Source organism: Carcharodon carcharias, chromosome 7 (assembly GCF_017639515.1).
Source record: "Carcharodon carcharias isolate sCarCar2 chromosome 7, sCarCar2.pri, whole genome shotgun sequence".
Taxonomy (NCBI): domain Eukaryota; kingdom Metazoa; phylum Chordata; class Chondrichthyes; order Lamniformes; family Lamnidae; genus Carcharodon; species Carcharodon carcharias.
The window spans coordinates 87,956,338-88,028,426 of NC_054473.1; the positions used below are offsets into that span (position 1 = coordinate 87,956,338).

Genomic DNA, 72,089 nt, shown 5'->3' on the forward strand with positions numbered 1-72,089 from the left:
CAATATGGTGGGAAGCCCAAAAATCAGTTTCATGACATCATGAAACCAGTTTGCGATTGTCCACTCTGTCAAAAGCGGGCCACATTTCCCACCACCGTACATTGGGAACTTCCTTGTAATAAATCTGTAAATTATTATAAGCCCAGCTCACTGGAATCATCCCTGCCACATTGGATCATCTGCCCATCACACCAACATGTTTCACAACTGAACGTAAGTGACGTGCACCTGGTGAGCTGCACTTCACTCGGGATTTCGAGGTTTGTTTGCCAATCTTGTGTCAGGCAGCACTTGCAGTCATCAGCGCCAGGCTTCACAGGCAGTACCACATCACTTTGAGGGGGCTCTCAAGCAGGGGAGGCTTTTCAATGGCTGCAGGGCTCGTGCTTACTTAGGGAAGGGGGAGAAATGGCCTCAGGCAAGGGAAGAGGCTGCAGGGTGAGGTCTGTACTAGGGAAGTGGGGTATCCTAGGGTGTGTCTGGGGGCACAAGTTGACCTGTGCAAGTGGCCTCAAGATGGTGAGGACTAAGGAGGCAGTCTCCAGAGGAGGTGAGGCCAGATGGAGGTGTGAGGGTGTGTGTGAGAATGGGTGGTGATGTCCCTTGAGCTGGCAGTGAGTGAGATGCCAGTGAATGTGTGATAGGCTTGAGTGTGTGAGTTTAGAGTGATGAGATGGTTGCTATACCCTGGTTACATAGATGAGATCATTCATCCTCTATCTGCACTGGATGGCCAACCTCTTCTGTGCAGCATTGGCACTGATCACCACTGCCATCGCCTCCTTGTGGCCAGAATGGGTTAGAGGATATCGTGGCAGGCTTCTTAGCTTTTGGGGCCTTGTCTTCACTGGTGCTCTCCTGGCCTGCAAGCATTGAGAGGTGTGTGTGTGTGGCTGCAGTTTAAATATGTTGCCCGGCATGAGGAAACAGCGAGGTGACGGCATGGTGGACGAATTGGAGCCTGCCCACCAGCAAAATGGCATGTTTCCTGGAAACGCATGATTAATGAGGCAGGATTGGGACCATGCGGTACAAAAATCCACCATTGCGGCCAGCAGGAAAAATGTCCTTTCTCCTGCCCATTCCTGCACTTAGTGCAAACCTGGGACAATTCTACCTACAGTTGAATTCTTTGTTATCATTTTCAGTAAGAAACACTGAGTGAGCAATGCACCTCAACCTCTCCTGAGGTCCCCAGCATCATAGATGCCAGTCTACAGACAATTCCAGTCACCTCACATGACATCAAGAAACGGCTGAAGGCACTGGATACTGCAAAGGCTATGGGCCCTGACAATATTCCAGCTATAGTACTGAAGACTTATGCTCCAGAACCTGCCGCACCTCTAGCCAAGCTGTCCCAATACTGCTACAACACTGGCATCTACCCGACAAATGGAAAATTATCCAGGTATGTCTTGTACATAAAAAGCAGGAGAAATCCAACTTGGTCAAATAGCACACCATAAATCTATTCTCAATCATCAGTAACGTGATGGAAGGTGCCATGGTCAGTGTTATCAAGCAGCGCTTACACAGCAATGATCTGTTCGTTGATGGTCACTCTTCATTACAGACAAAAGAACTGAATTTCAGAGATGAAGTGAGAGTGACTGCACTTCACATCAAGGCTGCATTTGACCGAGTGTGACATCAAGGAGTCCTAGCAAAACTGGAGTCAATGGGAATCAGGGGGAATAGTTTCTGCTGGTTGGAGTCATACCTAGCACAAAGGAAGATAGTTGTGGCTGTTCGAAGTTAATCATCTCAGCTCCAGGTCATCATTGTAGGAGTTCCTCAGGGTACAGTCCTCGGCCCAACCTTCTTCAGATGCTTTATCACTGACCTTCCTTCCATCATAAGGTCAGAAGTGGGGATGTTCGCTCATGATTACACAACGTTCAGCACCATTCGTGACTCCACAGATACTGAAGCAGCAAGATCTGGACAACATTCAGGCTTGGACTGATGTATGGTGTGAATGTTACTTACCATTTAAGCACCAGATAATGAGCATCTCCAATAAGAGAGAATCTATCCATCTCCCCTTGATATTCAAAGGCATTACCATCTACCAACATTTAACATCCTGGGGGTTACCATTGATCAGAAACTGAACTGGACTAACAATGTAAATACTGTGTCTAGAGGGCAGGTTGAGTGGCTCGAGTTCTGACTTTCTCCTCCTGAAGGTCAATTAGTGATGAGCAATAAATGCTGCCTTTGTCAGTGATGTCCACATTTCATGAATGAATAAAAAAATCCTTTATCAAAATCACTCTGAAAGTCCTTGTACACATCATCACCTGCACTACTCTTAGCCTCCCTTTACCCTTAGCATTCCTCTTCATTATTTCATTGAAGAACTCAATCGAGTTTGTCAGGCAGGATTTGCTTTTATGAAATATGTGCTAGCTCTCATTTATTAAGTTATATTCTTCCAAGTGACAATTGGTTTTGCCTCAAGTTATTATGCCTCTGGAAGTTTCCCCATCACTGGTGTTAGATTGATTGACCTGTACCTTATTATCTGCCTTCCATTTTTAGAACATGACTGGAAGGATTTACAATCCTCAGTACTGGAACTACGCCCATATCAAGTGAGGATTAATAGATTGCAGCCAGAGACTACAGTTTCTACGTTTATTTCCATCAGTAACCTAGGGTGCATCCCAAACAGATTCATGGACTGCCAACCTTTTAAATACTTCCTCTTTACCTTCAAAGTAAGATCAAGTAAATACAAGATGGTAATAATGAGTCCATTAATCAGTCTTGGAGTTCAGCCAAGCATTCACAATGAGGCCAGCTGGCAAAAAAAGATGTCTGGGGAGCTGCTCAGCTTGTTTCCATTGATATAGTTGCCAGATAGATGGAGCAATGAAAATCGGCCCATGGAGTGCAAAAGCAAGGAAGCTTTGTTAAACCGTTATAAAACACTGGTTTGGCCACAGGTGGAGTATTGTATACATTCCTGGGAAACGTGCTTGAATAAAGATGCTGAGGCTTTTGAAAGGGTGCAAAGCAGCTTTACAAGAATGGTACCAAGGAATAAGGGACTTCAGTTATATGGAGAGGCCAGAGACTAGAATTGTCCTTCTCAGAGCAGGGAATCTTAAGAGGAGATTAAATAAAGTCGTCTAAAATTATGAATTTTGACAGAGTAGACAGGAAGAAATTATTTCCAATGGCAGAAAGGTCATTGATCAGAAGAGGATGCAGATTTAGATAATTGGTATAAAATCCAGAGGGGCGATGAGGAAGCATTTTTTTAACACAGCCAGTTATTGTGATCTGGAATATGTTATGTGAAAGGGCAGTGGAAGCAAATTCAATAATAACTTTCAAAAGGGAATTTATTTGGACAACATTAAGAAGTGTGAAGTGGATTAAAGGAATCAATGGGACTTTCACAAACTGTGTTTGATTGACAGCTCTATGAGAAGATGAGAAGGGTAATATTTTTCAAAGGGAATGTTGAATGACTTTTTTATTTAATGAGCATTTCAAAGATTTTCCAGTGTTATTACATGGCTCATTAGTTATGTGTCTGGTACATACAGGATGAGTGGGCATGGAGGAGGCATGGGGCTGGGTGAGAGTTGAATGGTGAGGGTAAGTGCGTCTAACAACAACGAATGCAACTGGACCAGTGTCCCAGTAAACGGAGGTGGGCCTTCTAACCTGCTGAGCTCACCATTTGCCTGCCTCCATTGCCACCTCTGGCCTGCTTCCAGAAGTAGCAGGCCCATCTCCAGCCCATGCCCCATCTTCCTGATACAAAAATATGTAGCTGGACTCTTCCAGGATGGAGATGGGATCAAGGAGTTTGGCAATTCTCTGACTCCTGCTTCCCATCTCCTTGACAAAATTCTGGTCCCATGCCTCTATTTATAAAGCCAAGGATCCTGCATGTCTTTGTAACAGAGCCATGGTAGCATAGTGATTATGTTACTGGACTAGAAGTCCAGAAGCCTGGACTAATGATTACCAGTCAAGAATTCAAATCCTGCTATGGCAGTTAGAGAATTTATATTTGGTTAACTAAATATATCTGAAGTAAAAATTAGTATCATTAATTATACTGGATCATTGTAAACAACCATCTGGTTCACTAATGCCTTTCAGGGATGGAGTGTGATTCAGATCCACAGCAACGTGGTTGACTCTTAACTGCCCTCTGAAAAATGACTGAGCAAGACACTGAGTTGCATCAAACTGCTAATAAGTAGTTTGAGGACATAAAAAAATGGGAGCAGGAATGGGCCTGCTCTTCAAAGTAAAACATAGGCATTGACAAAGATCAAACACATGCTCTTCAGTTTACAAGATCAATGCCTTACCATGTGGCCACTGTCCTTGTGCTCAACAGCACCTTCTCCAGAGTAATTTGGAATGGGCAATAAATGCTGGCCTTGCCAGTGACACCCACATCCTGTGAATGAATTTTACAGAAAGAACAGCCTGCTTAACTTAAAGGCAAAATACTGCGGACGCTGGAAATGCTTGAAAAACTCAGCAGGTCTAACAGCACCTGTGGAGAGAGAGAGACTGAGACAACGTTTCGAGTCCGTGTGACTCTTCTTCAGATCTAGAAGAAGATCTAAAGAAGAGTCATACGGACTCGAAACGTTGTCTCAGTCTCTCTCTCTACACATATGATGTCAGACCTGCTGAGTTTTTCAAGCATTTTTTGTTTTCAAGCCTGCTTAACTTGTCATGCCACTCTCAAAAGTGTACATTCATCCTGAGGTCTCTGTTTTTGAACTCTTTTAAATTATTCCACATTAGCCCCAATGAGGCCAAGCAACATTGTGTAGTGTAGGCGGAAATGGCAGGTAGTTGTGGACATGACTTCCAGTCAGTGCACCAGAAAACCAGTGAAAAGGCATTGCAACAGGAGATTAAATCAGCTTTATTTTATAAGGATAATCATACAAAATTAACAATTTAAACATATTATTAAAAATTGTGATCATTTTGATTAGAACTATTTTTGAAAGTGTGGGAATACTGACACGTGACAGCGTATTTGAGGGTGTGAGAGTACTGAAACATGACAGCATGTTTGAGAGTGTGAGAATATGACATGTGACAGTATGTTTGATGGTGTGAGAATACAGACATGTGACAGCGTGACAGCATGTCTGAGGTTGTGAGAATACTGACACGTGACAGCATGGCTCATGGAGTGAGAATACTGACACGTGACAGCACGTTTGAGGTTCTCAGGTTAACATATTATTAAAAATTGTGATCATTTTGATTAGAACTATTTTTACACATATTTTGAGGAAGTCAGATAAATCATTTTAAGAAGTGAAATAACGTATACTGAAACATTTTAAAAGTCTGTAAGATCATGTTGTAAAGTGATAGATCTTAAGGTTTATTAGACTATAGCGCAAATGACCTTTTGACAAAATTTATTTCTTTTGTTTAAAAATGCATTTGCATTAAAACAATGAAACATTTGATAACTCTTGTTTCAAAAATATTAACATCTAAACAATGAAAATGTATGCTACACTTTCTTAAAACATATAAAAAAATTGGATTAATGTCCTTAAAAAATCATTCACTTGAATCCATTTCAACATTTCTTCTTCCAACGTGTCTGTGAAGTCACAGGAGGCTCCTTCATGCTTGGAAATATCAGTTCTAAAATGTTTTGGTGTGAACCCTTAGTTATGGGGAACAATTAACCCAAGTTCATGTTTGTTCCTAATTTGTTGTTTAAGTCCGCACTAGGTAATAGATGTTGCGAGGCCTCGGGAGTGGTGTTGATTGACACACACCACAACTTCCAGATTTAATGTTACAGTGCACACTGGAAGTTGCTGGATCACCCCAAATGCTAAACTTGTGACCACAAAATTAGCCCCACTACATCTCACCAATACACCCCTTGCCTGTTAGTTTGACCTAGGATGACACTGAGCATTAGAGAGATATAACAATTCAGGTCCTTCCCTGTGAAGCTGAAAGATGAAAAGCTTATGTGAAATGATGCACTAACTCAAACAAACACTCAGGCCCTGAAAACTCCCAATGACTCGTTATACTAGCTGTAGGATTTGGTTATATCAAAGGGATAATACACTGCTAGTGCCATGAGCTCAGCTACAATTCAAGAATTACTGGATGTGCTGCATTCATTCAGGATCTACTGATCCCTACAGTAAACACTCAAAAATATAAAATAAAGCAAGTCTACCTTTTGATCACACTTCATTCTAAATCTAATTTATTTTTTATGACTACGTTTTCTGATATTCTAACAGAGCATGCACACATATGCCCACACATTCACACAAACAGAGGCACATGTACACTTTGGGGTGAATTCTCCCCCCGTTGGGGGGTAAGTTGAAGGGTGGGCATTCTTCCCATTGCCGCCCCTGACTGGGGGCGTGGTGCCATTTTACGTGGGCTGGCCAATTAAGGCCCGCCCAGCATGACGTCTGCACAGAAAGGCTATGTGCTCCTTGTGCGGGTGGGGGGCAATCCCTAAACGCAAGAGTGCGCTCTTTCATGCATGCACACGAAAGAGTGCGCTCATCTCCCTGAGGCTAAGTGCTGCCTCGGGAAGATCGGCTGTAAATGTAAAAAAGCTCAAAATAGAAAAATAAAATTTCCCTTACATGTCCCCTCATTTGACACTGTCCATAATTTTTACAAAAACTTTAATAAAATGTTTTAAAACCGACATGAAACCTCATCCCACCTGTAGATGAGGTTTCATCCTTTTTCTACTTTCCGCCGGGGCTCCTGGCCTACCCGCCAAGCTTAAGGTTGGATGGGCAGGTCCATTAATTAGCTAAACGACCCTTGTCAATGGCCTCAATTGGCCATTGACAGGTCGGCGGGTGCATAGCTGATTTTGCTGCACCCCCGCTTTCCGGAAAATTTAAATGAGGCGCGGTGACGTCGGAAGTTCCACCCGACATCAACCCATGTCATTTTACATGTGTCGGCGAGCGGGCCCCGCCTCCCCCAGACCCTGCCTCCCCTGTTTGTCAACAGCAAAACCCTGCACATAGGCTAGAATTTTATGGTCAGTGTGCGGGATCAGTGGGAGCGGGCGGGTGTGGCTGGGAAGACGCCCGTCGCCTGTGATCAGCTCCGCACCACGATTTTATGCAGCAGGGCCAATTCAGGCCAGCCCAGTGTAAGACGCAACAGCGAGAAGGGACGGGTGGGGGCGGGAGCTCAGTGTCCGCTGTGTCCAATGGTGACCTGGCGGTCGATTCAAAATCAGCTGCAGCAGCCATGCGAAGACTGCTAGTGAAGCAGATGCACCTCGTGATGGAGCTTGTTACTAGTGAACACTGCAGGCGGGAGGGCAGGTCGGCAGGATGGTTAGCCCCATGTTTTTCTGATGAGTGTCTCGCTGCCCTCCTGGAGGAGGTGGCAGCACAGTGAGAGATCCTTGTCCCCAGGGACAGGTGGAGGAGGCCCCTCACCTCACCAAAAATACCTGGGAGGGGGTGGCATCCAGGGTGAGCTCCCAGGATGTGGTGGGGTGCACATGGGTGCAGTGCTCTAAGCGGCTCAATGATCTCCTGTGATTGGGAAGGGAGAGTACCGTGTTGGTATGGGTCACTTAGCACAGCAATTAGGAGCTGCCCACCCGCCCCGCCTTGGACCTCAGAGGTCTTAACTGGCAAATGCCAATGAGGCAGCATCTGGGCAAGGGAGTGAGCCTTGGCTGCTTGAAACAAGTGTATTGCGGCTCCAGGGTTATGAATTGGCTGAGCCCTGCGAGGTATTCCTCATGTGGGGTTGGCCAGGCTGCGATGGCAATGCAGGTACAGGGTGGACTAATCAATGCTCCTCTGACCTTTCAGGAGAAGACATCCCATAACAATATTGAGAGGTAGCGTCAGGCGGAGGACTGTCCCACCTACTCATCCTAACTCGATATCAGCAGGAGGCCCTGGAGAGGCACCATGCGCCTAGGTCAGCTGGCCGCAGTGAGGTTGGGGCAACACAGGCAGTTAAAAATGCAGTTCACTGAGGTCAGAATGTCTGTAATAGCAGCCATTCCGCTGTTGTCTGTATATTGATGTGAGCCTCGAACATGGAATCCCCATTGATAATGGAAAGACGAGGGCACCCTGATTTGGGTACCAGGCATGCACAGTAACAGGTATCTACTTCAACTAATGACATGCCCTTGTTCTTCCTTTCAGGCTCACCAGCAGCCTTTTGGGGTCAGGAGCCTGAAAGGACTGCTCACCACAGAGGACACACGATAGAAATGCATCAGCCAGGCAGACACCAGTGCAGATACCAGCACCCGGTGGGCATTGGATCACTGGATAGTATCTCGGTGCACAGCAGTGAGGCCACTTCACATTCGTTTGAGGTGCAGGCGGAGGCAGAGAGTGCCCAGGGCGCCGGCAGTCGGAGGACTGCTGGAGACCAGGAACGTGCTCAGTCGGTGGCTGTTGATGAGCCTCTGGAGTCGCCCCTGAGGCAGCAGCTGCTGGAAGTCCAGCAGGGTGTGCGGGAGGCTCTAGCGGAGATATGTGAGGGAATGCGTGCCATGGTCTCCATTGTGGAGGAGTCCATGTGGAGCATAAACTCTCCATTGACCCTCATGGCCGAGCACACTGCCTCCTCCATTGAGAGAGTGGTGACTGTCATGGAGAGGCAGATCCAGGGACAGAATCAGGGGTTCCTGGGGTTGCCCTCGGAGCTGCAGCCCTCACACAGGCAATGACCTCAGGTGGTCAGTGTCAGTGTGGGAGATGGGTGAGGCACCCAGTATCCCAGCTAGGTGCCCATCCATCAATGGTGAGCAGGGAGATCCAGAGCGATGTCACGTTGGCACCCGAACTGCTTGCTATCTCTGCGAGCTCCTCTCAGGGCACTCTGGATGATGGCAGCAGCTCCTCCGCCTCTCTGCCAGTGACCGTGGCATCTGATGAAGCTGGGACAACTGGGGAGATGCCAGCCATGGCACTGGCCACTCTCTCCCAGGCAGGGCTAGCACAGGCTCCATGGGCCAGAGGTCGCCCACCAAGGCCAACAGGGCAGCAGAGTGAGCAGACTGTCTCCAATGCTGGAGCCATTGCACCCACAAGCAGAAACTTAAAGCACCTTAAGGACAAGATGGGCTTATCACTGGTGATATTTTTTTTCCCACTTTCACGTTAAATATTATTTGGTGTGATGGATAACACCTAAAAATTTAATTTGTTTTATGTATGCCAGGCACCAAGCATTAAATGTGTTTGTGTTCAACAAGCCACTGGGTGCTTCATTAGTTCTGCATGTGCAGGGTAACCCATGATGTTATGAGTGACTTGTTTGTCATTGAACTTTATTGAAATGGCACATAGTGCATGTTGTTCACCAAGCAAATGTTCCTGTCAAGTATTGAGTACGGAGCCTGTAGCCCTGGCTTGTTCATCTTCGGTAGGCTTGCTGGAGGAGCGTTGGACCAAAGCCTCCTGGGTGTCCCTGCCTCCCTGGAGGTTGCCCAGGTCAGCGTCTATCCTGCTTTCTCCTGAATGTGCTCATCCTTGGACTCACTACTGGACTCAATGTCTGCTACTCGAGCAGCTGCGTCAACATCTTCTTCCTCCACCATGTCCCCCCTTTCCAATGCCAGATTGTGGAGCGCGCAGCATGCAACCACTATGTGGGGGGTATTGCAGTGTGCCCCCTGAGCGGTCCAGGCATCGGAAGCGCATCTTGAGAAGACCGATGGTTCCCTCCACCACAGCTCTCATGGAGGTGTGGCTCCTTTTGTACCGCTGCTCAGCCTCTGTTCTTGGATGTCGGAGAGGCATCATGAGCCACCTTTTGAGGGTATAACTCTTGTCACCCAGCAGCCATCCATCTAGCCGGGCTGGAGCACTGAAGAGCCCCGGCACCTGGGAGTGTCTCAGGATATAGGTGTTGTGGGAGCTGCCTGGGTACCTTGCACAGACTTGTAGAATTTGCAGCCTGTGATCACACACTATCTGCATGTTCATGGAGTGGAAGCACTTCCTGTTGATGAAGGCACCGGGCTCACCTGCGGGCACCTTGACGGCCACATGTGTACAGTCTATTGCACCCTGGACATAGGGGCAGTCAGCAATGGCCGTGAAGCCACTGGCTCACTCTGCCTGGCTAGCCTCGTCTGTACAGTAGTGTATGAAAATCAACGCACGGCTGAACAGAGCATCTGTCACCAGCTTGACACAACTGTGGGCAGCTGATTGGGACACTCTGCAAAGATCACCCACTGACCCCTGGAAAGAGCCGGAGGCATAGAAGTTGAGGGCTACTGTGACCTTCCATGCCACTGGTCTCTCTTGAGAGGCGGAGCCTCCTTTGGCATTGCACCTCAGACACATTGAGGCAGCTGCATCACTGCCTGTAAACCCTGGCAGTGTCTTCTGCGGTCCCTTCCGCCTTGGACTTCCCTTTGGCCCTGCGCCCCTTGTGCCTGTGCCTGATCTCCCGCAGGTCACTCCCTTGGAGGCTAAATAGGGACACCTGGCCTCCTCCCTCTTCTGGCCCTCTCTCCTCAGAGGAGGTGCCTCCAGTGGAGACCACAATCCTCATTCCCAGGGTAAGGGAAGGCTGTCAGATACCTGGAAGGCCCCAAGTGTTATGACTCCTCCGGAGTCCTGAATTGAAGCCTGCTATTTCTGTCAAAGCAGCTCTGAAGCGAAATGAAGTTGTCCTGTTCACACAAGCAAGCAGCAGTAAGTTATAAGCTAAAGTACTAACAACTCGCATTAGCAAGCCCACTCACTCCTCTTATACTGCGTGTGGATGATGTTTATGACAATGTGGCCTACCCACCTGCTGTTGTGCCCGTGTGGTGCCCTGAAAATCGCACGGGCTGCATAAAATCAAAGACAGTTGGAGCCTCAAAGGCCTTAACTGGCTCGTTAATTAATGGCAGGCACGCCTCCTTCCTCATAGCGCGCCCGCCTAGTGAAATATCGCGATGGTGTGCGGTGACGTTAGGACTCACGCCCAACGTCATCGCGCATCATTTTACGCTCGGGTGTCTTGGGCATGTGCCCACATGCCAAACATAAAATTCTGGCCACATAGATAGATACATGTGTATATACAAACAGATATGTACCTACTTCCTGCTTTTAATGTTTCTATATTTGACAATAGCTGAGAGGAATCTTTCAGCAAAGGCCTCACTTTCCAGTGCAGCAGCTGTAGTGTTAATAACTTGATGAGTTTACATTATTGTTTGAGATCCTGCCTGGATTATTATGCTTTGCAGTGGCCTAAATTGCTTTCTGCTGACAAGCAGAGCCGGGTTAATCCAAGGCTGCTTTATAAGGTCCATGGACCCCTGGGAGAGGAGATTGTGGCCCTGTCATTGCTCAGGGTAGTCATTTGTCTCCGCTGGGCAGCGTCAGGTTCAGAAAGGACCACCTTAGAAAGAAAGAAAGGGAAAGTTTTGCTTCTACCAAACTCCACGACAACCTGCAACCATGAATGGTACAGAAGGAGATAACTTCTATGTGCCCTTGTCCAACAAGACAGGACTGGTGAGGAGTCCGTTCGAATACCCCCAGTACTACCTGGCTGAACCCTGGAAATTTTCAGTGCTGGCAGCCTACATGTTCTTCCTCATCATAACAGGTTTCCCCATCAATTTCCTCACCCTGTATGTTACCCTTGAGCATAAGAAACTTCGGCAGCCCCTCAACTACATCCTCCTCAACCTGGCTGTGGCCGACCTCTTCATGGTCATTGGTGGATTTACTACCACCATCATCACCTCAATGAATGGCTATTTTGTCTTCGGACCAAGTGGTTGTAACTTCGAAGGCTTCTTTGCTACACTTGGCGGTAAGTCCCAGATAAGTTTTCAGTAAGGCCCAACTCTTGATCTAGCTCTGCTCCTCACCAGTGAGGAACAGTGAGGGCAGAAGACACAATTTCACTGACAGCCCAATCCTCAGGTCTGAGAAGTGTCTGCAGGAGTAATCCATGGGGTATTCCATGATAAATATTAACAAGCTTGAGCTTAATTTGTTACTGTGGGTTAGGTAAAGGTGCAAATTAAGAATTCTAGGTGTGATTTGATCAACTATTTAGGGTATCCAGTGCAAAATTTGGTCATCGCCTGTGGCATTGTCGAGGGTAGAAATTTGTCTTGCGCCTATCACTTCAGGCACAAGTTGTATCCTGCCTAATTCTCAGCGCCTGTTAAACCAATGCCTCTGAATATTGGAAAGAGTAAACCAGGTTCCAATGCAAGAGCACTCGAGGCAAATTTCTATAACGACATCTTGGGGAGACAAAATTCAATGCAATCTTCGCATGCTACAGGATAAGAACAAGGGGTAATTGAAACAGTGAATTCAGAGTCCCTGTTTTAAAGTTGGGTATTCTGTCCTCATCTGCATCTCATACTTTAGTATAATATTAATGGCCCAGTAGAAAAGCTGGTTATAAGATGGAACTGCTGGAAAAATACTTAAAACAAAACTCTAGGATATAGACAAATTGAAAGAACTCGATATCAGAAACAAATACAAAAAGGTCAAGAAACATTATACCTGCGGTAACCAAAGAAATGGAGATAGAAGAAACGGGGAACATCATCAAAAGTGGAATATCAGGAACAGCAGGACATGTGTTAGGTCTCAAAGACAACAGTAAAGGAACAGAAGTGGATAATAGAAGAACTCTGGATGTTGAGCAGAAAACAAACAAACCAAACAACAAGCAAAGAGGCAGATCCCAATATATCAGGACAGAAAGTAATAGGTTTACTAGAAAAATGATGCTAAAAGCCAAGAGAGATACATGGGGAGAAATAATCATTTTATCACATTTTCCCCCAAAGATACAGAAGATTATGCCAAAACCAGCGAAACACAGGGGAAAATAAGATAACTAAGCGAATCTTATAAACTTAAAATAACTGCAGTGGAATTCCAAAATGATTAGATAATTGATGAAAAGGAGAAGAGCAAGCTTGGACAGAATATTTTGAAGATCTGTACAGTATGTAGACCCATTTTTGGAAGATGAAGAGATTTTTACTGATAATTTTCATAAGAGCATGGCTCTGAGTTTGGATAATGTAACTGTGGAGTTGTAGCAGACAGAGGAGGAACATCCTGTAACAATAGTGTACATGTTATTTAACAAGAGCTGTGAAGATGAACAAGTGGCTGAAGGCTGGGGAAAGATGATAATAATGCCAAGTTTCACTTCAGGGAATAAGGGCAAATGCAACAATTAGAGCTATCATTTTATTGAGTACATCACAAGAGTACCTATTAAGGTACTGCAGATGAGAATAGCAGTGGTACTGCTTGATTTAGCTAGATTTAGACCAGGCTGAAATGCAATAGATCCAACTTTTTCTTATTCATTCATGGGATGTTGGCCCAGCATTTATTACCCATCCCTAATTGCTCTTGAGAAGGTGGTGGTGAGCTGCTGCCTTGAATCACTGCAATTCCTGTGGTGTAGGAACACACACAGTGCCTTTAGGGAGGTTTGTATTATGACAGATTTTGGAAAAAATTCTAGAACCCAACAATTCATATTTTTTAAGTGTGGTCTTGAGGGTGCATGGTATTGTGAGACTGATAGAAACATCAATAAGTAAAATAAATGTGAGTTGTTGTTTTATTGCCACCAATTAATTAGCTGATAAAAAAATGAATATGATAACAGGCAGTATGTCAGGACTGCAGTGTGTAGGAATTTATGTAGAGTAAAACTGACCCAGATCATCACATCTGCAGGAAATTACTCGCCTTAAGTTACTGCGGTTCAGACTTATTGAACTGCAATGCAAGTTAGAGTCAATCTGACAGGTATGGTAGGCAGTGAAATTTCTGGATAGAAATTTACTCCAGAGTACTGTTAGAACTTGGAAAGTTTGTAAATCATGCTTGGTGGAAATTGTGCATGGGGTAAATCAAGTGAGGTATAAATTATGTACAGCATAACTTGTGTATGGTATAAATCAAGCAATTTCACAATTGAGCATGATGTTTTCGAAGGCTATATATCGGGTGGGGTATAAATCAGACATGGGTAAATTAGGATATAAACAATAAGTGGAATAAATTGGGAAGTGTGTAAAGTGCGAGGTAAATTTCACATAGTGTTCTAAATACTGGTGAATATTGTGATTGACACCAATTAGGTAGGGAGTAAATGTTGTGCAGCGTAAATATAGCATGGTGTAGAGCATGGTGTACATCGAGTATTGGGTTAACGGAAGAGGATGCAAATCTGATGTAAATTGAAAAAGATGTAATTGAAATATGGTGCAAATCAAATTCATTGTAAGTTGGATTTGTTATACTTCGAATTCGGTGTAAATCTAATTGAGTGTGAATCGAATATGGTGTAAAGTGAATTTGCTCTAGGTTTAATTTGGTGTAAATCTAATTGAGTGTAAATTGAATGTGGTGTAAATTGAAACAAAAACAGTAAATGCTGAAAAAGCTCAGCAGGTATGGCAGTACCTGTGCAGAGAGAAACAGAGTCAACGTTTTGAGTCCGTATGACTTCTTCAGAGCTCTAAAGAAGAGTCAAATTGGACTTGAAATGTTACCTCTGTTTCTCTCTCCACAGATGCTGCCATACCTGCTGAGCTTTTCCAGCATTTACTGTTTTGTTTCAGATTTCCAGCATCAGTAGTATTTTGCTTTTATATTGTGGTGTAAGTTAAATTTGGTGTAAATTGAATTTGGCGTAAGTCGCATTTGGCGTAAATCGAATACAGTAGAAACCGATCAGAGTCAAAATCAAATTTGATATAAAAGGAGGAGGGTGCAAATTGAATTTATTTGTAAATTGATTTGGTATAAAACAAATTAGCTGTAAATCGATTTTGTTGTAAATCCAGCATGGCGTAAATTGAAATTAATGTAAACCCAGCAGGCTATGAATCAAATTTGGTGTTTTTGAATTTGGTATAACTCGAGAGGGTGTAAATCGAATGTGGTGTAAATTGCATTTGGTGTACATTACATACCTGGTAAATTGAATTTTGTGTAAATAGAATATTGTGTAAATCAAATATGGTGTAAATCAAACTTGGTGTAAATCGAGCAGTATTTAAATCGAATATGGTGAAAGGCAAATTTGGTGTAAATCAAATATGGTGTAAGTTGAATTTGGTGTAAATTGAACAGGCTCTATATCAAATAAGGTACAAATGGTTCTGAAGAGGAGTCAGGACTCAAAACGTTAACTCTTTCTCTCCGTAGATGCTGCTAGATTTGCTGAGCTTTTCCAGCAATTTTTTGTTTTTGTTTCAGATTTCCAGCATCTGCAGTATTTTACTTTTATCAAAGTATAAATGGAATTTGGTGTAAATAGAATTTGGTGTAGATTGAATACGTGTTAAAGCAAACGAGGTGTATATCAAATAAGGTATAAATGGAACTTGGTATAAATGGAATTTGGTGTAGATTGATTTTGGTGTAAATTAAATACGTGTTAATGTGAACTGGGCGTATATTAAATAAAGTATAAATGAAGTTTTGTATAAATGGAATTTGGTGTAAATGGAATTTGGTATAAACAGAATTTGGTTTCAATGGGATTTGGTGTAAATTGAATGTGGGTTAAAGCGAACAGGGCGTATATCAGAAAAGGTATAAGTAGGATTTGGTATTAATGGATTTTGGTGTAAATGGTAATTTGGGGTAAATGGAATTTGGTATAAATGAAATTTAGTATAAATGGAATACGTGTTAAAGTGAACAGGGTGTATATCAAATAAGGTATAAATGGAATTTGGTGTAAATGGAATTTGGTATAAATGGAATTTGGTGTAAATTGATTTTTGGTGTAAATTGAATAAGGGTTAAAGCGAGCAGGGTGTATCTAAAATAAGGTATAAATGGAATTTGGTATAAATGGAATTTTAGGTAAATGGAATTTTGGGTAAATCAGCTTGGTGCATAACAAATTTGGGGTAAATCAAATTGGTTGTAAATCTAAATTTGTGTAAATTTTGTGTTTGGAGTTAACTATGTTATGGAGTTTGTTGGAGTTGATTTTGTTGGAGGTGATAATGTCACTGAGTTTGTTGCTGATTATGTCATTGTGTTTGTTAGAGGTGATGATATAATCAAGTTTGTTTGAGTTGGTGATGTCATTAAGTGTGTTGCCGATGTTGTCATTAGTGTTGGTGGGGATGCTGCCATTGAGTTTGTTGGAGATGATGATATTTACTGAGAGTTGTGGAGATTGTGATGTCATAGAGTTTGTTTGAGATGATGATGCCATTGAGTTTATTGGAGGTGGTGATGATGTCATTGTGTTTGTTGGAGGTGAAGATATTGCATTTGTTTGAGTTGCTGATGTCATTGGGTTTGTTGAAGGTGATGAAATGATTGGCTTTGTTCAGGGTCATTATATCACTGGGTTGTTGGAGGTAGTGATGTCATTGTGTTGGTTGGATTTGATGATGTCATGGAGTTTGTTGGTGTTGATGACCTCATTGACTTTGTTGCTGATGATATGATTTTATGTGTTGGAGCTTAAAAGGTCATTGAATTTGTTACACTTGATGATACCATTGGGTTTGTGGCTAATGATATCATTGAGTTCATTGAAGGTGATGTCATCAAGTTTGTTCAGGTTGATGACCTCAGTGAGCTTATTGTTGATGATGTGATTGAATTTGTTGAAGGCAACGATTTATTGGATTTGTTCAAGGCGATGATGTCATTAGGTTTGTTGAAGGTGATGATGTTATCAGGCTTATTTGTGGCGATGATGTCATTGTGTTTGTTGGATTTATAATGTCATTGAGTTTGTTTGGGTTTATGATCTCTGAGTTTATTGTTGATGATGAAATTGGGTTTATTGAAGGTTGTGATGTCATTGGGTTTGTTGGATGTGATGTCGTTGGGTTTGTTGAAGGTTGTGATGTCATTGGGTTTGTTGGATGTGATGTCGTTGGGTTTGTTGAATATGATTATGCCATTGGGTTTGCTGGGGTTGATGATGCCATTGAGTTTTTTCTGATAATGTCATTGTTATTGTTGGAGTGATGATGTTATCGGGCCTATTTGTGGTTATGATGTCATTGTGTTTGTTGGATTTTATGATATAATTGAATTTGTTCAGGTTGATGATCTGTGAGTTTATTGCTGGTGATGTCATTGAGTTCATTGAAGGCGATGATTTATTGGGTTTGTTTGAGGCGATGTCATAGAGTTATTTGAATTTTATAATGGCATTGAGTTTGTCGGGATTGATAACCTTACTAAGATAGTTGGGGTGATAATGTCTTTGGATTTCCTGCTGATGATGTCATTGAGTTGGGGTTGCTGCTCTCATTGACTTTTTTGAGGTGATTATGTCATTGAATTTGCTGCTGATGATGTCATTGTATTTGTTAGAGATTATGATGCATTTGAGCTTGTTGGACATGATGTCATTGAGTTTGTTGCTGTTGTGCCATTGAACTTGTTGGAGGTGGTGATTTCATTTAGCTTGATAGAGATGAGGTCATTGAATTTGTTGCTGCTGGTGTCATTGAGTTGTTGGACATGATGATGCCATTGAGTTTGTTGGAGAATATGTTATTGAGTTTGCTGCTGATGTGTCATTGTGTTTCTTGGAGGTGTTAATGTTATTGAGTTTGCTTGTGTTGATGATTTCATTGAGTTTGTTGCTAATGATGTAATTAATTTTGTTGGAGATTGTGATGTCATTGAGTTGTTAGAGATGATGCCATTGAGTTTGTTGCTGATGAAGCCAGTGTGTTTGTTGGAGGTGATCATGTCATTGAGTTTGTTAGAGATTATATTGTTGGGTTTGTTGGATGTGATAATGTCATTGAGTTTGTTTGAGGTGATGTAATTGAATTTGTTGGAGCTAATAATCTCATTGAGCTTATTGCTGATAGTGTCATTAGGTTTGTTGGAGATGGTGCCATTGAGTTTATTTCTGACAATGTGATTGAGTTTGTTGGGGGTGATGTCATTATATTGTTGAGGTATTAATGTTGTTGAGTTTACTTGAGTTGATGATGTCATAGGGTTTGTTTTTGATGATGCTATCAGGTTTATTGGAAGTGATGATGTCATTGAGTTTGTTAGAGATAGAAACGTAGGACTTAGGAGCAGGAATAGGCCATTCAGCCCTTCGCACCTGCTCCACCATTCAATAAGATCATGGCTGATCTGCTTGTGGTCTCAACTCCACTTCCCCATCTGGCCCCCAAGTGATGTTTGACTCCCTTGATGTCACTGAGTTTGTTCCTGATATGCTATTGTGTTTCTTGAAGGTGATGATATCATTGATGTTGTGTCAATGAATTTGTTACTGATGTTGTCATAGTGTTTGTTGGTGGTGAAGATACTATAGAGTTGGTTGGAGTTGAGGATCTCATTGATTTTTTGCTAATGTTGTCACTGTGTTGGTCGGGCATTATGGTGTAATTGAGTTTGGAAGATATTACGTCAAATGGTTTGTTGGAGTTCATGATGTCAACATGTTTGTTGCTGATGATGCTATGGTGCTTGTTGGAAGTCGTGATGTAATTGTGATTCTTGGAGATCATGATGTTATTGATTTTGTTGGAGTTGGTGATTCATTGGTTTTGTTGATGACACTATAATTGAGGCTGTTGGACGTGATGTTGTCATTGAACTTGCTGGAACTGATGATATTGTCAGGTTTGTCAGAGGTGACAGTGTCATTGATTTTGTTGGAGTGAATGACGTGGTTAAGTTTGCTGTTGATCGTAACATTTTGTTGGAGGTGATGATTTCATTGTTCTGTGTTGAGATGGTGATGTAATTGATTTCGTTCGAGGTGATGATGTATTTGAGGTTGGGGGACCTGATGATGTTATTAAGTTTCTTGGAGGTGATTATGTCATTGAGATTCCTGCCGAAGCTGTAATTGAACGTGTTATAGGGGATGATGTCATTTGGTTGGTTGGAGGGAATGATGTCATTCAGTTTGTTGGAGGGGATGATGTAATTCAGTTTATTGGAGGGGGTGATGTTATTCAGTTTGTTGGAGGGAATGATGTCATTCAGTTTGTTGGAGGGAATGATGTCATTCAGTTTGTTGGAGGGGGTGACGTCATTCAGTTTGTTGGAGGGTATGATATCATTCAGTTTGTTGGAGGTAATGGTGATGTTGATGACATAGAAACATAGAAAATAGCATCAGGAATAGGCCATTCAATGTGATCATGGCTGATTCTCTATCTCTACGCCATAGTCCCGCTCTTTCGCCATACCCTTTGATGCATTTAGTGTCTAGAAATCTATCTATTTCCTTCTTAAATATATTCAGTGACTTGGCCTCCACAGCCCTCTGTGGTAGAGAATTCTATAGATTCATCACCCTCTGAGTAAAGAAGTTTCTCCTCATCTCAGTCCTAAATGGCCTACCCCGTATCTTGAGACTATGATCCCTCCCATCCAGAGGAAACATCATCCCTACATCCAGTCTGTACAGCCCTGTCAGAATTTTATATATTTCAATTAGATTCCCTCTCATTCTTCTAAACTCAATGAATACAGGGCTAGTTGACCCAATCGCTCTCATACGACAATTCTCCCATCCCGGGAATCAACCTCTTGAATATTTGCTGCACTCCCTCTATGGCAAGCATATCCTCCCTTAGGCAAGGAAACCAAAAATGCACACAATACTCCAGGTGTGGTCTCACCAAGGCCCCGTACAGCTGCAGTAAGACATCCTTGCTCCTCTACTCAAGTCCCCTTGCAATGAAGGCCAACATACCATTTGCCTTCTTAACTGCTTGCTGCACCTGCAGACTTGCTTTCAGTGACTGGTGTACAAGGACACCCTTTGTACATCAACATTTCTTAATCTATCACAATTTAAATAATACTCTGCCATTCTGTTTTTTACTGCCAAAGTGGATAACTTCACACTTATCCACATTATACTGCATCTGCCATATATTTGCTCAATCATTCAACTTGTCTAAATCATCTTGAAACCTCTTTACAACTTTCTCATCGCTCACATTCCCACCAAGTTTCATGTCATCAGCAAACTTGGGAATATTACATTTGGTTCCCTCATCCAAATCATTGACATATATTGTGAATAGCTGGGGCTCAAGCACTGATCCCTGCGGTATCCCAGTAGTCACAATATGGGACTTTATTAAAAACTTTCAGAAGAAATTAATACACCACATCCATTGGTTCTCCCTTATCTATTCTGCTAGTTATGTCCTCAAAAAACTCCAGTAGGTTTGTCAAATGTGATTTTCCTTTCATAAATCCATGTTGACTTGGTCTAAGCCAGTTGATATTTTCTCAGTGCCCTGTTATCACAACCTTTAAAATAGACTCTAGCAATTTCCCTTCTGATGTTAGGCTAACTGACCTTTAATTCCCTATTTTCCCGCTCCCTCTTTTTTTAAATACTTAATCAATCTCTTGGTCCTCCTTTGCTGAATTCTAAACTGCTCCCAATCCTCAGGCTTGCTACTTTTTCTATCAACTTTATATGACTCCTCTTCGGATCTAATACTAACCTTAATTTATTTTGTTAGCCATGGTTGGGCAGTTTTTCCTGTTGTGTTTTTATTGCAGTTTTTTTTTACTGACTTTGTTACAATTTACATTGTAATTGATTGGATTCTTTCTATGCTGGGCACTGACTCTTTTTCTTCTCCATTTCTGTCCCTCAGGTGAAGTTAGTCTTTGGTCCCTTGTGGTTCTTGCTATTGAACGATATGTGGTTGTCTGTAAACCCATGAGTAACTTCCGATTTGGCAATCAACATGCCATGATAGGTGTTGCATTCACATGGATCATGGCCTCGGCTTGTGCCGTACCCCCACTGATGGGATGGTCCAGGTAATCACATATGTAATATACACCCCACCCCAGCACACACACCCTTCGCTGGTAATCTTACAGCACAACGTTCCTTTCAGATATGTTAGACCTCAACATACTCCAGCTCTCACAGGATCTGAACTTAAATCCCTGGACCTGAAGTAATAGCCTGTCATGACCTGCCAATACTAACAGAAATAGATGAAATGTTACTTACTAAGGGGTGTAAAGTAAAAATCAACAGATTTGTTTAAGGACAAGTAGTTTCGGTCACTCAGTGAAATAGTGTTACCTGTAGCTCAGTGATGGCATCCTTGTTTGTGAATCAAATGGACATGGGTTCAAGTCCTCACTCCAGGGACTAAAGTATAAATTATAGGCTCACACTCAACTACATGGGTACTTTCTTTTGGGTCAGGCATTAATTGGAGGCTCTTTGCCCCCTCAGGGGTAAGTAAAAAATCCCCTGGCACTATTTTAGTAAAGGCCAAGGGAATTCTCCCAAGTGACCAGACCAATGTTTATCCCTGGACCAGCCTCACTAAAACTGACTATCTGATCATTATATCTGCTATGCATGGAGCTTGCTGTGCACAAATAGACTATCATATTTCCTACACTACAACAGGGGATACACCTCAAAAGTAATTGGCTGTGGGTTATCCTGAGGTCATGAATATCTTTATATCAGCATAAGTCTTTATGGGTGTTGGAGGGGTGGGGGGGGGAGGGGGATGGGGAGGGGGAGGATTTTATGGTTGCTGCAAGAGCAGGAAACGTGACTGAATTAGGCGGGAACTGAAATTTTTATATCCTGATGACAGATTGTTTGTGGCAATTCAGGCCTCATGCTGGCCTGTGGTGCATTCCTACTGGTAATATTTGCATGTCATGAATCAGAGTAAACATTTTAAAATGATGTCCTACTTTCAGGATAAAATCAGAGGTGCACGAGAATCTTGTGGCACACAGCTCATTAAATTTACTTAAGGAATTTGTTTAAAAGTGGCATGCACCAGTCGGCTTTGTGCAGTTGTGTCTAAGGTCAACCGTTTTCCTTGTTTAACGGTTCAGCACAGGATAGGGGAGCTGAAGAATGGCAGCTTGAATGAAGGCTTGGGACTGGCAAGAGCAAGTCAAAGTTTGGGGGTGAGCAGGGAGGGTAGTTGTTGAAAGGGGTTTCGGTGCAGGGAGGTGCTGAGGAAGGATGCAGGGGAGGACAAGAGTGGTGTTTGGGTGCAGGGATAATGGCTGAACTGTTGGGCTGATCTGTTGCAACACTCAGAAATCATGGAGGGAGACAATTTGGAGGGGATTGACACCAAGGTTGTGTTTATTTTGGGGAACCAATAGTAAGGGGGGAATGATAGGGGGGAAAGTCTGTGGAGCATTCTGATGGGTTCTTCCATTGGACCTGTAGTGGATCTCAGGACTCTGGACCCAATGGAGCATTCTGGCAATGAGGCAGAGCCTCCAAATTTGAACAGGAGTCTCCTCAATAGCTGTCCCATAGCTGCAGTATTGTCAGCTGACAGCGGGTTTCACCAATGAAAATCTGGTCCTGCAGTAGAACTATAAGTGTCTCCCATGCACACAGTCAGCACTTTAATTTTAAATTAGAATCATGTGAGAAATGGGAAAGAGCAAGAGAGTGGCAGTGGCGTGCACTTCCGCGTCTGCTGTTGGGAACAGAACATCTCAGTTAAAATTCTGACCTTGCTTTCTTTACTCTTGTAACTTGAAGATATCCTTCCCTTTGCAGGTATATTCCTGAGGGAATGCAATGCTCATGTGGAATCGATTACTACACTATGAAACCTGAAGTGAATAATGAGTCCTTCGTCATCTATATGTTTGTTGTGCACTTCACTATCCCTCTAGTTATTATATTCTTTTGCTATGGTCGCCTGGTCTGCACAGTGAAAGAGGTAATTTCAAAGCTATTTCTTAGTTACTTGTACAAAAGCAAAATACCTGCAGATACAGGAAATCTGAAATAACAACAGAAAATGCTGGAAAGACTCAGCAGGGCAGGCAGCATCTGTGCAGAGAGAAACAGGGTTAATGTTTCAGATCAATGATCCTTCATCAGAACTGGAAAAAGTTGGAAAAGGTTTTACATAGATCAAAAGAGGAGGATGTAAAAAGAACAAAAGGGAAGGTCTGTGATTGGGACAAAAGACATTAAATGACAAAATAATTGCTTGTTGCAGAACTAATGGGAGTGGCAAAGAAACAAATGATGTGTCTAGAGGAGGTGTTAATGGCAGAATAATGAATGGCTACCATCCTAAAACAAAAACAAAATAAAAACAAAATTAAGATCAAAACATGTACAGAAAAGGAAACAAAACAGGAGCAGATATTGAACTCAGCATAGAGTCCCGAAGGCTGTAAAGTGCCTAATTGTAAGATGAGGTGCTGATATTTTGCATCTGTTTTCACTGTAGAGGATTCAAATGACATCCCAGAAGTAATTGTGAATCAGGAGGTGAAAGGGAGCGAGAAACTTAGTACCCTTTTCCTGGTGATTGTAATTGTTCTAAGAATTTTAGAACTAAAAGCTGACAAGTTCCCACGTCCTGATGGACTTCATCCTAGAGTCTTAAAAGAAGTGGCTGCTGAGATAGTAGATACATTGGTTTTAATTTTAGTTTTAATTTTAAGTAGACATAAATTGGTCATTTTCAGGTTGGCAAGATGTGATGAGTGGAATGCAACAGGAATCAGTGCTGGGGCCTCAACTATTTACAATTTATATAAATGACCAGGATGAAGGGACTGAATATATGGTAGCTAAATTTGCTGATGACACAAAGATAGGTAGTAAAGTAAGTTGTGAAGAAGGCACATGGAGTCTGCAAAGCAATATAGACAGATAAAGTGAGTGGGCAAAAAATTGTCACAGTATTATGTGGGAAAATGTGAACTTGTCCACTTTGACAGGAAGAATAGAAAAGTAGTATACTGTTTAGATGAAGAGAAATTGCAGAACTCAATGATACAGAGAGATCCGGGTGTCTTGATAATGAATCGTAAAAAGTTAGTATGCAAGTACAGCAAGTGATTAGGAAGGCAATTGGAACGTTGCTGTTTATTGCAAGGGGAATGGGGTATAAAAGTAGAGAGGTTTTGCTAAGTTGTAGAGCGTGTCGGTGAGACTACATCTGGACTACTGTGTACAATTTTGGTCTCCCTTTTTAAGAAAGGATATAAATGCACTAGAAGCAATTCAGAGAATGTTTTCTCAACTGATTCCTGGAATGGGGGTGTTATCTTATGAGGAAAGGTTGAACAGGCTGGGCCTGTATCCATTGGAGTTTAGAAGAATGAGAGGTGATCTCGTTGAAACATATAAGATCCTGAGGGGTCTTGACAGCGTGGATGCTGAGAAGATGTTTCCCCTTGTGGGGGACACTAGAACTAGGGGACACAGTTTAAAAATAAGGGGTCTTGCATTTAAGACGGAGATGAGGAGAATTTTTTCTCTGAGGGTCGTGCGTTTTTGGAACTCTCTTCCCCAGAGAGCAGTAGAGGCAGGGTCATTGAATATCTTTAAGGCAGGGGTGGATAGATTCTTGATGAACAAGGGAGTCAAAGTTTATCAGGGGCAGGTGGGACGTGGAGTTGAGGCCATAACCAGATCAGTGGGAGCAAGATGGAGTATTAAAATGACAGGTGACTAGAAGTTTGAGCTCATGCTTGTGGACTGAATGGAGGTCTTATGAAAATGCTAAGACCAAACAGATTGGATTACCACTTCATGGAACAACTCCATTCAGTCTGCAATCATGACCCCAAGCATCCAATGGTCTGTCATTTTAATTTTCCATCTTGCTCCAACCCTGACTTCCGCCTACTGCAGTGGCCCAGTGAAGCTTAATGCAAGGAACATGCTTCATCTTTCAATTGTGCACTTTACAGCCTTCCGGACTCAATGTTGAGTTCACCAATTTCAGACCATAATCTCTGCCCCCATTATTGTTTCCTTTTCTTTGCATGCTTTAGTCCTAATCTTATATTTTTCTTTTGGACAGCAGCTTTTCATCATTCTGCCATTCATACCTCTTCTGATCACATGGCTCTGCCCACCAACCTTTCTGTTATTTAATGCCTGTCTTGTTCTGCACAATCATAGACCTTTCCTTTTGTTCTTTTCTCACCTCTGCCTTTTACTTGTGCAAAACCTATTATATTTCAAACTTTTCCTTGTTCTGGTGAAAGATCACAGACCTGAAATGTTAGGAACATAGGAGCAGGAGTAGGCAATTCATCCCATTGAGCCCATTATGCTATTCAGTGTGATCATGGCTAATCATCCTATTCAAGGTCTTTTACCCACACTCTGCTCATATCGCTTTATGTCGTTGGCATTTAGAAATCTGGCAATCTCTGCTTTAAACATTCTCAATGACTGAGCTTCCACGGCCCTCTGGGGTAGAGAATTCCAAAGATTCAACACCCTCTGAGTAAAAAAAATTCTCCTCATCTCAGTCCTAAGTGGCTTCTCCCTTGAAATTCTATTTTGAAATTGTGTCCCCTGGTTCTAGACTCCTCAACCGGGGGAAACGTCTTACCTGCATCTACCCTGTCTATCCCTTTAAGTACTTTGTAAGTTTCAGTGAGATCACCTCTCACTCTTAGAAACTCTAGAGAATCCAGGCCCAGTTTCCCCAATCTTTCATCATAATACAGTCCCACCATCCCGGGAACAAGTCTGGTGAACTGGAAATGTTCCTCGTTTTCTTTTGTTCTTTTGTCTGTGACATCTTTTGATTATCTGTTCCTATCACTGCTTGCTTGTCCCTACAACCACACCACCCCCCCAACTTCTATCCCCCCACCCTCACACCACCCCCACCCCCCCCACCTTAAACCAGCTTATATTTCACCCCTCCTTATATTCGCTCAGTTCTGTGGAAGGGTCATGAGGACTCGAAACGTCAACTCTTTTCTTCTCCACCGATGCTGCCAGACCTGCTGAGTTTTTCCAGGTAATTCTGTTTTTGTTCTGGTGAACTGACGTTGCATGCCCTCTGTGGCAATAATATCCTTCTGAAGGTAAGGGGACCAAAACTGCACACAGTACTCCAGGTGCAATCTAACCAAGCTTCTATACAACTGAAGCAAGACTTTGCTACTCCTGTACTCAAATCTTCTTGCGATAAAGGCTAACATTCCATTAGCCTCCCTAGTTGCCTGCTACACCTGCATGTTGGCTTTCGGTGACCATTAATCTCTTACCATTTATGAAATACTCTGCACATCTATTCCTTCTACCAAAGTGGATAACCTCACATTTTTCCACATTATATTCCATCTGTCATGTTCCTGCCCACTCACTGAGTCTGCCCAAAACCTCTTGAAGCCACTTTGCACCTTCCTCACAACACACATTCTCACCTAGCTTTGGGTCATCCACAAACTTGGAAATATTACATTTAGTCCCCAAATCCAAATCATTGATATATATTTGTGAACAGCTGGGGCCAAAGTACTGATTCTTGTGATATCCTACTAGTTACAGCCTGCCAATGTGAGAATGACCTGTTTATTCCTATCCTCTGTTTTCTGTCTGGTAACCATTCCTTACCCATGCCAGTATATTACCTCCTATCCCATGTGCTTTAATTTTGCTAAACAACCTACTGTGGGGGACTTTATCAAAAGTCTTCTTATACTACATCCACCAACTCCCCTTTATCAATTCTGTTAGTAACATCCTCAAAAAACTCCCAACAGGCTTGTCAAATATGATATCCCATTCATAAATTCTTGTTGACTCTGCCCAAATATTTAGTATGTGCTCAAATATCTGTTTCTCTCTCTTCCCTGATGCTGCCTGTGTATTTGCTCTGTTTTCTGTTTTTATATCTGTTTGATGATGTATGATATTATAGTCAAGTACTTGTCTAATATTCATTCTTGGAATATGGATAACACTGATGAGGCTGCGTTAAGCCCATCCCTAGTTTCTCTACATATGTAATGGCAGGTTCCATAGAGTCATTATGGCACAGAAAGAGGGCATTCAGCTCATTGAGTCCATACCTGTAACCCATGGAACAACCCTATCTGTCCCACTTGCCTGCTCGGAACCCATAGCTCTTCAAATTTATTTCCTTCAAGTAACCTCAGTTTCCTTTTGAAACCCTCATCTCCACTTCCACTACCCATCATGGGCAGCAAGCTCCAGGTCATTACCACTCACTGTATAAAAAGGTTCTTCCTCACATTTCACCCTGCATCTCTTACCTAAGATCTTTAATCTGTGTCCCCCTAGTCCTTGTACAATCAACTAATAGGAAGATCTTTTCCTTGTTTACCTTATCTAAGTCTGTCATAATCTTGTGCTTCTCATCAAATCTCCCCTCAATCTCCTTTGCTCCAAGGAGACCAGGCCCAGTCATTCCAACCTAATCTTATAACTAAAATCCCCCATCCCTGGAAGCATTCTGGTAAATTTCCCTCCGCACTCTCTCAAGGACCCTCACATCTTTCCTAAAGTGTGGTGACCAGAACTGGATGCAGTTCTCTAATTGGGGCCCAACCAGAGCTTTTGTCTAGGTTCAGTATAACTTCCCTGCCTTTGTACTCAATGCCTCTATTTGTGAAGCCCAAAATCCACCCTTTCAATACGTTCCTGATGCTAGCCTACAATTCACCCGATTTGCTGAGTTTAGTTTCCCAACTTGTGTGGTGAGCTTTGATCTGATACGCTCCATGTTGTTTATCCAGTCATCAGCATCAGGATATCATACGCGCCAGTGATCTGCGCTCTGGATCTTTGTTACTTTAACCACCTTGTCCATCATTCCCTACCTTGATTACCTTAATGCGCAGACTATCCTCACTGTGTAGCACTCACTCTACTCTCCATTTGGTTGTTAGGCTGCAGCCCAGCAACAGGAATCAGAGACAACCCAGAGGGCTGAGAGGGAAGTGACGAGAATGGTGATTATCATGGTGATCGCCTTCCTCATCTGTTGGACACCATATGCTTCAGTCGCTATCTTCATCTTCACCAACCAAGGCAGTGACTTTGGGCCGATCTTCATGACTATCCCAGCTTTCTTTGCCAAAAGCTCAGCTGTCTACAACCCTCTCATTTACATTCTGATGAATAAACAGGTAAGAAACCAGGCTCTAAGTTTCTCTCACTCTCCCTCACCCTCACTCTCCCTCACTCTCCCTCACCCTCCCTCACTCTCCCTCACCCTCACCTTCACTCTCCCTCACTGTCCCTCCCTTTCCTCACTCTCTCTGACTCTCCCTCACTCTCCTCACTCTCTCCCTTACTTTCCTCACTTTCCCTCGCTCTCCCTCACTCTCTCCCACTCTCCCTCACTCTCTCCCACTCTCCCTCACTCTCCCCCACTCTCTCCCACTCTCCCTCACCCTCACTCTCCCTCACTCTCCCTCACTCTCACCGTCCCTCCCTCTCCTCACTCTCTCTGACTCTCCCTCACTCTCCTCACTCTCTTCCTTATTCTCCTCACTCTTCCTCACTCTCTCCCACTCTCCCTCACTCTCTCCCACTCTCCCTCATTCTCCTCACTCTCTCCCTTACTCTCCTCACTCTCTCCCACTTTCCCTCACCCTCACTCTTCCTCACTTTCTCTCACTTTCCCTCACACTCTCTCATTCTCCCTCACTCTCCTTATCTCTCTCTCCCTTACACAAACACTCAAGCTGTGTGGCCGCCTCCCTGCCCAACCCCGCGCCTCTCTCTATCCTTGTGCCTTTATCTCTCTGCTCCGTCTCTCTATTTGTGTGTATCTCTTTAACACTCTAAATCAATCTGTCTGTCCGTTTCTCTCTCTCTGTCTATTAGTCTCTCTATCTCTCTGTCTTCAGTCTCTCTCTGTAAGTTTTTCTCTGTCTTTTAGGCCTGAAGTTCACACTCCCCACTGGTGGATTTTTAGGCTGGGTTAGGGTGGTGGGGGTGGGTGGGGGGGAGAATGTGAATTAGGATGAATGGGCTTCCTGCTGGGTTTCAGGCCCCTTTGACTCTCAGCAATTTTACTCAGGGGTGGGCAAGGCCTTGGACATGCTGCCTGTCCTTTCCCCATTTGAGGTCCTTAAGTGGCCAATTATTGTCTACTTTAGTTCTGTTTCCTGCCCAGATTCCATTTTTAGGTTGGTGGGAGGATTTTCCAGGTGTGGGGGAAGCCTGAAAAAGATTGGACGGGAAAGGGGTGTGGGGTGCGCCTCCATCAGAAGCCCACTTCCAACTTTGTGTGCCACCCCCCCCGACTTCTTAATGTCCAGTGGTTGCTGGACCTCTCTTCCACCCCCCAGCCCCTCCTCTGACACCACAATGCCCAAATATCCACCTCCCCCAGGCCTTCCCCACACCCTCACCCACCCCAGGCCCTGAGATCCTGCAAAACTCACCTTTCCATCCACTCTGGGACTTTGTCTTCATTATCTTCAGGAAGTTCCTCATCTGTTCACTGCAGCTTTTGTCGCTTCAGGGACTGAAGATCTGCCAGTCAATCAGATTGGCCTGCAACTCTCTAAGGTAGGACTTCCTCCCTAGAAGGGGCAGAAGTCCCACCTGCAGTCACTTAATGTTCCTCCGGGTGTGAAATGGCTGCAGGGCAGGCAGTGTTGGCGGGAATGCATTCCCCACCAACTCTTTGGACGGCGGGGAAGGGAAACTCTGCTGTCCAAAATATCCTGGCGTATGTCTCTCTCTCCTTGTGTGTGTCTCTCTCTGCTTCTCTAACTCTGTGTTTCTGTATCTCAGGGTTAAATTTTCCCAAATCCCAGGTCATGCCATCACTTGAGAATAGACAGCATGACCCCATCTGGAATATTACTAATGAAGGGGCTGTTACTCCACTCAGAGCTGTCGGCTCAATCAGAGGCTCAGCAGCTCAGCAACTTTAGCAGTGCCACCGAAAGAGGAGGCTCCTGCTGAGGCTGCAGGAAGAGAGAGGTGGGGGGTACCTCCATGTTGAGCAAAGGCAAGGTAAGCTTTTTTATTTAATGGACCAGGGCTAGGCCACAGGCCCCGGCAATTGGAGGGGTGGAACATCCAGTGGCAGTGTCAGAACCATGGCAGGGGCAGGGGCATGGGTGAACATTGCCAACAGAGGCCCCTCCTCAGGCTATGGACCAGCCATAAAGTAAGGTAGTCCCAGGAATCCACTAGGAGGCTACCATGGTTTACTTGTGTTCGCACCATATGGTGTGAGCCTGTCCAGAGATCATTATAATGTCAACAGGGATAGGAAGTGGGCATTAATTGGCCAATTAATTGGTTTAATTGGTTGCCTGATCCAGTCAGCGGTTGGCCATGCAATTCTATTCCTATCATTGAGAATATTCCAAGATGAATCTAACTCCGCTCCTGACACATCCTGCCAGGAAGCCTCTCACCTCCCAGCCTGTGACAAGAGCGCTGTAAAATAAAGCCCTCAGTCTCTCTCGTTGCTCTCTCCCTCTTTCCATCCTTCTGTTTTTCATTCTCTCTCTGCATGTCCTAGCCTCTCCCTTTCACTGTTTGTATGCCCCTCTCTCCCTCCCTCTTTCTCATCCCATCTCACTCTCTGTTGAGTCTGGATTTTCTTTGAGGTAGGACTTGGGATTTGTAAAATTTCCTGTTGTTGAGATCCAGCTGTAACCCCCCAGGGCACCCTGCCCATTACCCCACAGTGCCCCCTGCCCATTACCCCACAGTGCACCCTGCCCATTACCCTGCAGTGCCCACTGTCCATTACCCAGCAGAGCCTCCTGCCCATTACCCCACAGTGCACCCTGCCCATTACCCTGCAGTACCTCCTGCCCATTACCCAGCAGTGCCCCCTGCCCATTACCTAACTGTGCCCTCTGCCCATTACCCAGCAGTGCCCCCTGCCCATTACCTAACTGTGCCCTCTGCCCATTACCCAGCAGTGCCCCCTGCCCATTACCTAACTGTGCCCTCTGCCCATTACCCAGCAGTGCCCCCTGCCCATTACCTAACTGTGCCCTCTGCCCATTACCCAGCAGTGCCCCCTGCCCATTACCTAACTGTGCCCTCTGCCCATTACCCAGCAGTGCCCCCTGCCCATTACCTAACTGTGCCCTCTGCCCATTACCCAGCAGTGCCCCCTGCCCATTACCTAACAGTGCCCTCTGCCCATTACCCAGCAGTGCCCCCTGCCCATTACCTAACAGTGCCCTCTGCCCATTACCCAGCAGTGCCCCCTGCCCATTACCTAACAGTGCCCTCTGCCCATTACCCAGCAGTGCCCCCTCTCCATTACCTAACAGTGCCCTCTGCCCATTACCCTGCAGTGCCCCCTACACATTACCCTTCAGGGCTCCCTGCCCATTACCCTGCAGTGCCTACTGCCCATTAACCCGCAGTGCCTCCAGCCCATTAACCCGCTGGGCCTCATGCCGATTACCCCGCAGCGCAAGCGGCCCATTATACTCCAGTGCAACCTGCCAATTACCCAACAATGCCCCCGGCACATTACCCCGCTTTGCCACCTGCGCATTACCATGCAGTGCTCCTGCCCATTACCCCACAGTGCCCCCAGCCCAATACCCTGCAGTGGCCCCTGCCCATTACCCCGCAGTGCCTCCTACCCATTACCCTGCAGTGCCCCCTGCCCATTACCTCACAGTACCCCCTGCCCATTACCTCGCAGTACCCCCTGCCCATTACCTGGCTTTGCCCCCTGCCATTTTCCCCACAGTGCCTCATGCCCAATACCCCGCAGTACCTCCTGCCCATTACCCCGCAGTGCCTCCTGCCCATTAACCTGCAGTGCTCCCTGCCCATTACCCTGCAGTGCCCCCTACCCAATACCCAGCAGTGCCCCCTGCCCATTACCCTGCAGTGGCCCCTGCCCATTACCCCGCAGTGCCTCCTACACATTACCCTGCAGTGCCGCCTGCCCATTACCTCGCAGTACCCCCTGCCCAATACCCCGCAGTGCCTCCTGCCCATTACCCCGCAGTGCCCCCTGCCCAATACCCAGCAGTGGCCCCTGCCCATTACCCCGCAGTGCCCCCTGCCCAATACCCAGCAGTGGCCCCTGCCCATTACCCCTCAGTGCCCCCTGCCCAATACCCAGCAGTGGCCCCTGCCCATTACCTCGCAGTGCCCCCTGCCCATTACCTCGCAGTGCCCCCTGCCCATTACCCTGCAGTGCACCCTGCCCATTACCCCACAGTGCCTCCTGCCCATTACCTCGCAGTGCCCCCTGCCCATTACCCTGCAGTGCACCCTGCCCATTACCCCACAGTGCCTCCTGCCCATTACCCTGCAGAGAACCCTGCCCATTACACTGCAGTGCCCCCTGCCCATTATCATGCAGGGCAACCTGCCCATTATCCTGCAGTGGCCCCTGCCCATTACCCTGAAGTGGCCCCTGCCTACTAGCCTGCAGTGCCTCCTGCACATTACCATGCAGTGCTACCAGCCCATTACTCCGTAGGTCCCTCCTGCCCATTACGCTGCAGTGCCTCATTCCCATTAACCACTGCCCATTACCCCGCAGTGCCCCCTGCCCATTACCCCACAATGCCTCCTGCTGATTACCCTGCTGTGACTTCTGCCCAATACCCTGCAGTGCCCCCTGCACATTACTCCCTGCCCATTACCCCGCAGTGCCCCCTGCCCATTACCCCACAGTGCACCCTGCCCATTACCCGGCTGTGGCCCCTGCCCATTTCCCTGCAGTGCCCCCTGCCCATTACCCTGCAGTGCTCCCTGCCCATTACCCTGCAGTGCCCCCAGCCCATTACCCCACAGTGTCTCTTGCCAATTACCCTGCAGTGCCTCCTGCTCATTACCCTGCAGTGCTCCCAGCCCATTACTCCGTAGGTGCCTCTTGCCCATTACCCCGGAGTGCCCCTGCCCATCAACCTGCAGTGCAACCTGCCCATTACCCTGCAGTGCCCCCAGCCCACTAGCCTGCAGTGCCTCCTGCCCATTACCCTGCAGTGCAACCTGCCCATTAACCTGCAGTGCCCCCTGCCCATTACCCTGCAGTGTCCCCTGGCCAATACCCTGCATTGCCCCCGGCCATTAACCTGCAGTGCCCCCTGCCCATTACCTTGCAGTGCCCCCTGCCCACTAGCCTGCGTTGCCTCCTGCACATTACCATGCAGTGTTCCCAGCCCACTACTTCGCAGGTGCCCCCTGCCCATTACCCTGCAGTGCCCCCTGCCCATTACCCAGCAATGAACCCTGCGCATTACACCACAGTGTCTCTTGCCAATTACCCTGCAGTGCCCCCTGCCCATTACCCTGCAGTGCCCCCTGCCTATTAACCCACAGTGTACCCTGCCCCTAACCCTGCAGTGCTCCCTGTCCATTACCCCGCAATGCCTCCTGCCTATTAACCCACAGTGTACCCTGCCCCTAACCCTGCAGTGCTCCCTGCCCATTACCCCGCAATGCCCTCTGCCTATTACCCCACAGTGCACACTGACCATTACCCTGCAGTGCCCCTTGCATGTTACTCCCTGCCCAATACCCCGCAGTGCATCCTGCCTAGTAACCCACAGTGTACCCTGCCCCTAACCCCGCAGTGCGCCCTGCCATTACCACGCAGTGCCCCCTGCCAATTACCCAGCAGTGCCCCCTGACCATTACCCCGCAATCCCCCTGCCCATTAGCCCGCAGAGCTACCTGCCCATTACCTCGCAGTGCCCCATGCCCATACCCCCTGCCCATTACCCTGAAATACCCCCTGTCCATTACCCCCTGCCAATTACCCTGCAATGCCTCCTGCCCATTACCCTGCACTGCCCCTCCCCATTACCCTGCAGTGCCCCCTGCCCATTACCTTGCAGTGACCCCTGCCCATTAACCTGCTGTGCCTACTGCCCATTACCCACTGCCCATTAGCTTGCAGAACACCCTGCCCATTACTCTGCCGTGCCCCTTGCCCATTACCCAATTCCCATTACCCTGCAGTGCCCCCTGCCCATTACCCCACAGTGCACTCTGTCCATTACCCTGCAGTGCCCCCTGTACATTGACCCACAGTGCCTCCTGCCCATTACCCTGCAGTGCCCCCTCCCCATTACCCAAGAGTGCCCTCTGCCCATTATCCTGCAGTGCCCCCTACACATTACCCAAGAGTGCCCTCTGCCCATTATCCTGCAGTGCCCCCTACACATTACCCAGCAGGGCTCCCTGACCATTATCCTGCAGTGCCCCCTACACATTACCCTGCAGGGCTCCCTGCCCATTATCCTGCATTGCCTAATGCCCGTTACCCCGCAATGCCTCCAGCCCATTACCCCGCTGTGCCTCATGTCCATTACCCCGTAATGCATCCTGCCCATTACCCCGAACTTCCCCCTGCCCATTACCATGAAGTGCCCCCTGCCCATTACCTCCTGCCAATTACCTTGCAGTGCCCCCTGCCCATTACCCGGCAGTGCCCCTGCACATAACCCCGCAATGCCCCCTGCCCATTACCCTGCAGTGCCCGCTCTCCCTTACCCCGCAGTGCCCCCTGGCCATTACCCACTGCCCATTACTCTGCAGTGCCCCTTGTGCATTACCCCCTGCAAATTACCTTGCAGTGCCTCCTGCCCATTACCCTCTGCCCATTAGCCTGCAGTGCTCCCTTCCCATTAGCCTGCAGTGCCCCCTGCCCATTACACCGCAATGCCTGCAGCCTATTACCCTGCAGTCCCCCCTACCATTGCCCACTGTCCATTACCCCTCAGTGCCTCCTGCCCATTATGCTGCAGTGCCACTTGCCCATTACTCCGCAGTGCCTCCTGCCCATTACCCTGCAGTGCCTCCTGAGCATTGCCCTGCAGTGCCTCCTGCCCATTACACTGCAGTGCCCCCTGCCCATTACTGCCTGCCCATTACCCTGCAGTGCCTCCTGCCCATTACCCTGCAGTGCAACCTGCCCATTACCCTGCAGTGCCCCCTGCCCATTACCCTGCAGTGCAACCTGCCCATTACACTGCAGTGCCCCCTGCTCATTACCGCCTGCCCATTACACTGCAGTGCCTCCTGCCCATTACACCACAGTGTCCCCTGCCCATTACCCTGCAGTGCCCCATGCCCATTAGCCTGCAGTGCCTCCTACACATTAGCCTGCATTACCCCCTGCCAATTACCCTGCAGTGCCCTTTGCCCATTACCCCGCAGTGCCTCCTGCTCATTACCCCACAGTGCAGCCTACCCATTACTCCGCAATGCACCCTGCCCATTACACTGCAGTGCCAACTGCCCATTACCCTGCAGCACACCCTGCCCATTACCCCACAGTGCCCTCTGTGCATTAACCTGCAGAGCCCCCTGCCCATTACCCCGCAGTGTCCCCTGCCCATTACCCTGCCCATTACCCTGCAATGCACCCTGCCCATCACCCTGCAGTGCCCCCTGACCATTACCCTACAGTGCCCCCATTCTATTACCCTGCAGTACCCCCTGCCAATTACCCTGCAGTGCCCTTTGCCCATTACCCCGCAGTGCCTCCTGCTCATTACCCCACAGTGCAGCCTACCCATTACTCCGCAATGCACCCTGCCCATTACACTGCAGTGCCAACTGCCCATTACCCTGCAGCACACCCTGCCCATTACCCCACAGTGCCCTCTGTGCATTAACCTGCAGAGCCCCCTGCCCATTACCCCGCAGTGTCCCCTGCCCATTACCCTGCCCATTACCCTGCAATGCACCCTGCCCATCACCCTGCAGTGCCCCCTGACCATTACCCTACAGTGCCCCCTGCCTATTACCCTGCAGTGCACCCTGCTCATTACCCTGCAGTGCCCGCTGCCCATTACCTGGCAGTGTCCACTGCCCATTACCCCACAGTGCCCACTGCCCATTACCCTGCAGTGCACCCTGCCGATTACCCCACAGTGACCGTGCCCATTACCACGTTATGCCTCATGCCTAAGGGCTTCTTGTCATTACCCCGCATTGCCCACTGCCCATTACTGCCTGCCCATCACCCTGCAGTGCCCCCTGCCAATTACCCTGCAGTGCCCCCTGCCAATTACCCTGCAGTGCCTCCTGCCCATAACCCCCCAATGCCCCCTGCCCATTACCCTGCAGTGACCCCTGCCCATTACCCAGCAGTGACCCCTGCCCATTACCCAGCAGTGCCCCCTGCCCATTACCCTGCAGTGACCCCTGCCCATTACCCAGCAGTGCCCCATGCCCATAACCCCACAATGCTCTCTGCCCATTACCCTGCAGCACACACTGCCCATTACTCTGAAGTGCCCCCTGCTCATTACCTTGCAGTGCCCGCGCTCCATTACCCCACAGTGCCCCCTGTGCATTACCTGGCAGTTCCTACTGCCCATTAGAAAGCAGTGGCCCCTGCACATTACCCCCTGCCCATTACACTGCAGTGCCCTCTGCCCATTACCCTGCTGTGCCTCCTGCCCATTACCCCCGGCCTATTAGCCTGCAATGCCCACTGCCCATTAACCTGCAGTGCCCCCTGTCCATTACACCGCAATGCCTGCAGCCCATTACCCTGCAATGCTCCCTGCCCATTACCCACTGCCCATTACCCAGCAGTGCCCTCACCCATTACCCCGCTGTGCCTCCTGCCAATTACCCCCTGCGTATTAGCCTGCAGTGCCCACTGCCCATTACCCCACAGTTCCTCCTGCCCATTACACCGCTGTGCCTCCTGCCAATTACCCTGCAGCGCCCCCTGCACATTACCCTGCAGTGCACCCTGCTTATTTCCCTGCAGTGCCCACTGCCCATTACCCTGCAGTGCACCCTGCTTATTTCCCTGCAGTGCCCACTGCCCATTACCCTGCAGTGCACCCTGCTTATTTCCCTGCAGTGCCCACTGCCCATTACCCTGCAGTGCACCCTGCCCATTACCCCCACAGTGACCGTGCCCATTACCATACTATGCCTCATGCCTATTACCACAAAGTGCGTCCTGCCCATTATCCCGCACTGCCCCCTACCCCTTACTGCCTGCCCATTACCCTGAAGTGCCATGGCCCATTGCACTGCAGTGCCCCCTGCCCATTACCCCACAGTGCCTCCTGCCCATTACCCTGCAGTGCCCCCTGCCCATTACCCCACAGTGCCTCCTGCCCATTACCCTGCAGTGCCCCCTGCCCATTACCCCACAGTGCCTCCTGCCCATTACCCTGCAGTGACCCCTGCCCATTACCTGGCAGTGTCCCCTGCACATTACCTGGCAGTGCCCCCTGCACATTACCTGGCAGTGCACCCTGCCCATTACACTGCAGTGCCACCTGCCCATTACCCTGCAGTGCACTGGCCCATTACCCCACAGTGCACCCTGCCCATTAACCCGCAGTGCCCCCTGCAGATTAACCCCCAGTGCCCCCTGCCCATTATCCTTCAGTGTCTGCTGCCCATTACCCTGCAGAGCCCCCTGTGCATTAACCTGCAGAGCCCCCTGCCCATTACCCTGCAGTGCCCCCTGCCCATTACCCTGCCCATTTCCCTGAGGTGTACACTGCCCATCACCCTGCAGTGCCCCCTGCCCATTACCCTGCAGTGCACCCTGCCAATTATCCTGCAGTGCCCCCTGCCCATTACCCTGCAGTGCACCCTGCCCATTACCCTGCAGTGCACCCTGCCAATTATCCTGCAGTGCCCCCTGCCCATTACCCTGCAGTGCACCCTGCCAATTATCCTGCAGTGCACCCTGCTCATTACCCTGCAGTGCACCCTGCCCATTACCCTCACAGTGACCGTGCCCATTACCACACTATGCCTCATGCCTATTACCTCAAAGTGCGTCCTGCCCATTATCCCGCACTGCCCCCTGCCCCCTGCCCCTCACTGCCTGCCCATTACCCTGAAGTGCCCCCACCCATTACCTCCTGCCAATTACCCTGCAGTGCCCCCTGCCCATAACCCCGCAATTCCCCCTGCCCATTACCCTGCTGTGCCCACTGCTCATTACCCTGCAGTGCCCCCTTGCCATTACCCCCTGCCAATTACTCTGCAGTGCCCCCTGCGCATTACCCCGCAGTTCCTCCTGCCCATTACACCGCAGTGGCCCCTGCACGTTTCCCCCTGCCCATTACCCTGCAGTGCCCCCTGCAAATTACCCTGCACTGCCCCCTGCCCATTAAGCTCTGCCCATTACCCTGCAGTGCCCCCTGCACACTAACCTGCACTGCCCCCTGCCCATTACCCTCTGCCCATTACCCTGCATTGACCCCTGCCCATTACCCCGCAGTGCCACCTGCCCATTACCCTGCAGTGCACCCTGTCCATTACCCCTCAGTGCCCCCTGCCCATTACCCCGCTGTGCCTCATGCCCATTACACTGCAGTGCACCCTGCCCATTACCTTGCAGTGTACCCTTTCAATTACCCTGCAGTGCCCCCTGCCCATTAACCCGCCGTGCCACTTGCCCATTACCCTGCAGTGCACCCTGCCTATTACCCCACAGAGTACCTTGCCCATTACCATGCAGTGCCTCCTGCCCATTACCTCACAGTGCCTCTTGCCCATTACCCTGCAGTGCCCCCTGCCCATTACTCCACAGTTTCCCCTGCCCATTACCACCTGCCCATTACCCTGCTGTGCCTCCTGACCATTACCCCCAGCCCATTAGCCTGCAGTGCCCCCTGCCCATTACCCTGCAGTGGCCGCTGCACATTACACCCTGCCCATTACCCTGCAGTGCCCCCTACCCATTACCACATGCCCATTACCCTGCTGTGCCTCCTGACCATTACCCCCAGCCCATTACCCTGCAGTGCTCCCTGCCCATTACCCACTGCCCATTACCCAGCAGTCCCCCTGCCCATTACCCCGCAGTGCCTCCTGCCCATTACTCCACAGTGCCTCCTGTCCATTACCCCGGAGTGCCCCATGCCCATTACATCCTGCCCATTATCCTGCTGTGCCTCCTGCCCATTACCCCCTGCCCATTAGCCTGCAGTGCCCCTTGCCCATTACCCTGCAGTGCCCCCAGCCCATTACACCACAATGCCTGCTGCCCATTACTCTGCAGTGCCCCCTGCTTATTACCACCTGCCCATTACCCTGCTGTGCCTCCTGACCATTAACCCCAGCCCATTAGCCTGCAGTGTCCCCTGCCCATTACACCGCAATTCCTGCTGCCAATTATGCTGCAGTGCCTCCTGCCCATTGCCCTGCAGTGCCCCCTCCCCATTTCCCTGCAGTGCCCCCTGCCCATTACCCCACAAAGAACCCTGCCCATTACCTCACAGTGCCTCCTACCCATTACCCCACAGTGCCTCCTGCCCATTACCCTGCAGAGCCCCCTGCCCATTACCCTGCAGTGCCCCCTGCTCATTACCCTGCAGTGCCCGCTCTCCATTACCCCGCAGTGCCCCCTTGCCATTACCCCCTGCCGATTATTCTGCAGTGCCCCCTGTGCATTACCTCGCAGTTCCTACTGCCCATTAGACAGCAGTGGCCCCTGCACATTACCCCCTGCCCATTACACTGCAGTGCCTCCTGCCCATTACCTTGCAGTGCCTCCTGCCCATGAACCCCACAGTGCTTCCTGCCCATTAACACTCAGTGCTCCTGCCCATTATCCTGAAGTGACTCCTGCCCATTACCCTGCAGTGCATCCTGCCCATTACACCGCAGTGCCTCCTGCCTATTTCCCTGCACTGCATTCTGCCCATTACCCTGCAGTGCCCTCTGCCCATTATCCCCTGCCCATTATCCCTCAGTGCCTCCGGCCCATTACCCTGACCTGCCCCTTGCCAATTAACTTGCAGTGCCACCTGCCCATTACCCCGCAGTGCCTCCTGCCCATTACCCTTCAGTGTATCCTGTCAATTACACTGCAGTGCCTCCTACCCATAACCCTTCCGTGCCCATGCCCATTACCCTGCATGGCATCCTTCCCATTATCCTGCAGTGTCCCCTGCCCATTACCCCACAATGCCCACTGCCCATTGCCCTGCAGTGCTCCTTGCTCATGACACCGCAGTGCACCCTGCCCATTACCCTGCATTGCCTCCTGCCCTTTACACTGCAGTACCCCCTGCACATTACCCCTGTGCCCCCTGCCCATTACCCCGCAGTGCCCCCTGCCCATTACCCCTCAGTGCCCCCTGCCCATTACCCCGCAGTGCCTCCTGCCCATTACCCTGCAGTGCCTCCTGCCCATTACCCTGCAATGCCCCATGCCCGTTAACCCTGCAGTGGATCTTGCCCATTACCCTGCAGTGTACCCTGTAAATTACCCTGCAGTGCACAATGCCCATTACCCTGCCTTACCCCTTGCCCATTACCCTGCAGTGCCTCCTGCCCATTACCCTGATGTGCCCCTTGCCAATTAACCTGCAGTGCACAATGCCCATAACCTTGCAGTACCCCCTGCCCATTACCCTGCAGTGCCTCTTGCCCATTACCCAGCAGTGCCCACTGCCTTTTCCCCCTGCCCATTATACCTCAGTGCCTCCTGCCCATTACCCTGCAGTGCCTCCTTCCATTACCCTGCCATGCCCCTTGCCAATTAACCTGCAGTGCCTCCTGCCCATTACCCCACAGTGCCACCTGTCCATTACCCTGCAGTGCACCCTGCCCATTAACCCGCACTGCACCCTGCCCATTACCACGCAGTGCACCCTGCCCATTACCCCACAGTGCACCCTGCCCATTGCCCTGCAGTGCGACCTGCCCATTACCTCGCAGAGACCCCTGCCCATAACACTGCAGTGCCTCCTGACCATTACCTTGCAATGCTCCCTGCCCATTAGCCTGCAATGCTCCCTGCCCATTAGCCTGCAATGCCCCCTGCCCATTAGCCTGCAATGCCCCCAGCCCATTAACCCACCATGCCCCCTTCCAATTATCCCGCAGTGCCTCCTGCCCATTACCGCACAGTGACCCATGCCCATTGCCCTGCTGTGCCCCCTGCATATTAACCCACAGTGCCCCCTGCCCATTACCCCAGAGTGCCTCCTGCCCTTTACCCCGCAGTGCCTCCTGCCCATTACATTTCAGTGCCCCCTGCCCATTACCCTGCAGTGCAGCCTGCCCATTTACCCACAGTGCTCCCTGCCCAGTACCCCACAGTACCTCCTGCCCATTACCCCGCAGTGCCTCCTGCCCATTGCCTTGCAGTGCCTACTGCCCATTACCCACAGTGCCCCCGGCCCATTACCCTGCAGTGCCTCCTGCCCATTAACATGCAGTGCTCCCTGCCCATTACCCCGCAGTGCTCCCTGCCCATTACACTGCAGTGCACCCTACCCATTTCCCTGCAGTGCCTCCTGCCCATTACACTGCAGTGCACCCTGCCCATTGCCCTGCAGTGCCACATTCCCATTATCCCCCGCCCATTTCCCTGCTGTGCCTCCTGCCCATTACCTCACAATGGTCCCTGCCCATTACCCTGCAGTGCCTCCTGCCCATTACACTGCAGTGCACCCTGCCCATTACACTGCAGTGCCTCCTTCGCATTACCCCCTGTCCATTACCCCACAGTGCCACCTGCCCATTACCCTGCAGTGCCCCCTGCCCATTCCCCTGCATTGCCCCCTGCAGATTACCCTGCACTTCCTCCTGCCCATTACCATGCAGTGCTCCCTGCCCATTTCCCCTCAGTGCCTCCTGCCCATCACACTGCAGTGCCCCCTGCCCATTAACCCCTGCCCATTCCCCTGCATTGCCCCCTGCGGATTACCCTGCACTTCCCCCTGCCCATTACCATGCAGTGCCTCCTGCCCATTACCCCACAGTGCTCCCTGCCCATTACCCTGCAGTGCCTCCTGCACATTACCCACTGCCCATTACCACGCAGTGCCTCCTGCGCATTAACCCGCAGTGCCTGCTGCCTATTACCCTGCAGTGCCCCCTTCCCATTAGGCCACAATGCCCCCTGCCCATAACCCTGCAGTGCACCCTGCCCATTAGACTGCAGTGTACCCTGCCCATTACACTCCAGTATACCCTGCCCCTAACCCTGCAGTGCCCACTGTCCATTACCCTGCAGTGCCCCTGCCCATTACCCTGCAGTGCCTCCTGCCCATTACCCCGCAGTGCCCCCTGCACATTACCCTGCAGTTCCTCCTGCCCATTACCGCGCAGTGCCTCCTGCCCATTACCCTGCAATGCCTCCTGCTCATTTCCCTGCAGTGCCCCCTGCACATTACCCTTCACTGCCCCCTGCCCATTACCCCCTGCCCAATACCCTGCATTGCCTCCTGCCCATTACCCCGCAGTGCTCCCTGCCCATTATACTGCAATGCACCCTGCCCCTTACCCTGCAGTGCATCCTGCCCATTACCCCACAATGTTCCGCGCCCATTACCCTGAAGTGCCTCCTACCAATAACCCTGCAGTGCCTCCTGCCCATTTACCAGCAGTGCCTCCTGCCCATTACCCCGTAGAGCCCCCTGCTCATTACCCCACAGTGCTCCCTGCCCATTGCCCTGCAGTGCCTCCTGCCCATTACCCTGCAGTGCCTCCTTCCAATTACCCCCTGCCCATTACCCTGCAGTGCCCCCTGCCCATTACACCCTGCCCATTGCCCTGAAGTGCCTCCTGCCCATTACCCTGAAGTGCCTCCTGCCCATTACCCTGAAGTGCCTCCTGCCCATTAGCCCCTGCCCATTACCCCGCAGTGCGTCCTGCCTATTACCCTGCAGTGCCCCCTGCCCATTATCCCGCAGTGCCCACTGCCCATTACCTCCTGCCCATTACCCCACAGTGCTCACTGCCCATTACCCTGCAGTACCCCCTGCCCATTACCCTGCAGTGCCTCCTGCCCATTACCTTGCAGTGCCCCCTGCCCATTACCCTGCAGTGCCCACTGCCCATTACCTCCTGCCGCTTACCCTGCAGTACCCCCTGCCCATTACCCTGAAGTGCCCCCTGCCCATTACCCCACAGTGCCTTCTGCCCATTACACTGCAGTGCCTGCTGCCATTTACACCGCAGTGCCTCCTGGTCTTTACCCTGAAGTGCCTCCTTCCCATTACCCCCTGCCCAATACCCTCTAGTTCCTCCTGCCCATTACCCCATAATGGTCCCTGCCCAATACCCTGCAGTGCCTCCTGCCCATTATCCCCTGCCATTACCCTGCAGTACCCACTGGCCATTACCTCCTGCCCATTACCCCGCAGTGCCTCCTGCCCATTAACCTTGCAGTGCCTCCTGCCCATTAACCCTACAGTGCCTCCTGCCCATTAACCTGCAGTGTCTCCTGCCCATTAATCTGCAGTGCAACCTGCCCCACAATGCCCTGTGCCCATTACACTGAAGTGCCTCCTGCCAATTACTCTGCAGTGCCTCCTGCCCATTAGACCCTGCCCATTACCCTGCAGTGCATCCTGCCCATTACACCACTGTGCCCCCCTGCCCATTACCCCACAGAGCCCCCTAACCATTACCCTGCTGTGCCCCCTGCCCATTACCTCATTGGGCCCCTGCCCATTACCCCACAGTGGCCCCTGCCCATTACCCTGCAGTGCCTCCTGCCCATTACCCTGCAGTGCCTCCTGCTCATTACCCTGCAGTGCCTCCTGCTCATTACCCTGCAGTGCATCCTGCCCATTACCCTGCAATGCCTCCTGCCCATTACCCCGTAGTACCCCCTGTCCATTACCCTGCAGTGCCTCATTCCAATTACCCCCTGCCCATTAACCTGCTGTGCCTCCTGCCCATTAACCTGCAGTGCCGACTGCCCATTACCCTGCAGCGCATCCTTCCCATTACGCCCTGCCCATTACCCTGCAGTGCCGACTGCCCATTGCCCTGCAGTGCCTCCTGCCCATTACCCTACAATGGCCCGTGCCCATTACTCTGAAGTGCCTCCTGCCAATTACCCTGCAGTTCCTCCTGCCCATTACCCTGCAGTACCCCCTGCCCATTACGCGATGCCCATGGCCCTGAAGTGCCTCCTGCCCATTACACACTGCCCATTACCCCGCAGTGCCTCCTGCCCATTATCCCGCAGTGCCCCCTGTCCATTACCCCGCAGTGCCTCCTGCCTATTATCCCACAGTGCCCCCTGTCCATTACCCCGCAGTGCCCCCTGTCCATTACCCACTGCCCATTACCCCCTGCCCTTTACTCTGTGGTGCCCTCTGTCCATTACCCCCTGCCCATTACCCTGCGGTGCCTCACTGTCCATTACCTACTGCCCATTACCCTGCGGTGCATCACTGTCCATTACCTACTGCCCATTACCCTGTGGTGCCTCACTGTCCATTACCTACTGCCCATTACCCCCCTGCCCATTACCCTGCAGTGTCTCCTGCCCATTACCCCCTGCTCATTATCCTGCAGTGCCCCCTCCCCATTACCCTGCAATTCCCTCCTGCCCATTACCCCTTGCCCATTATCCTGCAGTGCCTCATGCCCATTAATCTGAAGTGCCTCGCTGCCCGTTACCTCCTGCTGATTATCCTGCAGTCCCCCCTGCCCATTACTCTGCAGTCCCCCCTGCCCATTACTCTGCGGTCCCCCCTGCCCATTACTCTGCAGTCCCCCCTGCCCATTACTCTGCAGTCCCCCCTGCCCATTGCTCTGCAGTTCCCGCCAACACTATTTACATCTGGCGAAGGCAGAGACAGCCTGAAGTTGCACCTCCTGCCTCTTGTAGCAGGCCCAAGGCAGAGGTGGAGTTGGAGGTAGAGGCAGGCTGATGCTGAGGCAGCCAGTTAAAGAGTTCACTTCTGTTCGCAGAGACACTTACCGCATTCTAGAGTTGAGTGTGAGACCCCCTAACTATCACCCCTCTTCCCCCTTACTGCCCTCACCCCCATAACCCTCATGCTCCCTCAACACTCTCCCCCATGCCTCGCATACCTCCTTTACCCTTCCCATATCCCTATACTCCCCTCACTCTCCATACCCCCTTACCCCCATTTTCTACTTACCCATATATCTCTTCATCCCCATACCTTACATACTCTCTCTTCCCCATTACCCCCTCAGTCGCCACAGCCCCCATCTTCTCCTCAGCCCCCCACGTCCCATCTTACCTCATAATCCCCCATATGAACCCCATACTCCCCAATGCAATCACCCAGTTTCCAACATTATCCACTATAAACAAAACTCAGAAACCCTGTAATAGTCTTTGAAAATCTCATATATCTGTCAAAATAAATAAGCACACATCCCCCTTGTCAGCTGTGTCAACAACCCTGCTGAACCGAATCCATCATTTGGTTGGAAGGCTACCAAGCATTCATAATGACATTCCACTGAACAGTTGTGTCAACAAACCTTCCTAAACATTGCCAGAAGCTCAACCATCAGATAAAGCTTTGAAACAGTGAAACAGATGGCTGAGCTGAACTTCAAGGAAAACATTGAAAGCAAAAGGGATATTTCACAACATCAGATCTGGATTTCAGTATTGTACTATGCAGAATAGCACTTTATTAACTGAATAATGTACTCTAATGCACCAGAAGAGTTTTCCATTTTTACAATGCTGTTCTTTCTCATGAAAGCTTGCCAGCTGTCAGAAGTTACAATCTATGCCAATATTATTTAATGGTCAATTACCATGTCAAAATAAAGCACTCTGATCATTCACTGTATTAAAATATATGTAACTTATGCTATAGCATTTTACAATGCCATGTGAAGTAGGCAACACCTTTTGTACTTATCTTTCATATGGTTCCTACCTCAAATGTGTTTCACGCATGGTTCACAACACTTCTGTGTTGGTGTGGTTCACATACCTACCAAAACCAGCTGGATTCCAGCAAGATCACAACAAAGATATTTTCCCCCCTGTGAAGAAAGAGGATTCTAGGAAGGGGATAAACCAACCATGGTTAACCAAGGAAGTTAAGGATGGTATCAAATTGAAGGAAAAAACACACAACATGGCAAACATCCGTATGTGTGTGTCTGTGTGTGTGTCTGTGTGTGTGTATGTGCACGTGTCTATGTGTGCGTTTGTGTGTGTGTATGCATGTCTGAATGTGTATGTGTGTGGGCGGAATTTTACGTTCCTGCAAAGTCAATGGAGTTTAGAATGGCTCACTGTACTTTAAAGCCCCATTCCTGCAGCGATGGAGCCGTAAAATTCCTGTGTGTGTGTGTGTTTGTGTGTCTGTATGTCTATGTCTATGTCTGTGTGTGTGTGCGTGTGTGTTTGTGTGTGTGTTTGTGTGTCTGTATGCCTATGTCTGTCTGTGTGTGTGTGTGTGTTTGTGTGCATCTATATGTGTGTGTGTGCATTTTTGTGTGAATGCGTGCGTGTCTGTGTGTGTGTATGCATGTCTGAGCGTACGTGTGTGTGTGTGTGTGTGTGTGTGTGTGTGTGTGTGTGTGGGCAGAATTTTACCTCAGTGGTATTTAACATTCCCACCGAACTCAATGGAGTTTAGAATGTCTCGCTAAGATAAAAGCAAAAAACTGCAGATGCTGGAAATGCAAAACAAAAACAAAAATAAAAATATCTGGAAAAACTCAGCAGGTCTGACAGCATCTCCGGAGAGGAACACAGATAGCCTATTTCGATCCCTTCCCCCCACCCCAGCCCCCACTAGGGCTATCTGTACCTTGCTCGTCCTGCTTTCTACCCTAATGTCACCTATTAGCACATTTCTTAGATAATATCACCACCCTTAACACCTCTTTGTCCTTTTGTCTACGACATCTTTTGGCAATCCCCACTTATCACTGGCCCTCTATCCAGCTCTACTTGTCCCACCCCCTCCCCCTTAAGCCAGCTTATATTTCACCTCTCTTCTATTTTTCCTTAGTTCTGTTGAAGAGTCATATGGACTCGAAACATTAACTGTATTCCTCTCTGCAGATGCTGTCAGACCTGCTGAGTTTTTCCAGATATTTTTATTTTTGTTTTTGTTTAGAATGTCTCGCCATATTTTACGGCCCCATTCCTGCAGCGATTCAGGCTTGAGTGTCAGTGTGTGTCTGAATGTGTGCGTAAGTCTATTTGTGTCTGTGCGTGTCTATGTGCCTATATCTATGTGTATCTATTTGTGTGCACTGCGTTTGTGTCTGCATGCACCTAACTGTGTGTGTGTGTGTCTGCCTGTGTGTGCCTGTGTGCCTATGTCTGTGTGAGTTTACTTGCATCTGTGTTTGTGTATGCATGCACCTGTCTGCGTGTGTGCGTGTTTGTGTGTGTCTGAGTGTGTTCATCTGTGCATGCGTGTGTGTGTATGTCTGTCTGTGTGTGCCTGTGTGCCAATGTGTGTTTGTGTGTGTCTGTGTGCACCTCTGTGTCTTTCTGTCTATTTGTGCCTGAGTGCCTATGTCTGTGTGTCTGTGTGCGTGTTTGTGTGTGTGTGTGTGTGTGTGGCTGTTTGTGTCTGTGTGTGTATGTATGGCTGTTTGTGTCTGTGTGTGTGTATGCATGTACCTGTATGTGTATGTGTGTGTGTGTATTTGTGTACGCATTTTTGAGTGCACCTGTGTATGTCTGTGTGTGTGTGTACGCATCTGTATGTGTTTGTGTGTGCATGCGTGTCTGTGTGTGTGTACATGTGCCTGTCTTTGTGTGTGCACGTGTATACCCACATTTGTGTGTGTGTGTGTGTGTGTGTGTGACTGTGGATGTCTCTGTATGTGTCTGTGTGTGCATGCCTGTCTATGTGTGCGTGTGTATGTGGTCTTGTGTGTGTGTATTTGTGTATCTGTGTGTGTGTTTGCAACTGTGTGTGTGTGTGTGTGCACGCATTTGTGTGTGTGTGTGCGTGTGTATATCTGTCTGTATGTGTGTCTGTCTATTTGTATCTTTTGCCTATGTCTGTGTGTGCCTATGTCTGTGTGTGTGCATGTTTGTTTGTGTGTGTGTGTCTGGCTGTTTGTATATGTGCACCTGTGTATGCCTGTATCTGTGTGCCTGTGTGTGTGTGTGTCTGTGGGTGTACATGCATTTGTTTGTTTGTGCATGTGTGTGTGTGGGCCTGTGTATGTCTGTGTGTGTGTACGTGTGTGTGCCTGTGTGTCTCTCTATTTGTGTCTGTGTGCCTATGTGCGTATTTGTTTGTGTGTTGCATTTGTGTATCGGCGTGTCTGTCTGTGCCTGCGTGTGTGTGCGGCGCATGCCTATGTGTGTGTGCATGCACATCTGTGTGTGTGTGCACATGCACCTGTGTGTGTGTGTGTGTGTGTGTGTGTATGCATGTGCCTATCTGTGTGTGTGCATGTATGTCTGTCTGTTTGTGTCTGTGTGTCTATGTCTGTGTGTGGCTGTTTGTTACGTGTGTCTGTTTGTGTCTGTGCACATATGTCTATGTCTGTGTGTGCACGCATTTGTCTGTGTGCCTATGTCTATGTGCATGTGTGTGCACGTGTGTGTACGTGAGTCTGTGTGCCTATGTCTGTGTCTGTGTGTCTTTGTCTGTCTATCTATGCTAGCTGTGTTTCTGTATGTCTATGTGTGTGCATGCATGTTTGTGTCCATGTCTGTGTGCGCGCATGCACCTGTGTGTGTGTGCGCAGGCATATGTGTGTGTGTATTTGTGTGTGTGTGTGTGTCTGTGTTTGTGTGTGTGATTGCCTGTGTGTGTGTCTGTGTGAATGTGTGTCTGTGTGTTTGTCTGAATCTGTGTGCCTGTCTATTTGTGTACTTGTGTCTATGTGCCTATTTCTGTGTGTGTGTGTGTGCGTGTCTGTGTGTGTGCGCATTTGTGTGTCTGAGTCTGTGCATCTGTGTGTGCGCATACATATGTCTGTGTTTGTGTCTGTCTGTGTGTGCCTATGTGTGTATGCATGTGTGAATCTGTGTGAGTGTCTGTGTGTCTGTGTGCCTATGTCTGTTGAGTGTGTGTCTGTGCATGTGTGCCTGTGTGTGTATGTGTGTCTGTATCTGTGTGCCTGTGTGTGTCCATATGCCTATGTCTGTATGTGTGTATTTGTGTGTGTTTGTACGTGTGTGTCTGTGCATGAGCGTCTGTGTGTATGTGTCTGTCTGTTTGTGTGCATGTGTCTGTGTGTGTGCGTATTTGTGTGTGTGTGTGTCTGAGTCTGTGCATCCACATGTGTGCATATGTATGTGTGTGTTTGTGTCTGTGTGCGCCTGTGTGCCTATGTCTGTGTATGTGTTTGTCCGTGTGTGTGCGTCTGTTTGTGTCTGTGTGCCTATGTCTCTGTGTGTGTCTGTGCGCCTGTGTGTGTGTATGTGTGTGCATTTGCATGTCTGTGTGCATATGTGTCTGTGTGTGTGTGCATGTTGTGTGTTTGTGTGTGTGTGCGTTTTGTGGATTTGTGTGTGTGTGTGTCTGTGTGTGTCTCTGTCTCTCTCTGTTTCGTCTCTCTTTATTTGCGTGTCATTGACTGTCTCTTTCTATGTGTGCATCTCTCTATTTATCTATGTAGGGTTTTCACTCTGTGCTTTTGTGTGTCTCTTTCTGTATGTTCCTGTCAGTCTTTTTCTCTTTGTGTGTGTTCTCCCTCTCTCTCTCTCTCTTTGTCTCTCTCTGTCTCTCAGTTTCTCTCTGTGCCTCGATTGGTTTTGTGTATGTCTCTGCCAGTACGTGTACCTCTCTCTCTCTCCATGGACGATTACAATGCAGACATTAACTACTGTAGTATCTCCCAGTGACTGGTGTGGAGTGGCCTGCAGCACCCATTATCTGCCTGAAAGAGGCGTTGCTGTGAATCTGCAGGTTGCAATCTCTAGATTGTGAGGGGAACAGATGACTTGCTGTGTGCTGAGATGTAAGAGCTTGCCTTTCGCACTCTTTGGTCTACATCTGTTCAAGCCGAGGGTGACTGTGTTCTTTTCTCTCTCCTAGTTCCGTAACTGCATGATCACCACCCTTTGCTGTGGCAAGAATCCATTTGAAGAGGAAGAGTCTACCTCAGCCAGTGCCAGCAAGACAGAGGCTTCCTCTGTCTCCTCCAGCCAGGTGGCTCCTGCATAAAAGCTCAGCTCGGCAAACTCGAGTGAGCCGGAGGCCGGCACATCACATCTAAGCTGCATTATCCAAACTGACTGTGTTGAGGTTTGAAGGCCCAAGATTTTAAAACTAAAACAAGTCCAAGCATCATAAAATAGTGGAACTTTTCAACTGTGTGGCGAATATTTGAACTGAATGAATCATTCTGTCCTGAGCTTTGTGATAAAACCATAAGAGTCCGTCAGTAAGGCTCCCAAACTGCCATGTTGTGAGGATATTGTACATGACTACACTCAGAGCAGGTGTCTGTAGGACTTCCCATTATTTTTAAAGTTTAAATGCTGTTTTAATTGGCTACATTCCAATGTAACTTCTGTCTCCAGGTCTGATCTAGCAGATATAGAACCAGTTAATAAAGAGCACGTTGCAAATGGACTGCCTTCTGGTTTTCATTCCACTCAATCTCCACCTGAATCTCCTTTCAAGAGGTTGCCTTTCCCCCGATGTCGCCTCTCCCGCCTTAACTTTCGTTAAAACCTTTGTCCAAAACTTGGGTGGATGTGGAGAGAGCTTTGACATAACCCATCCCACCCCACTTCAGAATGTCTGTGGTCTCATAATTGACCCATGTTGCTTTATGGATTCCTTCTCATTCTCTGAACTTCATGGGTATTGATACTGCTAGTATGCCTCTGCATTTTCCTCGCTTGTTTCTCTTGAGCTCAATCGCCCATTTAATGCACTCTGCATCCTCATTGTCCTCCTCCTCATAGTTCTTCCTCTCTTTGAGAGTTAGATGTGACATTGCACCAGTTGCTTCTACTGGAAGCTGTCCTAATTGGCTCCTGATAGCTCATGATTGCCCATTCCTCAATATTGCTTATCCAAGAAACTCTTGGTCTACCTCAGACCCTTTTACTATTGATGTGACCTTCAGGCAATGTTCTGTCTATATTGTCGAGCTTTATCAGATGGTCAAAATAACTCAGACACCATTAAAAGGCGGAAATTATCATACCTCTTCTGGTTTCATTCTCCCTAGGTCTTTCTCAATGTTTACTCCCTCTTTCCAACTTATTCTAGGCTTTCATTTGTATCCTCACATTTCAAAGGCTTCGAGCCTTTTGATCATTTGATTGCCGACAATCAGGGTTCATGGTCATCAGGAAATATTGAGCAGACATAACACTTCAGCAAATGTTTTCCGGTGCACTGGCTTGTTCTCCTTATTGTTAGAATTCAATTCATTTTGTTGAAAGTACCTCTTGCTATTTCAATTTGTTACATTTAGCATTTCCTGTCATGACCTGCACAAGTTTACACAAAACTTGTTCTACATTGGTTCCATCAGTTGAGATGGTCACCTCTGCCCCTGTGGGTTTCTTACTAATAACCATTCTTTTGGTTTTTTAACAATGCTGGTTAAGAATTTATTATGAAAATGAATGTTAAGTTCATCTACCATGCATTCTAAGTGCTCTTTACTCTCAGGCATCAACGCTGTCATCTGTGAATTAAGGTTGTTTATGTTTCTATAGCTATCCCTTCAAGGTGTTCAACGCTTCTGAAAATCATTTAAGTATAGAGATAAAACATAGCCCTGATGTAGCCCTAGTTTGATTTCTACCTCACCTGACATTTCCATTCTTATAAAAGTTCTTTGTTCCGGTACAAATTTCTCACTAGTCTTAGCACTTTCCCATTCATTTCTAGTTCCTTCAGATATTCGATAAGCAACTTTGTGTTTCATTGACCTTTTTTTCAATTTAATTCCTGTTTCTAAGAAAGCTTACTATCAGTCTGATTTTAAGTGCATGGCTCATTAGGCAAACTGTTCTGCAGTGATTCGTCCCCTGGTTTCTTTGGTAGCCTAATGAAAATGTCTTTCCTGCTTTGCAATCTCATTTGGCTTTTTCCACTTTCATAATTTCACATTCATCCAAATTGTCAATTTCAGATGGTTCTCCCCCTCTGTTATCAGTACAGTTCACTCACGTATTCACTTTCATCAAATTATATATTCCCATTTTTATCTCTAATACATTTGCTGTCTCTTTGTTTAGTTTTCAAATTTCTCATCTCTTGTTCTATCAGATGTCTCTTTTGTTCAATGTCGAGCATCCACCTTGTCTATTGCATCACAATGTCTATTTCACCATGCTTCCTTTGTTATTTTCCTTATTTCTTATCCTATGTTTATCTCTTTGTCAGTTTGGTTTTATTTCATCTTACCTTTGTTTTTAAATGTCTTTCTTTCAATCACCATGTCAAGAACTATTTGAGTCATCCACGGCTGTTTTATATTTGCAGATTTCGTCACGCTCTCTTTCAATTTCATTCATTGATTCTCATATGGCTATATGGGGGATTCCTATGATAGGACAAGTACCTCTGAGTCACTGTCAACCACACACTTAGCTTTCGAATGTGGATAAGGCTCACTGGCATCCCACCATGCCCTCAGCTCTCACTTATGCCTACAAATCAGCTGGTAATGCACACAAGCAGGCATATCCTGGGTACCTCACCTCAGCTGATGAACTAAACTCAATGAGGGTGTCAGCAGCTTCATCTGGTGCGGATGGGGGATGAAGTCTGTGACCAGTGGAAAAGGCCGATAATCTTAGCAAGAGGAGAAGTTGGATACCAGCAAGATGTGTGGCACACCCAGGGCATCCTCCCAATGAAGCAGACTGAGGCCAGTCACCTCAGAAAAGATCACAGTCATAAAGTTTTCAGTCATCCCATGGGTAGCAATTAGACCTAGCCACAAAATTGCTGTTGATTAGAGGGATGATGCTACATTCCCTGCAATGGACTTACCTAAATGTTGCAGGGATACAAGACTTGACTCTGTTTTTAGGACACCAAGTAACAAAGATACGCACAGCCCAAATCCCAAAGGGAGACTTGAATCTGAGAACAGGCATCTGAAAACACAGGGGAAAGGGTTCAAAATAGCAACATTAAATGTCAGGACTTTATTCAAGTTCAGAAATGGTGACGATGGAAAAAATGAAATGTCAGATATGAACGTTGACTTTCCTGGTATGAGTGAGATGAGCTGGACTGAAAATGGCCAGATAGCAAAGGAAGATGTGATGGTTTATTTGGAAAGTGAGGAACATTGTTCTGATGTTGGTGCCTTGATGAGAAAGCAGATTACTGATTCAATGATTGATTTCTTGTTGGCCTCCAACAGAAACTTGAATGATGATGAAGGTAGAAGAAAAGCCTCCAATATCAATGTGAGTCAGGTCCATGCTCCAATGCAAGATCGCTCAAAGGTAGAGAAAGGTTCTTTATTAAAAATTCATTCACAGTATGTGGGCTTCACTGGCTGGGCCAGCATTCATTGCCCATCCCTAGTTGCCCTTGAGAAGGTGGTGGTGAGCTGCCTTCTTGAACCGCTGCAGTCTATTCTAATATCAAAAAGATCTGAAGTACACCAAGTCAGACAAAGTGACAATGATCATGAGTGATTTGAATGTAAAAGTGGGTCAAGAGAAAGCTTGTCCATTCACAGGACAATGTGGCTTAAGTGCAAAGCACAGATGTGGGTTGAAATTGATTGAACTTTGACAAACTATCCATTTCGTAATAGCAAACACTGCTTTTTAGCAACCAAAAAGAGGACTGTATCCACGGAAGAGCCCAATGGATGGTCATCACAACCAAATAGATGATTGGCTAAACTGACAAAGGTTTAGGAACTGTATACAACAAGTAGCACTCTGTCCGAATGTTGACATTGGACCTGACCACTACAGTCTGTAGCTGTAAAACATAGGAAAAGAAACAAAACCAAATTCAAAGAGTATCATCATTTAGATATGCTAAAGACTACAGAAAACAAAGAGAAATTTAAAATTGCAGTTTACAATATGTCTGACATGCTAAGCATCAATGAACCTGTGCAAAGAAATAAAAGGTAAAGTTGAGAACGAGCAGAAGGAGTTGAAAGGGAGCATCAGAAAAACTGAAAGGAAAGTCATACTAGATCAGCTGAAGTGCTGTAACCTGCATATGAACATAAGAACATATGAACTAGGAGCAGGAGTAGGCAAGCCTGCCTCACCATTCATTACGATCTTGACTGATCTCATTTTGGCCTCAACTCCAATTTCTCGCTCTGTCCCCAGAACCTTTCAACCCATTACTAATTAAAAATCTGTCTATCTCCTCCTTAAATATATTCAGCATTCTGGCATCCACTGCACTCTGAGGTAGTGAATTCCACAGATTCATGACCCTTTGACAAAAGTAATTCCTCCTCATCTCTGAATTAAATCTTCCACCCCTTAGCCTAAAACTATGGCCTCTCATTCTAGAATGCCCCACAAGGGGAAACATCTGCTCCACATCTACTTTGTCTATCCCCATTAGCATCTTATATACCTCAATCAGATCTCCTCTCATCCTTCTAAACTCCAGCGAGTATAGGCCTAAACTCAATCTCTCCTCATAAGACAAGCCCCACGTCTCTGGAATCAATCTAGTGAACCTCCTCTGAATCGCCTCCAATGCAAATACTTCCTTCCTCAAGTAAGGGACCAAAAATGTGCACAGTACTCCAGACATGGTCTCACCAATGCCTTGTACAGTTGCAACAACACTTCCCTATTTTTATATTCTATTCCTTTAGCAATAAATGCCAAGATTCCATTTGCCTTCCTTATTACCTGATGTACCTGCATACTAGCTTTCAGCGATTCATGCACGAAGACACCCAGATCCCTTTGCATTGAAGCATTCTGAAGTTTCTCTCCATTTAAATAATATGTCCTTTTTATTCTTCTGACCAAAATGAATAACCTCACACTTATCCACGTTAAACTCCATCTGCCAAATTTTGGCCTATTCACCTAACCTGTCCATATCCATTTGTAAATTTCTTATTTCTTCATTACAGCGTACATTCCCATCTATTTTGGTGTCATCTGCAAATTTAGCTATAGTACCTTCTATCCCTGAATCCAAGTCATTAATATAGATTGTAAATAGTTGGAGCCCAAGGACAGAACCCTGTGGCACCCCACTAGTTACAACTTGCCATCCAGAATAAGACCCATTTATCCCGACTCTCTGCTTTCTGTTGGTTAGATAATCCCCTATCCAAGCTAATATATTCCCCTAACTCCGTGTGATCTTATCTTGTGTATTAATATTTTGTGCAGCACCTTATCAAAGGCCTTCTGGAAGTCCAGATATACTACATCTACAGGATCCCCATTATCCACTTTGCTTGTCACATCTTCAAAGAACGCTAGCAAATTAATCAAACACAATTTACTCTTCATTAAACCATGCTGACTCTGATGGATTGCATTTTGACTTTCCAAATGCCCCATTACTACTTCCTTAATAATGGATTCCAACAATTTCCCAACGACATAACAAACTGGTCTATAATTTCCTACTTTCTGCCTCCCCGCCTTTTTTTGAATAAGGGCGTGATATTAGCATTTTTCCAATCCACTGGAACCTTTCCAGAATCCAGGAAATTTTGGAATATTATTACTAATGCATCCACTATCTCCGTTGGGATGTAGGTCATCAGGTCCTGGGGACTTGTCACCCTTTAATCCCAATAGTTTGCTTAGTACTTTTTCTCTAGTAATGGTGATTGTTCTAAGTTCCTCCTTCTCTATATCCTCTGCACCACCTGTTACTATTGGGGTGGTACTAGTATCCTCCACTATGAAAACTGAGGCAAAATATTGATTAAGCATCTCTGCCATTTCTGCATTTCCCACTATTAACTCCCCAGTCTCGTCCTCCAAGGGACCAACATTCACTTTAGCTACTCTCTTTCCTTTTTTCCACTTGTAGAAGCTTTTGCTATCAGTTTTTACATTTTGTGCCAGTTTTCTTTCATAATTTACCTTTGCTCTTTTTATTATTTTTCAGTAACCCTTTGTTGATTTTTAAAAGTTTCCCAATCTTCCAGCCTGCCACTGACCTTTGCAATTTGGAATGCCTTAGTTTTTGCCTTTAAGTTATCTTTAACTTCCTTGCTTAGCCATGGATGCTTTTTCCCCCTCTTACCATCTTTCTTCCTCTTTGGAATATATTTTACTTGGAAGGAATTGAATATCTCCTTAAATATCTGCCACTCTTCATCAACTGTCCTTCCTTGTAGTCTTCCTGCCCAGTTCACTAGGGCCAAATCTGCCCTCATGCCTATGTAGTTACCTTTGTTTAACTCCAGAACACTCGTGTGGACTCAAGTTTCTCGCTTAGCAGGACTAAGGACAAATACTGGAAAGTGGGATTAGGCTGGGCGGCTTGTTTCTCAGCCAGCACAGATACAATGGGCTAAGTGGCCCCTTTCTGTGCTATAAACTTTCCATGATTCTATCGTCACTAGTTTGAAATCAAATAGTTGGTTGGTAGTGCAGAACTTGAGTATTGTTGAAAAAAGAGACATGTCAAACTTTTTGTCTCGCACTCATCAGGATACTTTGCAAGGACACCAATATAAGGGAGAAAACAACAATTTATACTGAATGTGAACAGACTGCTGATTGGTTGGCAAGTGGACTCTTGATTGGTAGAGGTGTTGCCATGGAGACTTGTGTAAGAGCGATTAGCTACCGCATGATATATATGACAGGGTTCATCCTCGCCGCTATGTTTGCGTATTTATGGGCTTCCCAAGACACACAGAGCGTAAAGGGATGTCACTTCTATCTTATCTGTGACCGGTTCTGCAAAACATGAATTGGCCAAATGGTTGGGAGAATTGTTACAACCAGTTTTGACCAAGTTTTCCACGTACAGAGTGAAGGATTCCTTCACATTTGCAAAGGCCACACAGGACTTGCACATCAATAGCAATGCTGAGTCCATGTGCTCATTTGACATTGTTAGCCTATTCACCAATGTTCTACTTAAGAAAGCCATAGATATTTGCGCTGCAGCACTATATCATGGTGATCTAGACCTGCCACCATTGTGTGAATCAACATTCATTGAACTTATAAACTTGGCAACTCGCGAAGCTGAGTTCAGTTTTAATGACACCATGTATGCCCAAATAGATGGTATTGCCATGGGATCCTCTCCAGGCCCAGCTCTCGCAAACATCTTGGCTGGGTTCCATGAGAAACGCGTTTTCGATGGAATGACACTTAATCTTCTGCTCCTCGCACATTTCCGACATGTGGATGATATGTTTGTTATATTTAACTCTGCAGCTGCATGTAACAATTTGCTTACATGTCTTAATGAGCTCCATCCTGCACTCAAATTCACCGTTGAAAGTTAAATGAACTCCCTTGATGTACTAGTTGAGAAATCTGCCAGGGGATTCTCTATCACGGTCTACTTCAAGCCAACCTTCACTGGTCAATTTATGCATTGGGATTCTTACAGTTCCACACACTATAAGATTGCTCTTATCAGCAACCTTGTAAATAGGGTCTGAGCGATTTGCTCCCCATGCAAGCTTGAAGCTGAAATAGGACACATCAAAGGCACCTTGCAGGATAATGGTTACCCTGATCAGATCACTTCGTGCTGTATATCACGCAAATTCATGAACGGGCCTAAGGCCATCACTTTCAGCCCTGAAAATTGCCCAGTCTACCTCAGATTACCACGGAAGGGTAAGGGGTCTCAAAGATTTGAGCAACAGGTGAAGCTCGCTGTTTCACACCGTTACTATGCAGTAGCAACACGAGTGGTATTCGCCACTAACAGGATGCTGCTGTCAAGCCAAAAAGACATTCTCCCTATCGCAGAAATGAGTAATGTGGTATATGAATTTCAGTGTCAGTGTGATGCTAGGTATATAGCTGTACGTCCCAAAGACTGTCGGATCGTATCAAACAGCGTGTCCCAGCCAGCAGTTCACAATGGCAGAGTACAGACCGTACCCAACCAGCCTGTGCTTGCAAAGTTTAAAACAGTGTCCAACATTAGAAGTGATTCCGCGATTGGACAACATTTGCTAAATAACCCTCAATGTGCTAAGAATTATGCTGACAGCCATTTTAAGATTATCAGTCAGGCTCTCAATGTGATGCATTTGTGAGTACTGGAAGCTACATATATTAATACACGGGCCCTGTTCTTTGCAGACAGAAAGAGCATGTACACACATTGTGCCTGTTACAGCTATACAAAATAAGTGACAGCCAGTCGCTGGTTCATTCTTCAGGGCAATGCCTTGACCAATCAGGGTCAAGCTGCCTGGTTTAAATTTCAAACAATGCTTGGCAGTTAACTGTTAGTCACCATCACTGGTGCATTCTCCATGGCAACGCCTCTACCAATTAGAGTCCACTTGCCAACCAATCAGCATTCTCTTCACGTAGATATAAATTGTTGTTTCCCCCTTATATTGGTGTTCTCGCGAAGTGTTCTGATGCGTGGAAGACAAAAGCCTTCAACATGTCTCTTTTCTCAGCAATACTAGTTTGAAATCATCGTCTCCTATCCTGACTTATTCTCCCTCAGTTTATCTTTCCTTCCATAGTTTTCAGATTTTTAGTAATCAGAAATCTGCACATCATCCAACTTGTACCTGCCTGATTTAGCTCTAAGCTATTTCTTTCTTTCATGTTCTGCTTCAGCACTGGCTCATGCTTTTCTCAAATAAAGATTCCATGGAAAAATATCATGAAGCAAGGAATCTTTATAAATCTAAACTTTTATTATGCAGCTATATTGATAACAATGCGATTCAAGATTGCTCTGAAGTTTCCCTCTGTTTCATGTATCTTGGTATTTGACCTCACCCAATATCACCTTTAGTTTTTCCGAGTAGGTAATTAGCCCAAGCCCACAAAGGAACACTGTCTCCCTCTCTACTATTAGTTATATACAGCTTGAGGAGCAACACTCGGCCAGCATGGGGACAGGTGAGGAGGTAGGCCTCAATGAATTACTGCAGCTTGAATCCATGCTATTGGCATCACTCTGCATCACACTCTAGCCATTTAGCCAACTGAGCTGACCGACCCCCACTTTTTCAGGATAGGGTATCAACATGCTGGTGCCATTCTGGATCTCCACACGAGATCCAGGAGCACAAAATGATTGGCCACTGCCATCTGTCTTTACTTCCTGATTTCTCTCATTGGCAGTCCATCAAAAGCTCACTGGAACAAGCCACAAAATGCACTGACTGCTGGAGAAGATCAGAGGCTGGGAATTCCCCAGTGACTGACCCTCGCCTGATTCTCCAAAGCCTCAACACCACGAGACAAAGTCAGGACTGTGGTGGAAGGTTCTCCATTTGCTAAAGAGCTGCTCCAATAACACATGAGAAAGGTGACGCCATCCACCTCCAGCACTGGTGCATATGGTGGCAGTCATATCAGCTACAAATGCTGCAGACTTGCAGTGAGTGGATGTCTATCCGGGTGCTCTTTAAATATGGTGCCAGGACCTTTGACCTCATGAGGGAAGGGTGGGGCCACAGAATTCCTGCCTGGCCCCACCACAAGATTCACCAAGCACCTCGCGCAGGCATATCTAATGAGCTGCCCGGCACAAGATCACATGAGGCTAGCCATCCCACCGCCGAGCGGCAATCGCTCTCATTTCCGATCCTGCCACCAAATTATATTCCAGAACAGGAGATGTCACCCGCAGAGTGGGACAGGAAGGGGCATAGAGCTAAACTGAATAAGTCCATGCTGGGAATTGGAGTAAAATAATGAAATTAAAGGCTCTTTATCTGAATGTATGTAGCATCCGCAATAAAATAAATGAACTAGTGACACAAGGAAAGATAAATTATTTTGATCTAATCACCATGACAGCGACAGGTTTTGGGAAGTAAATATTCCAGGGTACACAATATTTCAGAAAGACAGGCAGACAGGTAAACGAGGAGGAGGTAGCCCTGATCACAAAGGATCACATAGCGAGAAAAGACCTTGGTTAAGAAGATCATGAAGTAGATAGAATCAAGGTGAGTGGAAATTAGGAATAGCGAGAATCAGGAAATGCCGGTAGAGTAGTTTATAGGCCCCCTAACAGAAGCTGTAACATTGGACAGAGCATTGGACAAGAAATTATTGGAGCATATAACAAAGGCAAATTAATAATTGTGGGAGAAGATGAGCTTGTTGAATATTTTTGTGACAGTTTCCTGAAACAATATGTTGTGGAACCATCTATTTTAAAACTATTTTAGATCTAATATTGTGTAATGGGGCAGGGTCAATTAGTAATCTCCAAGTAAATGATCCACTGGGAATTAGTGATCATAAACTAATTGAATTCCATATTCAGGTTGAAAGCAATATATTCCAACCACAAACAAAAATCTTAAGATTAAATAAAGTCAATTATGTAGGTGTGAAGAGAGAACTGACTAAGGTTGTTTGGGTAAATAGGCTAAAAGGTATGGCTATCAATAAATATTTGGAAACAATTGAAGAAGCAACTTAAAATATTCAACAAAAATCCATTGCATTGAAAAACAAAAGCTCAGCAAGAAATATCCATCCATGTCTTCCTCAGGAGGTTAAGGATAGCACTAAATTAAAAGAAGAGGCTTATAATGTTGCAAAGAATAATAGTAAATCTGAGGATTGGGAGTGGTTTAAAAACCAGCAATGGGTTACCATAAAGTTAATAAAAAGAGAAAAAATAGAAGACAAGTGCAAACCATCTAAGAAGATAAAAATAGAATGTAAGAACTTTTACAAGTTTATAAAAAGGAAGCGAATGGCTAAAGCAACAATTGGTCCCTTAAAAGCAGAGACAGGAGAAATTACCATGGGGAATAAGGAAATGGCAGAGACATTGAACAAATATTTGTGTTTGCCTGCACAATAGAAGACATAAGTTGCATAACAGAAATAGAAGGTAACACAGGGGCTAAAAAGAATGAGGAAATTAAGGAAATTAATATCAGAAAAGAAAAGGTACTGGAGAAACTTAAGGGACTAAAATCTGACAAATGAATGTCATGTTCATGTTAGATGAATTCAGAGAGTATTGCATCGAAGTTCGCTGATGATACAAAGCTAGATGAGAAGGTAAGCTGTGAGGAGGACACAGAGAAGCTGCAAAGAGATATAGACAGGTTAAGTGAGTTGGCAACAAGATGACAATGCAGTATAATGTGGTGAAGTGTGATACTATTCACTTTGGTTATAAGAACAGTAAAGCAGAATATTTTTTGAAAGGTGTGAAACTTGGAAATGTCACTGTTCAGAGAGACTTGGGTGTACTTATACAGGGAACACAGAAAGTTAACATGCAGGTACAGCAAGTGATTAGGAAAGCAAATGGCATGTTGGCCTTTATTGCAAGGGGATTGGAGTACAGGAATAAAGAAGTCTTGCTACAATTGTACAGGGCTTTGGTGAGACCACATCTGGAATACTGTGTGCAGTTTTGGTCTCCATATTTAATGAAGGATATATTTGCATTGGAGGCGGACAGCGAAGGCTCACTAGATTGGTCCCTGGAATGAGGGGGTTGTCCTATGATGAGAGGCTGGGTAAATTGGGTCTATATTCTCTGGAGTTTAGAAGAATGAGAGGTGATCTCATTGAAACCTATAAGAATCTGAAGGGGCTTGACAGGGTAGACATCACAAAAGCAGATTATCTGGTCAAGATTACACTGTTGATTTTGGGAGTTTGCCATTTGCAAATTGGTTGCCTTATTTCCTGCGTTGCAACAGGGACTGTACTTCATTGATCGTAAAGCATTTTGGGACATTCTGTAGTCAGTGAAAAGCGTGATATATAAGCAACTCTTTTTTAACCTGTGTTTAAATTCAACCCTTTTAGTCCTGATCTTATTTTAATAATACCTAACCCTAACATACAATGCCTAGGGGTATGGAGGCATACTGTTACAGGTGGGCACCACAGGGCATACAGTGTCTAAGCAACACCAAAATAATGCTGTGATTTAAGTCATGGGTTTAGTTTAGTTTAATTGGGTTTTAGGTTAATTAAATTAGTGATGTCTCTTCAAATTGAGCTTATTTTTATTGAGGTTAAGCCCCTATTTACAATAGATCCCTGTCAGCACCTAGTAATCCATCCCAAAACAGCAAACTCGATGGTAGACTGAAGGAGGGACTTCTACAAGCCAATCAGGAGCTCCCCCCAGTTGACTCACTGACTATATATACAGCCTCCAACAGTAGGCCAATTTACACTGTTTTGTTCAAAATGCCTCCAAAGAAAGTATCAGCAGTTACTAAAGTGACTGTTTCCACAACAGTTGGTGAAAGGACTATGCCTTCAAAGATTCAGCACCGACCTTTTCAAGGTAGGGACAGAGCAGGAGTTTTGATACTCCCACTTTATCCTGCTTGGATACCAGCTGGTTTCTCTTGAGTAAAGGTCCCAGAATTGCAGCTATGCAGAACTGCTGTACTTCACCTTCAGACTGAAGCATTCTTCCTGTGAGTCCAAGTGTATCTATAAGCTGGGTCCTAGTTTTCTTCAACTGGGACAGTGTGTGCTGGCTTCAAACACCTCTAGTTGGGTTCATGGTTTATTTAGAGTTTTTGTACTTCTGAATGAGCTGCTGGATCCTGTCTTTCTGGTGTTAATTATCTAATTGAATTGCTTTTCTTTCTTTAGTAATTAAGATGTCTAAATTACTTGTAGAGAACAGGGTCTTAATGCAGGTAAACTATTTTTAAAAAAATTACTTTGTTTATTACTTGGGCCCCTTTTAACTTTCCCTCAAGTCTGTTTTTCCTAACTTTGTAGCTCCAGTGCTGGTAAGTGACCCTGTTTGTTTAACATCACTCCAGCACTTGTAACAACTGCCCAACATCTTTCATTGGCTGTGTTATTACCAATTTGATTTTGAACTTAGTTGCAGTTAGGTTAAAATGGTGTTGCTGTCTAACAAAATGTGCTTCAGTGTGTTTTTGAAGTTACTTTATATTGAAGTGTGATTTGCTCCCTGTTGAGTGAAGGCCCAGAACTTCCTGCTCCTTTTTTGGAGATGGTTTGATTTTGGGGGTCATGGCAGGTAAGTTTTATACCAAAGCACTTGTTAACAACTTGATGTAAAGGGGAGGCCTTGGGATCTTGCCAAAATCTAGTGGTTAATTATCTGCAGTGTCTGCCTCCAATCATCTCACCTGATTCCCAGACTTTACAGTTGTGCTTCCACTATTATTTCTTCAAATAAATGGACATCCAATGCCACAATGGCCTATCTGTCTGTGTTCCCTGTGATTCTGGAATTGTTTCTGAATCTAAGTGGAACTAATTAACCAATACCAGATCTTGTCAAACTAATGGCTGATTTAATCTCCATTACAGGTGTGAGCAGGCGAACCAGCACAATGTTAATCCTTTACAAACGCCCTCCTGTGTTAAAAATGGTGCTTAATGCCTTGAAGAGAAGCAAAGATCGGAAAGGTATAACAGTGCCAGCTATAAGGAACTATATTCTGTCAACCTACCCCACAGTCAACCCACTGTACTTGAAGACCAGTCTCAAGAGAGCCCTTTCTATAGGCCTTGAGAAAGGCATTCTAGTCAGGCCTGCAAACTCCAAAGCAACTGGGGCAACAGGAAGATTCAAAGTAAGCATGTAATTCTCTAACTGGGAACTCTAGTTTTAAATATTTCAGAAATAAAGTAGGGGAACTGAAGTATCAAGCGCTGGCATTTGGCAGCTGCTAGACATTAGTCTATTGAGAAGCTCCTTCGTTCAATTGTGTGCTTATCTTCCAGGTGATATGATGTTACCAAGGATATCACCAGCAGCCATGAGCTGGTAATTGTAGTGATTGAGAATCTCAACCTCCTGCCTGGTGTCTTCAAAAGTAAGATTCTTGATGTAAAGCTGTCAGTTGGGAACAAGATGGGGTCTCAGCCTTTTTAGTTTAAAACAAGATGAGCATAATCATGTACAGAGATAAAAACAAAAAAACTGTGGATGCTGGAAATCCAAAACATAATCATGTACAGACCATTTGGGGACTGAGCATTAAACACTTTGTGTGGTTTACACACTTACACCTTTGCAAAGTGACAGAGGTTTAATGAGTGCCATCAGTGAAACTCTCCACTCTGCCTAATTAAGGAGGCAGAAGGAAGTTAAACAGGCCTGGAGTTTGTATATAGCTGTGTATTGTAAATATTGATTTTGATCTCTGTACAACTGCCTCATCAAATTGGGTTTGAGGTAGAGGATATACCTCCTATATTGCACCTTTCAAATGTATAACATTTGAATGGATATTAATCCATTGTTTTAAAAGCAGAATTAAATTTCTTGACCAACTAGGTTTCTGACCTTCATTTATCAGCTCATTGACTTACAGGATTTCCAGAACAGATTCTGCAATGTATAATAAAAACATTAAATTGGGAAGGGATTGTGAATTAAACTAATATACACTAATCTGTAAACTTTTAAATGTTCAGCTGGTTTTACACTAGAGGAATACTGGGACCCAGTCCTGTTCTGTGCCCAGAACTGAACTGACACTTTACACCAGATGCCTCATCTTTTGAAGAGGTCAGGCCGGAAACAAATTCTCAGTAACTCCAATCCTTGCTCAATAGGTGTAATGTTCCCTCACCTTGACAGATAGATACAATTGGCAACTTTGAAACCTAATGGGAGGTTCTCTGACTAGCAGCTACAAATGACCAGTACTTGATACTTTACCACAATTTCCCCCCACACAGTGACTTCTTGTGACTTGTGGAATGGGATGAGAATTCCCTGGAGTGATTTTTAACTCTGGTTAAATGAACCTCCATGTCATAGTTAATGGTCTAAAATTGTTAACATTGAGCCTAAACTGTCTAAACAGGTCTATTATGTGACACCTTTTTATATAGGTGCAGTACATGTATTGATTAACCCCTGAGTTTTCTGACCTTTGTTGCATTTGGCAGTGCAGTGACCTGGCCCCTGCACACTCTGAGGTGGGTGATGCATCAGTGACCTGTGCAGAGGTGGCAATGAGTTGTTTGCTGCATCTTGCTCCTTGAGCTGTGGGTTGGCCATCTTGGTAATGCTGGAACTCTAGCCAACAACAACCATGTTTTAACTTTTTTTTTCTCTAACATTATTAAGTTGAGATGTGCCAGGTTGACTACTTTTTAAAAAGTTAGACAATGGAGAGCCAACAGCATGTTCAATATTGGCAATAAATGTTCATGTGACCAGCAACACTGCCTGCTCCACCCCACCAAAAGATTAGCATTACCTTTAGATTAGACTTTTCAGCTCCAATTCAAATGTATAACTTGCAAAAACCCAGCTGATTGGAGCCAATGGGCCAAATGGTCCTGCTCTTACTCCATTTCCTATTTTTTGTGTCCAAAATTCTAAATGTTTTATCCTGAGAGTTGATTTCTGCTTTTCTCTTAGCTTCCAGCTAAAAGTGCTGTGAAGAAAAACAATGAAAACATTGATCCAAACAGTGAATCTACCAAAGTAAATGTGAAGACCAAAGCAAAGAAACATGAAGCTGATAAAAGATCAGGTGACTATATATTTCCACATTTTCCTGATGAGCTGTGAAGCCCATTCCATCCCCTAGTGTCCAATGTTTCTTCTGCCTAGTCATGTTTCTTTCATTGGTCTAGGTTTATGGAGGATGGATGTGCTAGTATGGAGTGGTGCTTAATTGTGCTCACTACGTGATCCATGTGTGGACTGACTAAACACAACCTTGTTCAGATGCCATGTTACAATTGCTTCTTGCCTCAATGGCACTAGGATCATGTCTGCCCATCACTCAACCCAGTGAGTTGATAACTGTAAAACTATAAATGGCATTTCCATTTGATAGTCTACAATCCACACTGACTAATCCTATAATTACTGCACAATAGGAATCCATTGCACCTGGAATCTAATCTCATTGCCCTGTAGTCTTCTGATGGGCCTCTATCTTAATGTGTTTTCTCCACCACTCCTTCAGAATGCCAAGGCCTTTGCCTTGGTTTTCATGTCCAAGAAACCTTTCAATTTATTCATTTCTCTAATTCCTTGTTGCTCTGAATTTTAAATTGATCCTTTTTGTCCTCTTGCAACTGGAGGACAGTATCTTCACTCTTAACTTAGAAACCTCCTTAAAGCTTCTGCTTTGGGAATGGTTCCAGTGTCTGTTCCTCATCATTGGTGACTGTACACTGAACATTCTTTGGTGTTGATGTTCAATGTACAGTTCTGAGCTGATCAAAAAGCATAAACATTAATTACACTATAATCCCAGTTTCAATCAATATAGATGTCTCCATCACACCTCGAAAGATCAATAGAAGCAGGAAATTCTCAAGCTAATTTTGGCTGTTTTTCAAATTGGCATTTAAATATTTAACTTTTTTAATAACTAAATTGCAAGCTGTAGTGATCTTCACCAATTCCCTCCTTCCCCATTCAACAAATTCTCCTAAGGATTGTCCTGAATCAGATTTCTCAATTGGTTTTAACTAAATAGGCCTACGTAAAACCTGGTTAGATGGTTCCTTGAAGTTTCAGTATAACATGGAATTGTTTCCACAGCTCACTTGCCATGTGAAGAAAGATGGGACACCCTGGCCAGATCTTCTCTTCCCCTCCCCATCCAAGTTCTATTCCAAATGCTGCTCTCATATCTACAGATGTTAGCTGGCAGTGACTGGGACTCCAGTATTTCTTTTGTAGCTCTCCAAAAGCCATTTGTACATGCCATGTCTTCACATGGTAAGTGAGAAACTTGTGGGGAGGTGGTGGTGTAGTGGCTTTGTCCCTGGACTGGTAATCCAGAGCAATACTTGGGCACCTATGTTCAAATCCCACCACAGACTTTTATTGAATTCAAAATCCAAATGATCATGAAACTTTTTTGGTTAAAAACCCACCTGGTTCACTAATTTCCTTTTAGGAAAGGAAATCTGCCATCTTACTGATGATTCCAGACCCACAGCCATGTGGTTGGCTCTTCTTGCCTTTTGAGCAAGAGCAATTAGGGATGGACAATAAATGTTGGCCAAGCCAGTGATTCTCTCATCCCATGAATGAATAAAAAGCTGTAATAAGACCAAGCTCCAGTCCTGAAATTCCACAATACCAAGGGGACTTATCCTTTTATTTTGGTTAGCTAACATTGTTCTTCAATTACTGAATTACAGATATTCAGTTTAGGGGACAGTTAATGTTACTCTAGCAGCTGTGTTGTAAGAGTTTGAACTTTTTAATTTATTGTGCCAATATCAAGTATATCTGTCTAAATCTGCATTAGTTAACCTATTCATATGAAACCTCTACCCCATTGCCTGGTTCACTTAGACATCAACTCCAACCATGAGTCAAACATGGCCCAATGTAACATGTCACTAAAGGAAGCTTCAAAGCAGCTTTATAAAATCTGTTCTCTCTGCAGATACATCAAAGACAAAATCAGCAGTTCTTTCAAAAGGAAAGGGAGAGAAATCTGGGAAGGTGAGGGTGTTGACTTTCAAATTCTGTGGGGTTTCTCTAATGGTGGGTGTTTATCTCTGCACTGAAACTTTGTCAGCTTCAGGGTTAGAGGGGAGAGGTCCAGGGTTCCTGTTTAACTTAACCCCCATTTTCCCCCCCATGCCAACATGAGACTTGACCCCCTCAATTCTCCAGTCATAACTTCTCAAACTTTGAGATGAGACCAGCTAAAAATTATTTTTTACAGTGGCTGTAAAACAATGAACTAAGTTTGTAGTTTAAGAAACAATCCACTTTTGAAGGACAGGTACTGACTTTTTTATAGGTAAAAAGGATGGTGTTAATACACATGTGACTTGTGCTTGGCATATTGGGTTAAAGTAAAAATTTGTCATTCTTTGGGTGACTTCAGTAGTGAAAAGTATTTTTGTCTTTGTAGGTATCAGTGAAGTGGGTTAGGAGTAACTAACTGCCAAGAGTGGCAAAATATCAAAACTATATTCTTTCCTAGGTTAAGAAGCTTGGACAGCCTTCAGCCCCTAGGACAACATGGAGCACCAAGAGCAAAGATGTAAAAGAGGAACAAGATTCCCTTCCAAAAGGCTTGCCAAATAAGAAGGCTTCAAAACAGTTAACTCCATGTGACACTGTAGTGAAACGAGGCCCCAGGAGCCAAGGGAAGAAGGAAGAACACAAGGTGAAAGAGGCCTCCTCAGAGCCTCTACCATCTAGCAATAAAACTGAGCCTGGGCCTAGAGTGAAAGCAGTGACTGAAGGCCAGGCCAAGAAAGGTGAAAGTAAGACCAAAGAGAAAAGTGTAAAAAGATGATTGACTGAATTGCTGAGCTCCACTTTAAACTTTTGAGCAAGAGGAAAGCATTCCAATAATAGAATTGCATCTTAACTTTATTTTGTAAATTCTTCAATAAAAGTTTGATTAAATATGTTGAGGCCCCTGGATCAAATGGTAAAAGTTTCTTAGCATTTCACTTTTTCAAAACAAGTTAACCTGATGGCGTAAGTAATTCCCTTTTGTCTAGATTAACAGTAGCAATGAAGGTTTATCAGGGCAACCTCCTGCTTACTTGCAGTTAATGTGCCAATGCTGTCCTTGGATACATTCTAACTTCTCTGCATGTTGAAGGACAAGAAATTTTTCCCTCTTGTTTTTCTTGCCAGCCTTTGGTATCACCAGCACTAAAACAAATATGCAATTCTGCTTTTATTCTATCTTTAGCATTTCACATCTGTCAGTCATTTATCAATCTCTCAGGTTTAGCAAAACACTGGCTCTCCTAGTACCTACATCCTCACCTTTTGGTGCTTGGCTTACAAAATGGCAGCCAGTAGATGCCAAAGTCACCCAGATCCCAAGGGCATTATTAGTTGCTGGTACCAGGTTCTGTCCTATTCATATTAGCCCATATTATTCCAAATGACATTTTTTGTACTAAATTATTCTCTGGCAGACTGGCCTGTAGATGTTCCATTTATCTCCCATTCCTTTGGACAAGAGTATAAACATTTGCCATCTTCCAGCATAAGCCCATGTCCAGGGGCATTAAAAGATTATGGCTTCAGCCTCTAATTTCTACCCTTGCTTCTCTCAGTAACCTAAGTTCATCTCATCCAGACAAGGTGACTTTTTAAGAATTGCTAACCTTATCTATTTTTGCCCTAACTAATAACTGCTACCTCCCAGCAGTGTCCTCTTCCCAGAGAAGTATCAATGTTTTTCTTTCATGGAGTGTGTGCATCACTGACCAGGCTGGTATGTCATTGGAAATAATTGCCCATCCCTAATTGCCCTTGAACTGAGTGCCTTACGCAGCTAAGAATCAACTACAATGGTATGATCTAGAGTCAAATGTAAGCCAGGCCCAGGTAAAGACAGTGGATTTCCTTTTCTAAAGGACATAGTGAACCAGGTAATGTTGTTGCTACCTTTTTCCATATTTAATTAAATTCGTATTCCACCAGCTACCGCCCAGAATGGAAAAAACAGTAAAAACTGGGAAATGAGTACTGATCTGAGCTGTTCCCTTCTGGCTGTGAGCCTGGGCCTCTGGGTTTCATATCCAATGACATTACCACTGCACTGCCCTTTAAACCATTCTCTCCACCTCCATCAATCTTTTTCATAAACATAACACCTCTCCATTTATAAACTAGTTCCCCTGCGTGTTGGGCACTAGTCCCTTTTCTTCCATACTTTTTACCTCTCTGCTGATGTGGCTTGTTCCACTATTGAGTTACTAACTGAATATTATTCTAAGTCTAATTTTCATTTGAACTATATTTATTTAATCATCCAGGGACCTAGCTCCCAATTTGTTTCCCCCTTATTGGATGTGGGTGTCACTGGCTGGGCCTGCTTTTATTGCCCATCCCTAATTGCCCTTGAAGGTGGTGGTGAGCTGCTGTAGTCCCTGTGGTGTAGTTACATCCACAGTGCTTTTGGGGAGGATTTTGACCCAGCGACAGTGAAAGAACATTGATAAATTTCCAAATCAGGATGGTAAGTGGTTTGGAGGGAAACTTCCACGTGGTGATGTTCCCATCTATCTGCTGCCCTTGTCCTTCTCGATGGTAGTGGTCATGGGTTTGGCAGGTTCTGTCTGAGGAGCCTTGGTGAATTCCTACAGTGCATCTTGTAGATGGTATACACTACTGTCAGTGGTGGAGGGGGTGAATGTTTGTGGATGGGGTGCCAATCAAGTGGGCTGCTTTGTCCTGGATAGTGTCAAGCTTCTTGAGTGTTGTTGGAGCTGCACTCATCCAGGCAAGTGGGGAGTATTCCATCACACTCCTGACTTGTGAATTGTAGATGGTGGACAGGCTTTGGGGAGTCAGGAGGTGAGTTACTCATGACAGGATTCCCAGCCTCTGACCTGCTCTTGTAGCCACAGTCTTTATATGGCTAGTCCAGTTCAGTTTCTGGGCAATGGTCACCCCAGGGTGTTGATAGTGGGGGATTCAGTGATGGTAATGTCATTGAACATCAAGGGTCAATGTTTAGATTCTCTCTTGTTGGAGATGGTCATTGCCTGGCACTTGTGTGGCGCGAATGTTACTTGCTGTTGTCGGCCCAAGCCTGGATATTATGCTGGGCCTGCAGGCACGTGCCCGACACGTCCAAGTGTGAAATGATGCGTGATGACATCGGGCGTGCGTCCTGATGACATCACGCAGTCTCGTGATGTTTTATTGGGTGGGCGCGTGCCAGAGTCGGCTGCATGTCCACCAATAATTAAAAGGCCTATTAAGGCCATTAACAACCTGATTAACAAGGTTAAGCAGCCTTTACATTTTTTTAGGAAACCTCATCCATGAGCGGGATGAGGTTTCCTAAAGCTAATAAACATTAAATAAAAGCTTTATTTTGGAATTAAAAACATATTCCACCTCGTGACAGAATCACATGAGAGGATGTTTTATTAAATTTTTACTGTCTTTATTAATTCTTTTAAAAAGCACTTCAATCTCCCTGAAGCAGCTCCGTGCCTCGTTGAGATTGAAGCACTCTTTTGTGCACGTGTGTGAATTGTGGAGCAGGCCTGTTCCTCACCTGCAGCACCCCCCACCCCCCCCCAAACCCAGTGCTCAGTGCTGATGGTCGCAAACCACGCTGGATGGGCCTTAATTGGCCCGTCAGTGTGAAATTGTGGTGTGGTGCCAATCACGGGCAGCTTCCTGTCCACTCCTGCTGAGCACCCCACCAAAGGCAAAATCCTGTTTCAGTGTCTGGACACGGACTGATTCAGTGTCTGGGGAATCGCGAATGGTGCTGAACATTGTGCAATCATCAGCAAGCATCCCCAGTTCTGACCTTGTGATGGAAGGAAGATAATTGATGAAGCAGCTGAAGATGGTTGCACCGAGGACATTACCCTGAAGAACTCCTGCAATGATGTCCTGGAACTGAGATGATTGACCTCCAACAACCACAGCCATCTTCCTTTGTGCTAGATATGACTCCAACTAGCGGAGAGATTTCCCCCTAATTCCTATTGACTCCAGTTTTGCTGAGGCTCCTTGATGCCACACTTGGTCAAATGCTGCCTTGATGTCAAGGGCAGTCACTCTCACCTCACCTCGGGAGTTCAGCTCTTTTGTCCAAGTCTGAACCAAGACTTTAATGAGGTCAGGAGCTGAGTGGCCCTGGTAGAATGCAAACTGAGCGTCAGTGAGCAGGTTATTGCTAAGGAAATGCCACTTGACAACACTGTTGATGACCCCTCCCATCACTTTACTGATGATGGAGAGTAGACTGATGTGGTGGTAATTGGCCGAGTTGGATTTGTCCTGCTTTTTGTGTACAGGACATACCCAGGCAATTTTCCACATAGCTGGGTAGATGCCAGAGAACTGGAGGTTTGCAAATGTTACATCCCTGTTCAAAAAAAACAGAGCAGGCCACACCTTGTATCTACATGCCAATTAGTCATCACAACCATAGTGGGAAAACTGCTGGAAACAATTATCAAGGACAAAATGAATTCCTACCTGGAGAGGCAAATGTCACTCAAGAGCAGCCAACACCCACTTCTCTGACTAACCTGTTTCAGTTCTTTGAACGAACAGGCAACGTTTATGAAGACAGTGCAGTAGATGGTGTATTAATGGACTTTCAAAAGGCTTTTGATAAAGTACCACATAACAGCCTTAATCATAAAATAGAAGCACTATATCATGGTGATCTAGACCTGCCACCATTATGTGAATCAGTATTCATTGAACTTATGAACTCAGCAACTCGCGTAGTTGAATTCAGTTTTAATGACACCGTGTATGCCCAAATAGATGGCATTGCCATGGGATCCCCTCTAGGCCCAGCTCTCACAAATACCTTTGCTGGGTTCCATGAGAAACGAGTTTTCAATCGAATGACACTTAACCTTCTGCTCCTCGCACATTTCCGACATGTGGATGATATGTTTGCTATATTTAACTCTGCAGCTGCATGTAACAATTTGCTTACATGTCTTAATGAGCTCCATCCTGCACTCAAATTCACCTTTGAAATGGAGCAGTCAAATGAACTCCCTTGATGTACTAGTTGAGAAATCTTCCAGGGGATTCTCTACCAAGGTCTACTTCAAGCCCACCTTCACTGATTAATATACA

At 46.1% G+C, this 72,089-nt stretch overlaps 1 protein-coding gene across 1 annotated transcript; it reads left to right on the forward strand.

Moving 5' to 3' along the window:
- The first annotated feature begins 11,468 nt into the window (after window positions 1-11,468).
- Window positions 11,469-49,613, forward strand: LOC121279696 (rhodopsin). The gene is made up of 5 exons (XM_041190931.1): window positions 11,469-11,829; window positions 20,663-20,831; window positions 22,576-22,741; window positions 27,705-27,944; window positions 49,485-49,613. The coding sequence occupies exons 1-5, from the start codon at window positions 11,469-11,471 to the stop codon at window positions 49,611-49,613; spliced, it is 1,065 nt and encodes a 354-aa protein (XP_041046865.1).
- Window positions 49,614-72,089: the final 22,476 nt, after the last annotated feature.

Bases quoted from the DNA above. Each gene is read 5' to 3' on its own strand.
- LOC121279696 (XM_041190931.1), top strand. From the start codon at position 11,469: ATGAATGGTACAGAAGGAGATAACTTCTATGTGCCCTTGTCCAACAAG. The intron at 11,830-20,662 runs GTAAGTCCCAGA...TCTGTCCCTCAG, and splicing joins CTTCTTTGCTACACTTGGCG to GTGAAGTTAGTCTTTGGTCC. The intron at 27,945-49,484 runs GTAAGAAACCAG...TCTCTCTCCTAG, and splicing joins ACATTCTGATGAATAAACAG to TTCCGTAACTGCATGATCAC.